A 72,089-nucleotide genomic window follows, 5' to 3' on the forward strand; every position below is an offset into this window, starting at 1 on the left:
TTATCCCTTTGCCGGTTTTCACTTTTTATCTTCATGCAATATTTTATCTTCATGCAATATTTTGTTGAGAATGTTCTATAGTGCAGGCTTTCTACTTGTGAATTCTTTTAACTTTTATTTGTCTTGGAATGTTTTTATTTCATCTTCAAATCTGAAGCTTAATTTTGCTGGGTATATTATACTTGGCTTGCATCTATTTTCTTTCAGAATTTGATATATATTTTTCCAAGTCTGGATTGAGAGCTCAGCCATTATAATGTGCCTTGGTGGGGGCCTGATGTAATTTGGGGTCCTGTAAGCCTCTTGTATTGATTTTCCACTGAAATTTTTTCTGAGATTATATCTTTGAAAAGATCACACATTTCTTTGGTTTATATCTCTATGCCTCCATCTATCCTGATAAATCTTTAATTTCGTCTTTTCATGTTGTCCCATACTTCTTGGAAGTTCTGTTCATGATTTCTTAACATCTCATCTGCATGGTCAACTTTATTTTCAGGATTACATCTTTTATCTTCATTGCCTGAGACTCTGTCTTCCAAGTGGTCTAGTCTGATGCTGATGCTTTCCATTAAATTTTTAATTTGGTTTATTAATTCCTTATTTTGAGGATTTCTGCTTGATTTCTTTTTAGAATTCCCCATCTCTTTATTGAATTCACGTCTTTCACCTCCTGAATTTTATCTCTGATTTCACTCTTTACATTGTCCTTTACCTCACAGATCAGTTTACCTATGTACATTCTAAACTCCTTCTCTGACATTTCTTCCACTGTGGTGATTCTATTAGATTCTATTGTTGGTGCATCTGGGTTTGTTTGGGGCGATTTTTCCCTTGTCTTCTCAGGCTGTTTGTGTGTCTGCCCATCCAGCCATGTGGATCTGAGGCAGTACAGTTCCTACCCTATAGACGGAAGGTTTCTCACAACCTTGCCTTTAAGTGGGAGACAAATAATAACAGCAACCAGTGCAGACAATATGCAGCCTTAAACCAAATAGCTCCTCCTAAGACGTCCACCGTTTATCATCAGTAATTATGTTATCTTAAAAGACGGCCTATCAATGCAGCTTGGGCAGTTTTGCTCATTTGTAGCCGTGGTCACTCCCTGCCCATCCTCAACAATGTATTCAAATCCAAAGCCAGAGGTTACTCATTAAACACCAGAGATACTGCGCCCTGGGAAAACCATTATAAACTTCCTCTGTGGGAGGACTGAACTCTTAATGCAACACAGACCAACACCTCACGAAAATGGGCAATCATCATGTAAGTTTTTTTTCACTGATTTGGGGAATTAATCTGAATTTTGGTTAGCTGATGGAAGAATTTAGACTATGAGGTTATAGTAACAATTTCATGCTTTACCACTTTGATTACCTTTTATTGTGGGTGTTAGCAACAGCGTACCATGCTTTAAAAATGCCTTTAGAATATGTTTCTTCCCCATTGACTAAAAATTCCTCTTAGAGGGTGCTAAAGAGAAATGTTTAAAAAATAAGGCAGTAAACAGTGCCTTGCAGAGAGCAAATGGCTGAAGGTACATTTGTGAATGTATAATGAAAGCTGTTAGTTTGTGGCAAAGTTGTCCAAAACTTAATAGACTGTACATTTGGAGTTTTGTGGGAAAGATGGTTCATCCTGCAAGGATCAGTAGGCCAAGGCAAAAATGCTCCTGCAAGGCCATATCATTTGGATGGAAAGGTGAAACTATTCCAGCACTACCTTTAAAACAGCATCAAACATCCAAGTATTTGCAAATATCCACGGAATAGATTGAATATTTTACTTTTTCTTTTAAAATGTCTAGGCTTAGGCTTTGTGAATAGTGTGTCTATAACTTGCTAATGACTAAAAATGAACTAAAATATTACCACTTGGAACCAACTATGCACCAGACAAGTAAGAGTTGATTATTGACGTTTTACACTGAAATATGCCTATCTAAAACAATTCCAATGAGCAGTTTGATGAGGCTTTGTGCATCTACTGCAGCTTCTCACACCAAGTTGATACGTTGCATGTCTACCAGGAGGAAAAGGAATAACCTCCCAAATCCCCTGGAAACTCTGGCTTTGTTTTTAAGCTGTTTCCTTTACTAAAAGCATCTGAAAAGAGCACTCAGATGCTTACAATCCCACAGATATTTTCTACAGAGAGGCATTATTTTTGAAATCATCCGTAAATAGCATTTTCATACTAGCCAAAATTCTGAAGCTATCCACTCAGTGTATCTTTCACAGAAACTGAAAACCAGTTTTGAATGGCCTCTGCAGAATGCAGAGGACCTCAAGAACAACCCTTTGGCTCTTGCATTAGCATCTTTGGAGGACAATTTTGCCTTTGGAAAATCAACCCCGTGTGACAGACTTTGACAGTGGACCAGCATTTTTATCTATTTCTGTTTTGACTCCTCAGAGCCAGTCTTACTCCCTCTCAGAATGCAGTCAACAGTTGCCCAAAGGGGACACCCAACCCTCGGCAGCCGTGAAACCTGTCAGCCACCCATCAGGGACTGGAAACCCAGAGGCCCCAAAGCCCGTAAGCACTTTGTTTTGCCTCCCAATCATAGGATTCTTGTAGACCCAGTATTTCTCCCAATGACCTTTCCAATTAGAACCCTCCCACCCTGTTCCTCCAGGCTGAACAGGTCATCATCGGGCATAACTTCCAAGCTGGGGGATTTTCCGCTCGGAAATGTTTATTACAATATTTGCAGCTAATATAAAAAAAATGTAATCTGGGAGCTCAGTTTATGTTCCCAGCGGTGTCCCATTGACATCCCCCTAGAGTCTCCACTTAGGTCACTGTGACATCTCAGAAAGCATTAAGGAATATAACATGTGCATGAGGAATAAAAACACTCTAACAAAGTAAACGCAAACCCTTTCTAAAGGACAAGAAAGTCTCAGTCATGGCTTAACATAGTTGCATTAGAAAGTTCCTTGAGTCTGTACAAACTCAAACTAGAATGCTAATTTTGAAGCAACCACAGAACCAAACAATTTACCAATTAATTCCTAGTGAAATACGAGTCAATGATGTTTAAATGTATATTACTGATTTTGTGTAATGAACAATATTATTTTATTAAATTAAATGGCTGTGCTTAATGTAAAACAGTCCTTGTTTCTATAAAATGGCTTCCTTTGAGTTTCAGCACGTCTTAAGTATGATGTGGTGTGACTTCCTAGTTCTATGAGGGTTTCTCGTACTGAGAAACTGTTATTTGTAATGCTCTCTCTAATGCCACTGGGCATTCTCTTGGCTCAAACATGTGATTCTTATGTACATTCTCCTACTTTTCTGTGTTCTTTAACTCCTGTGACAATTAAATAAAATTTGACATATATACAATTATAAATTCAAATGCAAATGCAGGCATTGAAATCATACGCCAATACTTTGTCATTCTGAAAGTATCTTTTACATTCATTTGTAAGTTGTTATGAGCATGGAATACACCAATTTAAAAGCCTCCTAGAAAAGTTTTAAATCCCAAGAATATGTCACAGACCCAGGTCCATAGATAACTATTTGACAAATATTTTTTTTAAGTCAGCAGAATATTGGCCAGGAAGTACATTTTCCAAGGCACTGTGATCTAGAATCCTAGCCAGTTCTGAAACTGAAAATTATTTTTGCTTTGCACTTTCCTCATTTTATTTTTTGCCATCATGAATGATTTTTTTTAAGCCAAAGACCTAGTGTTTGTGAGTAAACTATTTGGAGCAGCAATAATTAAAATACTGGGTTATTATCTGCAAAATCACACAATGTTCAAAGAGTGCTTGGCCTGATGGATATGTCCCTGTGCTCAGTGAGCTTCACAGAGAAATAATATCCAATAGGGGAGAAAATTGGCTTATGTTTAGCTTCAATTTTTTTTTTTGAAGCAATTTATTTTTGTGTGGGTTATTTTGAGGAGAATTATTATCTAGAGAACCAAGCTTGCCTTACCATGGGAGTGTAGCCATGGAATATGGGTAGAATGAAAGGGAAGAATCATAACTTAGGGAAGCCAATGAAAATGTGGAAATAATTGCAAACTCAAAAGGACAATGATTTCTGGGAAATCATTTGCAAGGCTGATGAGACTACAGGTTTGCAACTCAAAGTGTGGTCCCTGGAATAGTAGCAGCATCACATTGCCTGGGCACTTGCCAGAAGTGCAGAATCAGGCCTATCTCAACCTATTGAATCACAGCCTGCATTTTAACAAGATCTTTAAGAGCATCTTGTGCACATTAAAGTTTGGAAGCACTGGACCCAGGAGCAAGTTCTCCAAATTTGGCTGCATATTGGATTCACCTGGAGAGTTCTAAACACCACTGATGCCTGGGTTCTACTGCCAGAGAGTGTGAATTAATAGTTCTGGTGGTTTTCCTGAACATCAGGATTAGTAAGTTCTCCCCAAGAGGGTCTAACACGGTGCAGAGTTTAAGGAACACTGAAGAGGTACATAACACTGACCTTAGAGAACAACTTTGCACACTGCTAATGAAAGCAGGTGTAATTGTGAGTGCTCACAAATGAAAATTGATTTGTAAATGTTATAACACCTGCTTAGTGATCTCCAAGGTGTTTGTGAACATGCCAAGCTAATAACTTGCTTTTGCCAATATTTAGCCAACATAAATATTGTGTAAAACGGAGAACAGTTTGGGGATAGTGGCAGGATGAACACCAGGCAAGTTTAGGTGAAGGTGGACCAGGGGCACAAGGGAGATGCATGCCAGGTGGGGAATAGGCCCTGATTCCTGAGAAAAGAAAGGAGATTCCTGGGGAAAGAAGGGAGACTCCAGAGGCAGATAAAAATGTAGAGCATTTGGAAGAAAAATAAGTATGGCTTTTAACCAAGAGTGTGCATTAAAATGTGATTCCCAAGCCCAGAAGAACCCCCAGCAAACCCCAAGCAGAAACCAATCTAGACCATGCAGTCTTTATTTGAAGAAAGTTTGTCCTTCAAAACACCACCATGGGTATAGGAGGACAAAAAAAGGACCTCTGATGTCAAAGTACCACATGCATACCTAAAACACGCCTTCATTTAAAGACAATTCATTCACAATCTAGCTACATTTCAAATGCAATTGCACAGTCCGAGCTTTTTGGGTTTCTTATGTATGGTAGCTAAAAAGCAGTCATTTTAAGAAGTGGCAAGAAGGCTGCCAAAGACAGATAAACAGGCAGAAGGAAGAACATGAAACTGAAACATTGACACAAGGATCCTAAAGCTGCAGGAGCCTGGGGTCACTTAGTGTAAGGCACAGAAAGCCGCACAGCCCCAGGGCACCTGCCGGCATCTCTGCTCTCAGCACAGCAAGGAGAACCAGAAATCCTAGTGATGATTGCCGCTGACATTCACAAATCAGTTCTCATTTGTGGGCATTCACAGTAACACCTGCTTTCGTTAGCAGTGTGCAGAGTTGTTCTCTAAGGTCAATGTGATGCTCCTCTTCAGTGTTCCTCCAACACAACTGGAGGTTTAAACAGAGCCTGCTGAGATGCTGATGATAACTGACATCTATTCAGTGCTTAATAGACTGTGAGCTGTTTTGAGGGCATGAACTCTGGTCCGTGCAGTTTGAAGGTTTTCACTATTTCAAGCAATACATGAATTACATCACTTCTGACAATCCTAAAAGGGCAGTACTGGTAGTATTACCTGTTAAATATGAGAAAGTGAGGCAAAGGGAGGTTGGGTAATTTGGACATCTAGTAAGAAGTAAAACTTGGATTGGGGTTTAGTAGAAGTTCTTTACACTGTGTTGGTTTCAATAAAGCCTCCTATTAAAACAACTAGAATCTTACCTTCTAGCAGGTAAACTAGAGAGCTGGGTTCCATCCTCAGAATGTTGGTTCAGCAGACACACTAAGGTGAGCCTGAGAATTTGCACGGGATGAGTTCCTCAGTGATGTTGATGCTACTGGTCCAGGTACCACACCTTGAGAACCACTGTTAGGCAACTAGAGAATCCCAGCCTCAGACAAGGGAATGAAAAGGCACAGCTGGTTTTGGATGGACCATCTTAGGATCTGATGGAGGTTGGGAGATGAACAAGATGGGAGGCAAGCAGAGTACTTGGAGGGCAGTGATCCTGGAGAGGATTGAAGAGCCTCTTCCTCCCACCCGCCAACTAAAACAGTGGCAAAGAAATTGAAAGAGGAGAAAGACTGGAATGTGAAGTAGACCTGACTTGCCAATGGATTGGGTATGGGAGGCCAGGGGAAATGAAGACAGCAGAATGACTGCTAGGAGTCCAGCCTTTGTACCCAGGTAGACTGGTACATCACAGGAATGGAGGGCAAGGTGAAGGCTTGCTAAGTGGGAGAGGAGGTTCAGTGTTGTGATCTGTTGAGTTTGAGATGTCTTGTCTGGGTATAAAGCCCAACGGATGCATGTTGAAATTCAAGAGAGAAGTCTGGGATTGAGGTAATTAGGGAAGTAAGAATTAAATTATTTTCTCTGTTCATTATTTAAACAACCAGTATGTGCTTGATTACAAGTAGCACAGTACCTGACCAACAGTGGCTTAAATGACAAGGTCATTTCATTGTCAGCCCTCACAGGAAGTCTGGAAGGAGGGTTCCCAGATTGCTTCAGCTCCTCAGTCACATCGTTAAGGACACATCATGTCTGCATTTTCATTCTGCCATCTGCCATGTGGCAGAATGCAAGATGGTGATCTCATGTGATAGAGTCACAAACAAGGAAGGGGATAGAGGGAAAGTGACCTTCTTCTCGGACCCCACTCCCCAGTCAGCAAGGAAAAGCTGAAAAGGTTCAAGCAGACAGTCCTTTCCACCTCCCTGGCCAGAACTGGTCAAACCTCCAACCCTAGACTGGCAAAGGGGAAAGCCGTGACCCAGGAGTTGTCCCTGGGCTGAGCAGATCATCTTGATCATCTTGTTCCCTCCTCCCCAACTCTCCCCCCCCCATGTTGTCCACACTCTCTTCTGAAAATGAACTCTTGCTTTTGCTGTTCAAGGTGTGGGGGGTAAAAGGGGCTGGAGGGAGGGAAGCCTGGCCACAGATGGACCAAGTGCCACCTAGCTCCAGCTTAGTGACTTCAAGGAGGGGACAGCCATCCCTTGGTATCTGTGGAGGATTGGCTCCAGGGCCTCCACCCCCTCCATGCCAAATCCACAGGTGCTCAAGTTCCTTGTACACAATGGCATGGTATTTGCATGTGACACTTGGACATCCTCTTGTACACTTCCAGTCATTTCTAGATTAATGTCTACATAACACCTAGTGCCACATAAACAGTTATACTCTACTGTCTCAGAAGTAATATAAAAAACATCTGCACATGTTTAGCACATATGCATCCTTTTTTTCCCAAATATTTTTGATTAGTGGTTAACTGAATCTGCAGAAGGAGAGTCCATGCAGAAGAAAAGGCTGGCTTTATCTTCTTTCTCTCAGTATCTACATATAAAATGTCAGAGGAGAATTCTGGTTGGTTCAGATCATGTCCCTACTGCTTAGATGATCCCTGGTCAAGGTTGATTTTAGGTATTCTTGGGGGTGGGGACATTGCCTTGTCATTACTGATTTCTTATAACAATTATTTTTATTAACATTACTTCTTCTCCCACAACTAATTCTAACCCTTGGGGAAGACAGAAAGGGAACGAACCCTGGAATATCTGTCGGAAAGGAAGTGAAACTATTCACCTCCAGGTGATGGGGCTTGGATGTTTACAGTGAGTATGAGGAGAGAGAGAAATGTTAGAACAAATTTTAAAGAAAGAATGCATGGATTTGGATCCAATGCATATTTAAACTCTCTTACCAGGGGAAAGAATAACATTCATTGTTTTAATATTGATTGAGACAGGAATTTGCTCAAAGCAAATTTAGATATTTCACCTCATTTCCTTCTCTGCAAATCAGAACTTGTTCATACACAGTTGCTTATATCTCACTACACAGCACATTTGATACCATGAGGTCTTTTTCAGCCCCCGGTATTTTCTCTTTTCAATTCCATCCGCCCACTTATCAATGGTCCTTGAGGATCCCAGAGTATACTAGTCTCTTTTTTTTTTTCTGTAAATAATGAATCCCACGTTTATACTCTCCACTGAGTTGGCAAAAGAGAGCCCTTGGCACTCTAGGAAGGAAGTGGGCCATTCCTCTTTAATGAGAAACGTGCTTCATTTTCTATGACTCCCGAAGGCACAGCCTCTCACAGCTGAGGAATGGCCGCCATCTCTCCACAATCACCTTACCCTGAAGCACACTTTTGTCAGTGAAATACATCAGACACAGCATATCTGGAAGTTAAACACTCTTCAGAGGTCTCTCATTCCCAAAACAATCTATGACAGTCTCAAAGCAGACTGTCATTTTCCCCTGGACACAAATCTTGTTTCTAGATAATGAATGTTATTCTACCTCAAGCAGAAGTTTCAAGTTCTCCAGCTGAACCCAGCACAAAAGGGCCCTCAAAGGACTCAAATGAGAGCTGTTACATGGCCATGACATCCTTACAGAGAGTCTGGGATGCTCTCAGCAGTCATGACGCAGACTTAGAAATGGGAGGTGGTGACAGGCTTCTCGCTTTGGTCTCATCTCAACTCACATTCTTCCTCCTAGTTGCCTTATCCTGCTCCTACTCATCTTTCAGATTTGTCCTCTGGGTTACTTTACAAAGAATTAAAGAGAGACATCGTGGTCCACTTCTGATCTGCCTTCTTGTGTAACCACAGCAATTCTCTCTGGGTGACTGGAAGCCTTGCCCTTAACAGTACCCATGGGCCACTGGAAGCTCGGCCTCCTCGACACCTTTTAAAGTAACATGTGGACAGAATTGAGGCAACCATTAGGCCAGGGTTATAGACCTTTGGCACATAGGACCTCGGCACCATTGGCATCTGGGCCTGGATAATTCTTTGTAGTGAGGGGACAGTCTTGGCATAGGTTGTCTAGCAAAATCCTTGGCTTTTGTCATTAGGTATAATAGTAGCAATCCCAACACCATTTGTGACAAGCAAAAATGTCTCCAGATATTGTCAACTGTGCCCTAGGAGGAAAAATTGCTCCTGGTTGATTGAGAGCCACTGCATTAGACCCAGACCTGAGATAAGCAAGGCAGAGGGGCAGAGGTGTCTCCATCATGTCTGTACCTCCCTGGGTCTCCGCCAGCAGCACACATTCCACCCTTGAGGCCCTGGAACTCCCTCACACTGATGCCCTCTCTTGTCTCCGGGGGAAGCCAACTGCTGCTGGAGGTTGGCTCTTGTTCTCCCGTTAAGGAAGCAGCAGCTGAGGTAGCAGCGTTTCTCCCAAAGGCTGTCAGCCCACACTAGTGTCTGATGGCCAGGGCATTAGGAAGACTTCCTTTGGGAACACTGGGGAACCCGACTCCTGGGCTTCGAGCTGAGGGTTTCCCACCTAGATGAGCAGTGCTGGCCTGAAAAACTCCGGCCTTGATCTGCTCAGCTCTCCTCTGCTTGGGAGTTGCTCCCAAAAGGCTGCCCCACTTGGTGTCCCCATACCAGAGTTCAGTGCACTGCAGGCTTGTTATGTGGCTTGCCCTTCTGAGTCCCTCACCATGACCTGCAGGAACAATGGTGTCACCACATTGAGGCACTAGAGGTTAAAGAACCCTTAAGGTCAGATTTCCTTGCTCCTGCCCAATTCCACAGTCAGCTTTGATAGGTAAAAATTACATCAACATCTATCACCCAGACAGTATATAGCCCAGGGATGCTGATCTTTCTGGGAAAATTACCTAACTGTACAAATCTTCATCAAAAAGTACTAAAATGCCAGTGAAAAGCAATCCCAAGGGTAGAAGAAAGGTGTTCCTCCTGCCTGCCTGCCTGCCCGCCTGCCTGCCTGCCTTCATTTCAGTCCTAGGTGTTAAATTCTGGTGTTCATGCATGTTTGGCAAGTGCTCTACCGCTGAGCTACAACCACTGTCCTTTTTATCTTTTTAAAAAATTTTGAGACAGACTCTTACTAAGATGATGAGGCTGACTGCAGACTTGGAGTCCTCCTGCCTCAGCTTCCTGAGTAACTGGGATTACAGGTGTGCACCACCACACCCAGCTGAGAAAGGTCTTTTTTTTTTTTTTTTAATCTAACAAGTTTCCCTCATTTTCTAAAACACATAGTCAACATATGTAAGTCATACTAGGTTCTGATCACATGGATGTTTTCCTACTTTCGGCCTTATTTATTAATATTCCTACCCATGTCAAGTGACAATCAAACTCTTAATAGTTGAATGTGTCACTTTAAAACTGCCTTTCTAAAGAAGGGATTGATGGCAATGAACAACTCTAGAACATTCCCAGCACCCTTCTGATGGGGCAGAGCTCAGGCTTCCTGACACACTTTCCTAGCTCTCTGATCCATGCTCAAGATCAATAAACTTCTAATGGATAAAAGTGGGAAGGGGATCTAAGAACAGGGAGAGCTTTGCTCTTAGTTGGAGTGATTGTGGAGAATCCTAATAAAAATAGAGCAATAACCATGTCATGAAATATAAAATATTCTTATTAATACAAACTACTTATATATACCCAACAGAGTATACTTAAAAACATTTTGGTAAATTTTTTTGGTGGTTTTACTTTTTGCTCATACAAACATTTAAGTGGGTTTTGATTTAAAACAAGACCAATAACAAAAAAGCAAGACTTTTCACCATATTTTTGTCCTAAGGAACCATACCCAAGAAACAATCAACTTAATGAAAACAATATGTTACTAATGACCCAAGAGTCGTGTTTAAAATGTGAATGGCCCCTTGATTCTGCTTTAAAATGCACGTTAGTCTTTATTAACCATGCCTGTGGAAATGTCACCAGTATATTTTTTGGCTCTGAATTCTGCAAACTTTAATTAATAGAACTAATTGTTCTATTAATTATTGTCTTTTACAATATTTTATTCACACTAGTGAGCTTCAAAGTCCAAATGAATAACCAGTCAGAGGCAAAAGAACATTGTCCTGACGTTGTGGGAGACTCACATAGAGATACAAGACTCCAGGGTTATCAGCAGGAAGCAGTGTTTACTAATGCCAGCTCTGGCTCAGCGGATTCTTATCCAAATGCTGAAACTTCAGCATGGAAGAGCATAGCCTTATATACTTTTGCTAGTTTTCATTTACATATTAGTTCTTTGTCTCCCTTATAAAATAATCCACATTATCTGGTTGGGCATTCTATGTCTAAACTACAAAGTGGCAACAATGTTACAACAGAATTGTAGAAGGTTCCTGTTGATAGATGGCACCACCTTATTTTTTTCTTTGTTCTGAAAAAAATCTCTGCCCCAGGAGAGACAGGAGTTAGGTTTTTCCATAAACAGGTATTTTATTTTTAAAGCAAGTAGGTGACCCAGTGCAGCTGACTTAATAACCAGACTTCTGCAAAATGAGGGGATTAGATAGATTCAATGTTTCCTGAATTTCACACTTAAGCCTGACCTCCATGATTTTTTGCCAAATATATGCATCATCCATTCTACTAATTGTTCTATTAATCATTGTCTTTTAATCCCCTCATTTTTTACCTACATCAATTTACATTAAAAGTTAAGTTTATATTAGCACCATAAATGGGGAACTAGTGACTGTTCATACCAAAGTGCATGAGTAAAGGAAAGCAAAGGAAATGTTGGCAAATTTCGTGTTGCCACCTAAAGGCTCAGATCCTATCACTTGTTCTTTGACTTAAAAACAACAACAAAAAAAAAAAAACTGTTCAGTTGTTTGCATGGGATATAGCAGAAGATGACAGAATAAAATTTAGGCCTTGTGGGTCACACAGCCACTACTACAAATACTCGACTCTGCCATTATTGTATGGAAGTAGCCACAGATCACATATAAATGAATGAGTTGGCTGTTTCCCAATAAAGCTTTATTTTAAAAAAATGACAAGCTGATACAATTTACCATTCTATAGGTGAGAAGAGTGAGAGATGCTGCTATTGCCAGGCAAAGATGTAATGAGAAGAACTGAAAGTGAGTTTAAAAGGAATTCCTTTTTCCAGGCAGCCCATAGGCTTTAATGCCTTCAGGGTTCCATGTCACCTATTTGAAAAACCTGAGTTGAATTTCCACCATAAGATCCTATTACATGCCTCTTCTCTTTATCTAGCATCTTAGAAAAGTCTTACCTGTGTAAACCCTTAGTACATTTTTATCTTTTACCTTCATTGGGACGTCAACAGAGAAAGTTCCCAGAGGGTTTTGTTAGACCAATGGCTCTCAGTACTACCTATATGTTAAAACAGTCTAGAGAGTTTTTTCAATGCCCCTTGTATATTCCTCAGAGATCCTGACTTAATAGGACCAGATTGGGACTCAGCTATCTGTATATTTTAAAGCATCCCAAATGATTCTTATGTGCAACCAAAACTAAAAAGATACTAATCTCTCTGTTGGCCAGGTCATTTTTCCAGGAGTGCATTCTTCCCTCCATATGTCATTAATTCTAAGAGCCCCAAGTTCTAAACCTGTTGCTCCTCCAGGTGGGGTCTGATTGACCCCTTTCTGGCACTCTGGCTAAAGTGACTGCTTCCTTTCAGTCTCTCCTCTTCATCATCCTAGACAGCTTGACCTTATTCCAAGCTCAAGATGTCTTGCTAGATACATTTTCCCTCCCCTTTCTCTGCCCCCAGCTGTTGCCTCTGACCCCATGGCAAGATGCAAAGGCAAAGTAGGCAGTGTATCTGTGATATACAAAGGAAGACGATGCATCCTCTCCTGGGAGGAAAGAGAGATGGCTTGCACTCGCAGAGAAGAGTTCCTCGCCCATCCAATCTCATATGCTTGGACTGACCGGATGGAGTTCAGCTGTCCTCCATTAATGCATAAACACTGACCCTGGGTCTACAATGTGCCAGGCACTGTGTTAGGACTAGGACTGAGAAAATGAAAGTGACATGAATCTTGCTCCAAGAGGGTTATGGTCCAGTGAGAGAGAGACTAGTGAATGAAGATAATAACGTATCTTAAGGGAGTCAGATAGAAATCCCTGGAGAAAAATGTAAGCACAAAAGAGAAAGGCATGCTAGACATTGCCTTGCATCAGCTCTCTGGGGAGAAAACAAAAACTAATTGGTGGTCTTTGCCAATTTCTGTGGTATAAATACTGCCACCATGGCTGATCTCAAATCAACAACATGATCACACTGAACCCAGAATTTGGAAGGGCTGTGCAGAATTGGTTCTTATGCTCTTGCAAAGTCAGCTCCAGGTAGGCGGGTGAACCATTCCGGTTTACCTAGAACTGTCCCCAATTTTGGCACAGAAACTCCCACATTCCAGAAAACTCCTCGGGCTTATCTACCAAATAGTTCATCCATTCACTCGGCACTCCGTTAACAGAAAGTCCTCAGTTCTTCCCAAGGGGCTCAGGAAGCATTTCAGAATGGAGGAGAGCCTTCAACGCATTTCCCCCACGTAAATACACCTCCCCACACTTGCCCAGGAAATCAGTGCAGACCAAGTATTTAAAACATGGAGGGGCATGGGGCTCCAGGCACAGATTCTGTCATTTAAATGACAATTTACATATTAAAACATTTGGCAATTTATCAGGCTAGAAATCAGTCCCCCAAAGGAAGTAAGAAACCGTGACCATCCTGTTGGCCTTACGCCACTTCAGTCTTGGAAATGCTTCTGCTAAAGTTCCACCCCTGGTGTACCTGGAACATGGTAGTACTCTAGCTAGGATCCCTCCCTTACTCTAAGGGTAAAGTGTTTCAAGCAAAGGGGAACTGGCAAGTTTAGCATGAAATAGCTCTAAGGACATTTCCTCCTGCTCCTCCTCCATCTCTCCATCTCATCCTCCTCTCTCTGCCCTTCTTCTCCTCTTGTGAGCCTATGGAAAAGCAGAAAACCCGTTCCTCCCCAATCAGCTGTGGGTCATCACAATGAAAACTCCCTGCTCAGCACTCTCTGGTCACCATATTTAATTTTCTGAAGACTCTGGAGGTAGGGTAGGTATTAGTTCCAGTATACTCATGAGAAGCAGAATATAATATTCCATTTAAACTAGAAGGAACCTCGGGAGCAGAATTTGACAATTGTGCGTGTCCGGCATACAGTCTGTCCATGGAGGATGACTGTCCATTTTGCCTTGAAAATGGTGGGAACAAGCTTCATTTTTCATTTTGTTTTCCATTTGCTCATCAGCAGAAACATCCCAAAGTTATACAAGAGGTTCTTGTCTTCCCTAGCCAGTGGACAAGTTTCAAGTCTCAACTGATGTTTCTGTAAAAGGCCAGCTTTCTAAGAGTTATGCTGAGCTTTTCTATTATTCAATTTAATAAGAGGTTGATGAGAAGTCAGTAATAGGGTTTCTGGATCCAAGCTGTGTGGACAGGACTCCCCATTTCACCACTTACTGGCCACAGGACCTTGGGCAAGTTATCAATCTCACCGTGTCTTGATCTTCTTATCTGCACAATCGCAGGTTATAATACATACTTCATAGGGTTGTTGTGAGGGTTAAATGAATTATTAAACATAAATTGTCTAGACTGGTGCCTGGTATATAATAAGTGTTCTATAGCTTGTTGTCATTCATAATTTTAAGGTTTTTTCCCCCATGAATCTCTTTTAGACTCTTAGCCCCTGTCATTACTTAAGTACAAAGTGATTTCCAATTTAATTTTTTTTTTTTTTTTGTAAAAATAATTTTGTATTTTTTTTGTACATGTGGGACAAAAATGACATAGCAGTAATTGCAGGAAAGATACAGGTAGTTTAACAATTTCATATTAAACCATTATTAAGTAGCAAAAGAAAAATGAAGTTCATGCTGGATGATTTGAAATTCAGAAAATTACACATATGTAGTGCTTAAAATTCTAATCTTTTTTTTTTTTTATTTTTTTTTTATTGGTTGTTAAAAACATTATAAAGCTCTTGACATATCATATTTCATACATTAGATTCAAGTTGGTTATGAACTCCCAATTTTACCCCAAATACAGATTGCAGAATCACATCAGTTACACACCCACGTTTTTACATATTGCCATACTAGTGACTGTTGCTATATGATCAGTCATTTTGAGTTTATTGTGGTTTTGAAGTCACCACATGAAGCACTGTGGAAGGGGCTCATTTACCAGAAACAGGAGAAGACAGAGGAAGTCATTGACAATGACACTGAGCACTCCCTGTGCCAAGCACTTGGCCACGTACTCTGAATACTCCTCGTGACAACACCTGAGAGGTAGACGTTACTATCCCCACCTTCCAGATGGCAAAACAGACTAAGAAAAGATAAGAGGGAAAGATTAGCTCTATTCCTGGTCAAAGGTAGATATTCCTGAGGCAGGAGGGGGGAACACATGTGATATCAAAGAAGTCCCTTTGAGGGACCTCCATGTCCCCAACTCTATACTGTCCCCAAACTCTATACAAAGCAAGTTTATAATGGGATATTATTCAGCCTTAAAACAGATAGAAATCCTGCCACTGGTGTCCGTCTGGATGAACCTGGAGGACACCATGCTCAATAAAAAGAGCCAGTCACAGAAGGACAAACTTCGTGAGTCCTCTGACATGAGGAGCCTAAAAGAGCCAAACTCACATGAGCAGCCAGAGTTGACCAGGAACCAAGGGGAGGAGAAAAGTGGGGTTGTTCAGTTGATATAGCTGTTTAGTTACAGTTACGCTAGATGAATTTATTCTAGAAAACTCTGAACAACATGTTGTCTCTGGCCAAGGACACTACTGTGTCCTTAAAAAGGTTTTGTGAAGAGGGTAGATCTCATGGTGAGTGCTCTCCCCACACACAATATACAAAGGGACACATAGAAACTTTGGAAGGTAATGGGTGTCTATTATCTTGATTGTGGTGATGGTTTTGTGGGTAGATGCATTTATCCAAGTGGATCAAATTGTATACACTAAATGTATGCTGTTTGTTGTATACTAAGTTTATCTTAATAAAGTAGTTTAGATATTTTTCATGAATTTTGTTTCAAAAAAAATCTATCAAGGCAGTTTTGGCAGAATTGTCGACATTGGCTGGCGCTGCCATGACCAAACAAACAGTGCCATGGTCACGGGTAGCACTGAGGAGAATTCGGGCACCTCAAAGCCTGCCCCAGCAAAACCTCCACCTGCCTCCTCTTTGCTCCTGCTTGGTAGATGCTGCCTGGTTCTAATCCTGGCCTTTCTTTAATCTCCTTGGCCTCCTCCTGTTTCATGTCAGCTCCAACAGCAGCTCTCTGTAGATCAGTGTACAGCAAGCACTATGCCCTCTGCTCCCCAGCGCTTCCTAAGAGCCCTCTTGGCTCAGAGTCTGGATACCAGGCAACCACTTTCAAATATTTACTGAGCAGAGTGCAGCACGTCAGGACTTCTGAGGAACTGAACTGGAAATATTAGACAATCCAAGTGCCACTCCCCTTATACTTTTCATCATCCTTCAGAGTTTACAAATGACCCTTACATCCTTATGTCACTAGGCATCAAACTCCCTACGTGCCACCAACTGAGTGCTCGCTGTAATCCAGCACGGTGCTACTCCAGCCCCAACACGACCGCATTAAACATCACACTCCAACAGGAGCAGGTGGGTCTCTACCTTAAAAATGAGACAACTAAGGCTCAGAGAGATGGGTCAGCCCGCCAGGGTCATCACCCAGCAAGGACCAAAGCATAGTTGAACACAGTAGATGGGACCCTCAGGTCTATGCAGTATAGACCAATGTCACCTTCAGATTTAAGGCAAAATTGTTTGCAGCACAATAGTAAGCACAGTAAGCACACGGGCATGCGAGCACGTGGACACCAGAAGTATCATGCTGGGGTCCCTCCCAGCCATCTCCTTCTCTCACCTCCACCCCTCCCTTTTTTACTTTTTGCTTGCCTAACTCCTACTTATCTTTCAAGTACCAGGGCAAATGTCACCTCCCCCACAAAAATTCCTTTCTTGTCTGTTATTTGTACCCAAAGTTCTTGCTTTATCACAATGCAATCATTATTTCTCTACTTATCTGTTTATTTCCCAAGGACAAGGACTGTGCTTCTGGATTGTTGTGTCCCCATCACTTAAGATAGTGCTTGGTGCACAATAGCTCTTCAATACCTGTTTGTGAAGAAAGAGAAGAGGCTAGAGAAACAATAAGAGGGAGGAGGGAAAGGAGGAAGGAGGAGAAGAAAGACAGGGCAAGGAAGAATTCAGAGCAGCATTTAATTTGCTTGCAACATATTTTTCAATGAATTCTTATGTCATTCATGAGCTACTGTATTCTTAGTGTCCAATCTCGATGCCATCCAAATAGAAAATCAAGACATGAGGATTGACAGACATGAGTGCCTTTAAAGCTATGTCCTAGACAATCTTTGCTATCGTATAATACAGAGAGAAACCAATATATAAACCATTGCTGTCAGCCAACTCCGTGAACTTCATCCCCAGAGATTGCTGCAACCTGGAAGAAGATTTTTCTAGAATGTCCCACTTCATAAATGATAAGACTTCCTTGCCCTGGTAATTGGACTGGGACAGAAGGCCTTGATTGGGTGTCTATCTTGCATTCTGGCCCTCTGGCCGGGGATATCAGGGACTTGGTCCAAGGGTCTACTTTCCTCTGGGGCACCCATTATACTGCAGCAGGGACCTCTGGGTAATTTCACAGAGCAGGTGTTTCAGCATTCTTTCTCCCCCAGGTGACACTGCTCCCTAGGATCATTGCATCTCAATTTATTTTCTGTGTGTCCTTCCTCGAGAACAATGGGTCACTCTCTTGTTTTAGGTATAAGCACAGAGACTCAGAAAATGGCATGTATACTACCTTCTAGAAGGAAGAAACTCCAAGACAGAAAGTCCCAGCTGTACAAACAGGGGCGGTGCCTCTGGTAGGGCAGACAGTACTAACTTCCATTTCCAGTTATTCTGGGATGACTGGCGAGCACCTCCCCAGGATTGTAGCCCAGCAAATTTCAGAGCCCTGTGAGGTGTGAATTCTCACACTTGTTGAGTAAAACAGCTAAGGACGTGTGGTGTTGAGGCTTCATCCCTGGCCAAAGACTCCACAGCCAGAATTTTTAACCTCTTTACTGCCCTGGTGCAATATGAGAGAAAAAATATGGGTGAGAGAAAAAATGGACCTGTAGGGTGCCCTTTACAAGATAAAATTTCTCAAGCAAAATGTGTTTAAAAGAGTCCAGAAAATTCATTGCTGATCTGCCATCATACATTTATTAAGCACAGGCTCTGCTAGGATTCTTTTTAGATGTTTGGCATGAATGACTTCATATAAATTCTCACAAGAGCCTTATGAGGCAGGCACTATTATCCCCATTTACCAAAGTTTGATAACTTATCCAAGGTCACACAGCTAATAAGTAGTCATGCTGGGATTCAGATTCAGCCTGACTCAAAAGCCTTTTTCTGAAATTTGACTTCTGTATCTTCAGTGTTCACCTAATATAAACTATGATATGATATTGTTTGGGGTGTTGTGAGATATAGAAAAATAAAGAGAGAGAGAGAGAGAAACAAGTTTGGAACATATCTAGATAGCTTCCAAACTTCTTGAATCAAAATGTGCAGAATTAGGGGCTGGGATTGTAGCTCAGCAATAGAGTGCTCACCTCGCACATGCAAGATCCTGGGTTCGATCCTCTGCTCCACATTAAAAAAAAAAAATAAGTGAAATAAAGGTACTGTGTCCAATTACAACTAAAAAATAATATTTAAAAAATGTGCAAAATTAAACATCTATCTACATATAATATATATATGTGTGTGTGTGTCTGAATATATATCCTTATATATCTATATATCTTTCAAACTTCTCAAATTAAAATGTATTTTATTGAAACCTGCATAAATATCACTTTATGAAGTTTTGTAAATATTATTATAAGACAAAAAGCCATAAGGTGGCCCAAAGAACCAGGGAAGGACTAACACTTACACAGCTCCCCATGAACCTGGCTCTTGCAATGTTTTTCCATGTTAAGCCTCAACCCTTGAAAAGTGGACTCTAAACCCCTTTTACTGATGAGGAAATGGTGGCCTGCAGGTTAATGACCCAGGTTTCCATGGTCGCTAAGGGACAGAACCACATTCAAAGCACAATTCCTAGAGGCTCCAAGCCCAGACTTTCATAACCATCATTATTGGCATCTAATTTCTTGCGCCGTCACTGTTTCCTGAGTGTCCGTGCAAACGATGTTAAAAATCAAACAAAACACAACAAGGCCTGTAGCTTTGCCTCCATAGGCTTGAAGATGGAAGGCAAGAGGAGTCTCCCCGCCTCAGGAAGCACTTGACCAGGTGCTAGTCTCCAGCGGGTCCATTCTGGACCTGACTCAAATTCCCACTCCGTGTGGAAGTTCTGCTCAGTGGCTTCAGGTTTCAAATTAAATCTCCTGCTGGGCAAGCTGGCCTGAGGCCCCAGAGCCAGCTGCCTGCCCTTCCAACAATGGACAATGGGGTGGAATGCAGCCCTAGACATCCAGAGAACTGCTTTCCCAGCTCCCCTGAAGGAGCCACAGCACACCCTGGCCAGGACACTGGCATCCCTCATGAATGCGACCATTGTTGAGGCAGCCGCAGATGCACAGAGGGGAAGATTCCAGGCAGCTCTCTCTCTGTGTCGCTCATTTTTAAATCATCACATCACATGGTTCCTTGGCTCCAACACCACATATCCTGCTGTTACAAGGAACAAGACTGTGTTCTCTTCTCCAGTGGATTAGGAAGGACGACCAACATGACTAACAGTGGTTCCTACAAGGAGCCAGGGGCCAGTGACCTCAGTCTGCCCTGCTGCTGGCAGTACCTCTGACATAGACTGCTACCTGCCATTATCGCCAAGCAAAAAAGATCTAAGTCTCAGCAGCATGTCCATTCCTAGCACATGGATCAGCACCTGTCCACTGCACCCCCCAAGCCAAAGGTCACGGACTAACCTTTAACCTTGGATTAGCAAACTAGACAAGTTCAAAGGGTCCTTTTCCCATCTCTCAGCTCCTATAGTTCTATGATATTTGGATCATGGGACAATCTTGCTAAAACAGGAAGGGGATGAGGGCCAGGAATGTCATTTTATATCTGCCAGAATCAGAAAGTCCTGGTTTGGCCCTGGCTCCAACCCAGCCATTGCTTGGCCAGGGGATCTCGGACAAGCCTGCACTTGGCTGCTACAAACTCACACAGCTTCTTTGTACAAAGAGGAAAAGGTGCCCCTGAGTGGGGAAGCAGCCCTGCCAGCTCTGGTTGGCAGGTGTGACCCCAGCCCTCAGTGGGTGCCCTCAGGAGGGCATAACCTGCACAGCCAGTTGTAGAGCCTGTGTGTTTCCATGTATCAGTGAAGTGGGACTGATAGCCAGTGTCCCACCACATTCTCTGCCCTGAGGAGACTAGCAGGACCCCCAGAACAGTTAGTGAGTTAGTCTGTTAGTAGGTTTCTGGTTCAGGTCTGCCTTCCTTCTGGAGCCCTCCAAGATACTTCCAATGAAAAGCAAAGACCCCCACACACTCAGTTCTGAGATTCCACCCTCTCTAGAATTCGATGGAAAAGCCGGGTGGGCCGCTTAGATGCACAGCCTGTACCGTCTCCCAGAGCCCTGTGCTCAGAAGGGCCTTGTGTTGGGTTTAATGCTGTGGTATCACTGTGTTAAAATTCCTTAATTTCTGAGCAAGGGACCCTGCACTTTCACTCTTCACTGAGCTCTGCAAATTATGTAGCTGGCCCTGCCAGCAAACCTTCAGAGACACCACATAGCTTTCCACACCCCACAAAAGTTTTGGATAAGGAAAATGGGATATGTCACCCCTCTGCCTAAGCACAAAGACCTTTGACATAACTGGAATGTGAGAGGGTGGTGGCCTGGTAGAGCATGTGCTTCAGCTGGTCAACTAAGCTGGATAAAATTCTGCCTCCTGCAAGGCTTCAGACAAAACCCTCACCCATCTGAGCCCAGGTCTCCTTACCTCTAAGGTGGCCCACTCATGCTTACTCTTCCCTGTGAGTGATGAAAAAAGTCTAGAAAAGACCTGGCACAGGGCAGGTGTTCAAAAAAATTGTCAGATCCCCTCCCAGGTTGTTTCAGGAATAGATACCTCAAGATGGATAGGCCCTTGTGTTCCAAAAGGCAGTGAGATGATTGGTGGCCCTGGAGAATCAGGAGCCCATGATTCTCCGTTAACCAAGACCTCCTCCAGACCATGTCTATTAGGACACTTGGGTTGGCCAGGGCAGAAATCCAACTCATATTAACTTAGCCAAAGGGGAAGTTTGTTAGTTAATGAGGCTGGGAAGTACAGGAAACAGGCACTGCTGCATCTGAGGATGTCATTCCCTTTCTGTTTCTCCTTCTCTCTCCCTCCTGCCCTCTCCACCCCTTTATGTTGTGGACAAGATGGCTACCAACAGCCCTAGATGCACAGTTTCTTGAGCCCAGTGGGGAGCACATATCTCTCTCATTATACTAGCCAAGGGAGAGACTCATGGATACTGTGTGGATAATATCTCCACTCCTAAACCAATCACAACTGCCAGAGTGACAGGGCAGGTGCCCACAACGGTGACGGAGGCTGGACCACGGGATTCCAGTCTCATGACTCTGTGAGATCACATAAATGGGGGAAGGGGCATTCCCCAAAGGAAAGCTGATGTCAGGCAGATAAATGCAACATATGCTCTATGTGGTTTACCATTGCTGCCTCTAGGAGTCAAAGGACATGACAGGAGGGGAGACCAGGAGGGGAGGTTCGGGAACTAGCACTTAAACCAGCGTTTGCTGAAGGACGGGAAATACAGGCACACGTGCTGCCTCACAGAGGAAAGGGAGGCAAGGAACTGAGAAAACTCTGGATGTGCTCAAGGTCACTAGCTGCATAACTGCAATTAGCCTCACATCTTTAAATTTTTAATAGCAATATGTATATTTTTATAGTTATTTTCTACTTCTGCAAGCAACACTGGTTTTCCAGCTTAGTGCTAATAAAAGTCTCTTTTTAAAAATTAACTTTAAGTAAAAACAAAGTAGGTCTGTTGAAAGAAAAATAATAAATAATAATGATATCGACATAGTAACTGTGGATACATTAGTACATGTATTAAACCAAAGGCTGAAGTATGGGACACGGCTCGGCATATAAACAGGACTTTTTTCTCCCCAAAGAGCACTAAAACCCCAAAACTATGTTCTTATTTCTTCTCATAATATACCACTGACAAATGTATGTACCTCATTGTGTGGATGGTAGGGATCCAAATGAATCTGTAGTAAGATCCTAGAATTCATAGCTTCTGGCAGGCAAAACCTATTCCCTAGATAGACTTGTGTCTCGTGACAAAGCAGAGAACCAACACTCCAGGACATTGGCCCACTGTATTAGTCCCTATTTCAGAGACAGACACACAAAGAAGGGGTTGATATGAAAATTGCTTTTCACAAAATTGGCCAAGACTATTGTCCTTGAGAACAGAAGGGTCTATTCTTCAATGGTCACCAAAGCCAGCTGGCCCCGCAGAGTACCAGCTCTCTCTCCAGGGCCAGAGCCCCCCCTCTGATTTCCACACCACCCACGTGAAACGTGGCAGCTGGTCTCTTGCTCAGATGACGGCTTGGTCCTCCAGTTAGCTACTCATTTCAGGCAGAGAAAATTTAAATGACCCTATTATCCACTCACCTTTCGAATTATTTTCTCCAGGCCAAAGAGAGAAGTCATCAGGGTTTCGATGTGGATCGAGATGCCAAAACGCTGTACAAAGCCTGCAAAGGAATGGGTATGAAAATACATTTTTGTCTGCTAATTTATTTCAGAAATTGATTAAACTCAATCTCATAATCAACTTTCCCACGATGATGAGAAAAATGACCTACTTATCTTATGTGTTCCAAGTTAATTCAAGTTGATCATTTCTAATGATCTCTTTATTCAAATTCCCAAAGATATAATCAGATCCTATAACTTTTCAGGATTCTATATAATGGGCAGAAGGTGGATATTGGGACAGTTACTTTCAGCTTGAGGTGAGAGAAGGTCCATAAGAAGTGTAGTTCTTGCAGTCCTAATGTCATCTAAACCCCTCTGACTCCTTTCGTGGAGGTGGTGGGGAAATCAGGTCTAATGAGAGCTGGATTAGGGATGTGGGAAGTGCACAGAGAAATGGATTGAGTGAATACAAAGCTGTAGCCACAGTTGAGAATCCCCAGGGTCAAAACTGGAGAAGCTGTTTACACGGTGCAGGAGTGAGGTAAATCCAGGACCAAGGGGGGTGAAGGAGCGAGCACCCAGGTCCAAAGCCACAGAGGAAAGCTTGGGGTCCAAGGGGGCCACTGGTGTAACAAGGTTTGGGTCCAGGAGTCTGGAAGAAGAGAAATCCAGAGCACAGAAAGAAGGATTTGCCTTGAACCAGGAGGAGGAGGGAAGGAGCTGAGATTGACAGCTGGAGGAGATACATTCCACAGTGTTGTCAGGGCAAAAATTAAAGGTGCTCATGCATGAAACGGGACACTGCTCAGGCAAGGTCATCTACCAAAGAGATGGGTTTGACAATGGAGTGTGGGCCTTGAGTCACGGTTTGGAACACCCCTTGAGTAGCAAAGAGGTGGAGATGACCAGGAAGACTGCTCTCAGGGCCCCATTGAGTAGGGAAACCATGTCTTCTCATGGCTTCAGCCCACACAGCTGTGGGGTCTTCTCCTGCAGCCTGAGAGAAGAAGACAGGAGAAACGGATAGGAGAGAAGGGTCAAGGGCAGGGTTAATTACATTTCCTAGATCATCTTTTTTACATTTAATGGGAAATTTAAAAATTTTTAGACACTTTACACACAAAATCTCATTAAGTTATCCTCATAAAAAAAATCCATTTTTCAGAGGAGGAATGAAGGCCCTGACTAGTTACATAACAAACCCCAAGTCACTGAGCCAGTTAGTGGCGAACAGTGGGGTCGGTGCCATTCCTATCATTCACTCCAGATGTCACCAACTCAGAGACATTATAGTTAGTCCATCTCAGCCACACCACTGTGCTACCAGCAGATAAGGACGGCCTGTGAAGTCCTTGCTCGGGGCTGTTAACAACTGACAGGAGCCGTTTGAGTCCACAGGTATTTTATTTTATTTTTCTTAATGCAATATAATTCACATGCCCTAAAATTCACCCTCTTGCAACATATAATTCAGTGGGTTTTAGTATATTTAGAGTTGTGCAACCATCACCACTAATTCCAGAACATATCCATCACCCCCAAAAGAAAGGCCAAGCCCATTAGCATCCCTCCCTTCAGCCCCAGGCACTCACGGATACCCCACCTGTCTCTAAAGATTTGCCAGCTCTGCAACTTCACACAAACTGAATCATACAATACGTGGCCTTTGGTCTGGTTTCTTTTACTTGGCATAATGCTTTTGCAAAAACAAGTGGTAGATTTATACTTAGAAGGAAATGAATGGAGATTTGCTTGCCTAGGAATGGCTGTCGTGGTAGAATAAATATGGCCACAAATTTTTATGTGTGTGTCTGCAGAGGGAAAAATATCAGGATTCATGATGGAAGTTCTAAGTGGATATATTTTGCTTAAGTATGAGAAATAGTCTGCCTTGCCCAAGAAATGTTGAGAAGTCCTGAGGAGCTGGGGGTTGGGGAAGATCTGGTAGGAAAGTGGTAGAGGGATTTCTACATGGTATATATTCTTGAATAAATCAGAAAGAGATGGGAGAGAGAAGAGAAGCGGGGAGAGAGAGAAAGGCAAAGGAAGGAGAAGAGAAAGAGGGAGGAGGAGAGAGGGGAAGGGGAGGGATGGACAGAGGAAGGGAGAGAAGGCGCACATTCTCAGCCCACAGGCAAAGTTCCTATTAGGAGGACAGCTGTGGGAAGCAGATTTTGCATGGAAGCCACAGGATGTTTATGACCCTGAGTTTTGCTGAGCGGTGGGATTCTTAGGTGCTTTCCAGACAGGGGAAGCCTCCTGCTGCCCTGGGTGAGGTCCTGACACCTGGCCTGGGGATGGAGACTAACTGGGTGTGAGAATAGCCCAGTCCCCACTCTCTTACCTGCCATGAAAGTGCAGCTTAGTACACACAGAGTGAGCACCTACTGAATGCAAAGTTTCACAGTGTTCTCTTCCCTATTGGGGATGTAGCCACAGGGTGGGACCAATGTGGAACTGGTTACTGTGTGGAGCACCATTTCCATGCCCAGTCCTGAGCTGGATGTCACTTACCCGTCACCATGTTCAGAACCCCCATAATCTGTACAACTGGTATTATTGGAACTACTTCATAGATGAGAACGCAGGGCTTAGCGGTTATGTATCTTTCCTAAGATCATCAAGTTATGAAAACCAGAGTTGCCTCAGAGGGCTCTGATTTGGTTGAAGGTTAGACTGTCCCACCCTCTATTGATAAGTACAAGTGGAAGCAACGTTATATTGTTGGCCATGTCTGTCTGCAAGACCATGTGGCCCTCTCATGGATATACCAGCCCTTCCAGAGTGGCATTTAAATGAATAGTAGTGTCATTTAAAATTTTTGAGAAGCAAATTTTAGAAGAAAAACTGCAGATAAAATGCATTATTTTATGTTATTTTAACCTCATTTTATATCAAAAACATCAACTTCCTTAGGTGAATCAACCTAAAAAGTGTTAACAAGGTATTCTACATGCTGCTTTTTTTTTAAATATTAATTCTCCAGAATCCAGCATGCACTTTATGCTTACAGAAGGTTTAGACTCAGACAAGCCGCATTCCCAGTGCTCAATAGCCACAGGTGACCAGTGGCTATGCTACTGGACAGAGGTCCCAAGTACCACCAAGATTACATGCACTCCTCACCCCTTACCCACCTATGTGAGTCAAAATAATAATTTAGAATGCCATAAAATTAGATTTTATTTCTCCAATTGACACAGAATTTACAGATTTCATTTTTTGGCATCTCTGCTTCCCTGAAGTTTTGTGCGTGTGGTTAAGGTCAGAGATAACCCCCAAGCAATCCCCACCTTCACAGCGCCACCATTACTTCTGTCCCAGGGTTATGGTCCTCTGCTGCCCCTGCCCCAGCCCCTAGGGACTGCACTTCTCACCAGATTCTTCCAAGTCCTGCTCTTGTTGGGTCAGCCCAGGAGGGCTCTCCTGACGATGAAGCGTGTGAACCGACAGGCTCCTAGAGGTCAACACGGCCAGAGGTGATCGAGGACACAGCTTTCGAGTTCTCAGGGGCATTCGAGTCATCTGGGGTCTTGGTGGAGTGTGGGAGGAGGCAGAGCTCCCATTTTCATTTCCAGGAGGCTTCCAGGTGATGCCCTGGCTCTGGGTTTAAGGCCAGGTCCTCCTGAGACACACAGGAGTCAAGCAACACCGATCAGCCACATAGGAGCAGAACCAGGCCTAGAACTGAGACACTCTCTGCCCAGCACTTTCCAAATGCCAGGCGTGAACTTCAGCTCCCACTCTGTCACTTACTGGTGCCCTGTGACCTCAGCTTTATCATCCAAAAAATATCATAGCAAATGCCTCCTGGGGTGGAGGTGGCCAGAAGGTAAGTAACAGCACAGTGCGCCACCACCCGCTGACCCTCATGGCCATGCTAGTCGCCTCCTTCTGAATCACATGCTCAGATCCAGTCAGACCAGTCTGAGCACGAGTAGGCCCACCCTGTCCTCCATCTGGAGGGAGCACTGGGTTGATTGGGGTTCTGGAAGATATATCCACCCTGGATGGGTGAAGGTGTCCATATTTGGAAAAGGGGCCTTGGCAGATGTAATTAAGGATCCTAAGAGAGATCATCCCATGACAAGTGTCCTTAAGAAAGATAGAAGATGCACAGGGAAGGTCATGTGAAGATGGAGGCAGATGGAGTGATGTGACTACAAACCAGAGAACAACCAGAGACTGACAGCTACCAGAAGAGGCCAGGGACAGATTCCGCCTCAGTTCCTCCAAAGTCTGACGCTGTTTAGACTTCCAGCCTCCAGAATGGGAGTACATAGGGCTTTTCTGTTTGTTCGTGTGGTGATCTTTTGTTGTTTTGGTTTGGTTTGGGTTTTGTACTGAGATTGCAGCCAGGGCCACTCTACCACTGAGCTACAAGCCCAGTCCTTTTCATTTTCAGACTGGGTCTTGATAAATTTCCGAGGCTGGCCTTGTACTTGCAATCCTTCTGGCTCAGCCTCCCAAGTCTCTTGAATTATAGGCATGCATGCACCACTGTATCTGGAATTAGGTTGTTTGAAGTCACCAGATTTGTGGTGAATGATGTAACCACCTCGGGAAACTAAATAGAGGGGACAAGCGAAAGGCCATGACCTGCTTAAGCAGGCAGGATTCTGCCCCGTTTGTTGCTTTATCTGTCTTCCCTGCACCACCACTTCCAGGAAGAAATCTGGAAGCCCAGTGGTTGAGGAGAGAGACTAGCTCTTGGGCACCAGAAATGGGGCTGCAGCCTCCTGGGCTCAGGAGGGCAGGCTGGGACTGGCATTTGGACAGTGGGAAAGCTGAGCTCTGCCACTGGCTCAGACTATTTATCTGGCACACAGTCCCCAGGGGCCTTCAAACTCCATACCCTCCGTCCTGTCGAAACAAAAACCTCACTCTGTATCTTCCCAGAAAAATGCTGGGAAAGCAAACCACAGAGAACCTCGGGCGCTTCCTGAGGCTGATTATCACCCGGCTCTGACCTCCACTGTGTCATTACCCCTGCATGTCCAATGCTCGGTAGGACTGAGGGTCCATATTTTCTCAGTTTTTAAAAAGTCTTTCCCAGAACCACTGGGGACTAGCCCTGGTGCCTCAAATTAGTGTAAATGTTTACAGGAAACCGTTGGGCAGCACGAATTGCTTATGTGACACAGGTATTGTGAAATGTAGAATGAGGTCACCTTTCAGCAAATCACTTCTTGGTTGCAAAAAAAAAAGCTCCCTGGATCAACCTGAGCCTGGGACTTTAGGACTTGAGGGAAAGCCAGTGTCATGGTCCCACCTCCCCCACCTGCAGGCTGGAGCAGAGCCGCTCCATGCCTGCCACACTCCAGGCTCCCTCTTGTTGAAAAGCATTCCAGGAGGAAAGTCTAGAGGACCTTGCTTTTTAAAATATTAACTGTTTTCCCAATTATGCAGCTGTGGGCCACACGTGGCCTCTGAGGAGGGAGGATTTTCTCTTGGTCCTTGCTCTGCACAGCCCAGTGAGTATCACGCAACTCCCACCGGCTCGGAGATGGGGTTTCATCACGATGCTCTGCAGTTATCCATTCCTCCACTCCTGTATGCACACATCCATTCAGCAAGGTCAATGTTGAGAGCCTTTTGTGTGTGTGTGTGTGTGTGTGTGTGTAGCCACGCATAAAACGCCCCTTCCCCGGGAACTTGCTGTGCCATGGCAGAGATGTGCGTAGCATGAGGGACACAGCCATCCAGAAAAGCCTGTTGAGTCCTAAAGGAGGAGTGGGAGTGAAGGTCCAAGGTCGAAGATACAGGTGGGCCAGCGAGCCAGCAAAGACCCTATGGGAGAAAGAAAGAATTGCTCTGGGCGCTGCAAATCTACTAGCACTGATGATCAGGGGGCTGGGGAAGAGCAGGTAGGAGGGCAAGACTTTGTGAGGCTCCCAGCTGAGGCTCTCCTTAGGAGCTACTCCCAAGGGCCTCACAGACTCCACTGGAGCATCGAGGCTTCCTTCCGCACTAAAGGGGCCTACTTTGAACAGCCGGAAGCAGAGGAGTGACAGGTCCATCTGCACTTCAGAAAGGCCCTCCTGGGGGCAAAGGGGAGAGGGAGAAGGGATGCATCCTGTGAGCCATGTTGGCAGTTCTGGGCAGTGGTGGAGGTGGTGATGGAGAGGAGCTGTGGGTCTGAGAGGTCCCAAGGACTCAGAGGAGAGAGGCTTTGGAGCGACTAACTGGATGTGAGGTGAAGGAAAAGAGGGAGCCCAGGATGAGCCCCAGATTCCTGCCAGCGCAATATAGCAAATGACCTCGTGGAAGCAGGAAGGCCCTTCTAGGGATGGCACTGCCACAGTCCAGGCCTGAGGTGTGAGGCCCTTGACATGGACAGGAAGAAGCAGCCCAAATGGAAGGAGATGTCACTGGACCCAAAGGGCGAGCTTTCAGTGACATTTATGAGAAAAAGAAATCTGGGATGTTTACAAGAAAAAGAAATCCCTTTCGAGGTGAGATCTTCTGGTACTCGGAAATTTAAAAATTAATCGTAACATCACAGACTAAGTGACTAGATCCACATTACATAGGTGGAGCTCCAGGAGGAAATGAAGAAGAACAATGTAAGTAACAGTGTTGGATCCAACCAGAATGAGGCAAGCAACAAACTCCTGTGAGTGAATTAACTTTTGCAAGTGAACTCATCCTAGGATTTTCTATTTCTCCCATTGGAATCAAATAGCTAAATCTTCCCAGAATTATAGAGGTGGAAATAGTCCTTGAGATGAAGTGAATGGTCCAAGAACAAAAAGCTGGTGGCCTCTCTAACTTCCAGGCCAGACCTAAGTCCTGCTGAGCCTTTCCAAAGATGATTTTTGAGGGCTGGTGCCAAAGGTGAGGCGAGTGAAAACATCTTGTGGTTCTGCTAGACTCCTCTTTCTCTCATCCCCCTTTTCAGCCAGGACCTCTCCATCCCTTGCCCACACCTATGGCTCAGATTTTTTCCTGCTACCAACCTGTCAATCAGAATATATCAGACCATCCACCAATATGGCCTTCCCAGGCTCAGTCCCAGAGTGTGATAATGCCCACTGTTCAATTTCCCAACCCTCCATTCAAAAATTACCACACACACACCCTCCGTGACAGCAGACCATGAGCATCAGACTACTTGACAGCAACTGCAGCAGAGTTTCCAGACTTGGGGCTATGACAAAGGTTTTAGGGTTCTTCTCTTGAAACCTTGAGGCATTGGTGAGGATATTTGTCATATTTGTTTCTGAGAGCTGCCATAACTAAGTACCACAAACCAGATGGCTTAAAACAACAGAAATTTATCATCGCACAGTTATGGAAACCAAAAGTTCAAAATCAAGGGGTTGGCAGGACCACGCACCCTGAAGGCAATAGGGGTGGATGTCCCTCACTTCCCTTGGTTCCAGGTAGCCTCTGGTTTCTGTGGTTCTTAAATTCACCTCTCCTTTCCTCATCCCCCGGGGGCATCCTCCCTGTGTGTCTTCCTGTCATCCTCCCTGTGTGTATTAAGTCCCTCTGTCCAGATTTCTCCTTTGAATAGAGATACTAGTCATATTGGATTAGGCTCACCCTAATGACTTCATTTGGGCCGATTGCCTTGTAAAGACCCTATTGTAAGTAAGGCCCCATTCGGCGGTACTGAGGGTTAGGACATCAATATGGCACTTTTGCGGGGACATAACTCAACCCCTGCAGGTGCCTCCTCAACAGCCAGGATACAGGGAGCATTGGATGGGAGGTTCTGCCAGTGTAGTAGACCTTCCTGTAGAAATATACACACTGCTGCAGGGCCCAGGATGGACAAAGGACTAACATCAGAACAGAGCTTTACTGTCCCCCATCCTGTCCCCCATCCTCTCAAAGCCTCTATGGGATCAGTGTTACAATCTCCATCCACTAGGGGCAGGTAGACTAGGCTCTACTAGGCAGCGCTGTCCGGCAGAGAAATAATGTGAGCCAAAAATGCAAATTCAAATTTTCTAGAAGCCACATTTTTAAAAAGAAACAGATGAAATTAATTTTAACCATTTTATTTGACCCAAAATATTATCATTTTGAAATGATAACAACAGGCAGTCAACATAAAAATTATTAGTGAGATACTTAACCCTCTTTTTGTATATGAAGTCATTGAAATCCAGTCTGTATTTTGCTTTCCTAGCACATCTCAACTCCAACTCACCCCATTTCCAAGGTAGCAGATAGCCATATCTGCTACAATCTGGGACATTACAACCCAAGAGTCCAGCACCCTTTGGCTTGTGTGAGGCAGAGCTGGAAGTCCAATCTGACTCCAAAGGTCATCCTTCTCCCTCCACACCAGTTGCTTCTCATCCCTGTGGCCTGCTAGGGAAGTTGATCTCTATGAGCTATTCCCTGCTCAAGTTCATGTATCAGGTCCAACAGGCCCCATTGAGAGACTATCTTAGCGTAAGTGATTCTAATAGCAGGGATCTTGGGGCCTGTGGCAGGAACAGTAGAGAAGGATTTGGAGACAGATGAGTACTCCTCCCTGAAACCTGGAGTCCTACCATGGAACCAGCCGTCTGCTTGCACACAGCTCTGATTGAAGGAGTGTCAGATCAAATGATATTTGGGAACGGGGCAAGGGCAATGGCTTTAGCCCATCCCTGGACTCCACTGCCTCTAACAAGCTGCTTCTGAATGAGCATTCAAACCAAGGAAAAACAGTATTTGTCCCATGAAAATTCAGGTTCAAACAAGTCCCCTCACCTCCCTGCTCACTTCCTCCCCCCAGAATATAACCCTGAGGTCCTCCATGTAGAAAAATCTGGAGCAACAGCTAGACCTCTCCAAGGTGGGATATCATGGAGCTAAATACTACTTGTACAAGAATCAAGAACTTCAGTTACTCTTCTTCCTCCCCTGTGATGCACAAGACCTGACCAGGAGCCAGGAGCCCCTCCCTTAACTTCTCCCTCCAATCAAGCAGACCTTCGTTGTTTCCTCCACCTATGGACTAGCTGCTGAAATCCTCTTTAAACATCATTCAAACAAGCGGGCAAAACATTGGATATATCCCCAGACCCCATGAGACCAATGGTGCTGCCCAGTCTCATGTATATGGAGCTTTCCCCCAGCCCACAGCAGGTCAGGTGCTATGCGACAGGACCAGAGAAGAGGATACAGAACCTGTCTTGGTACCACATAGGGTACCAAGATGTCCTCAAAAGAGACAGTGGAGCTGGGCATGGTGGCACATACCTTTAATCCCAGCAGGAAGATCGCGAGTTCAAAGCCAGTCCCAGCAATTTAGCAAGGCCCTAAGCAACTTTGTAAGACCCTGTCTCTAAATAAAAATATGAAAAGGGGCTTGGGAAGTGGCTCATTGGTCAAGTGCCCCTGGGTTCAATCCCCTGATAGCAAAAAAAAAAAGTAGTGGACTGGGATGAACCCTTGCCTTTCTTTAATTAAGTCAAATCAGTGCAAGGCAATTCAACAGATTTATTTGGAAAAATACTAAGTACAGCTGAAACCCACCATGTGAAGGAGGGGTTCAACCATAAGACATAACCTCTGTCACCAAAGAATCAACAATCCAGGCAACAATCCAATCTAGACCTCCACCATTTGCACTTCCATGATTTTTGTCTGTCTGAGTACTATTAACTTAGCATTTTTCTTTTCTTTCTTTCTTTATTTATTTTTTATGGCATGAGAACACATTTATTAATCCAGGGCTAAAATACAATAAAAAAACTCCATATTATTTTGATCAACAAATAGTTTCTAAGTCTTTTACTATATTTAAAGCACTGTTAGCCTTAAATGAGAATGATATATTACCCACATATACATGTATGCTGCTTGCTGCTACTTTATTTAATCCTACATAGGTATCAACATTATTAGCTTTAGTAAAATCTTTTTTTTAAGTATAACTTAATTCAAATCACTTGTTTATTCAGAAAGCATTTTTCTTTTAATCAACTCATTTTAGCTCGCTTTTTTTTTAGACATTAGGTTTACATTAAAATAAACGTGAAACTATTAAAATAAAAATGGCCCCAAATCACTTTTTATACCTTCAGTGATATGCTTGGAAAATAGTTCTGGTGTGCCAGACAGATCCAGTTCCCCCAAGCAACCAATTGTGGCCCAAGCAAGATGGCCATAATTGGCACTGTGATAGTACACGCTGCATTTAATGACCACTCCCTGTGGCCCAGCCACAAGGCTCAGAATGTCTCATTCATGCAATCCTATAATCACTGCAAGGAACTACTGCTATGTAAGCCTTGGGCTATGGAGGAACAGAGGAAGCTGGAACTTAGTTCTTCAAGGTTTAAAGCACTTGATCCCCCAGCAAATGTGGTTGAGATAAGGTAAGTGAGTTCTCTGTCCATGAGAGCAGGGATGGGTTTGAAAGAGTAGTCTGAGACCAGATTACAGGAAGTCCTGATGCTCCATTAAGGGATACTGATTTGATTCCAGAAGTCACGAGGAATCACGAAAGGCATTTAAATTATGAAGTGAAATAAGCACAAATATATATGGTCCAGGGTGGAGTGTGGAGCCTGGCATCAGAAAGACTGAAACAATCAGGATCCACTAGGCAGTGGCAGTGGGAATGAAGGAGAGGTTGCAACAGATGCAAGTGTTCTATCATAGGTGAGATGGATGGGACTTGGTGACTTTGGAAAGCAAAGGAGACAAAAATGGGCACCCAGATATAACTTTGGATTTTCTACTTCAAGTGCACTGAAATGAAATAGGAGAGTGGAGAGTGGGTTAAACTGAGAATCGGCAAAATGTGTTCAGCTTTAGCTCCCCTGGAAGTTGAAGCCCCTTAGAGATCTGTGGGAAGATGGCCATGGGATACTGGAAATAAGACCTGGACTCAGAGGGTCATCAACGAAGGGAAGGAGTCATCTGTGGGAGGAGTAACAATAGCTAGAAAGGAGAACTGGAAATTGACGTTAGATGACCAGTGAAAGAAGGGCCAAAGGAGGATGGGAGAGCGAGGTGGAGACAGAGAAGGAAGAAACAAATGAGAGGAGAGGAGGACAGTCATCAAGGAAGGTGCTTCAGGCAAAGAAAGGCAGCACAGGACCTGAGAAGAGGCCCTGAGCCACGCCTCAGTTTCCTCATCTGTCACAGTTTAGATTATATGGTCCTCAGATTTCCTTCCAGTGCTCATGATTGCTGAGTGCTACGTGGGATCCCAGGGTACTCCATCACCAAGGTGGGCTGCTCATGCTGGGTGGCCTGCACAAGTCCCACGTGGAGTGAGGCAGCACCAAGGCACTTGGACATTTACGTTCCCTGGGGTATGGGGTCCCCAGGGTGCACGCCCAGCTCCACGACAGACCCCTCCTTGGATTCTCAGTTCATTCTCACACAGCCTTTTCTAGTATTGCCCATTATATAGGTGGAGAAACTGAGGCTTATAACTGGTCAAGTGCCAGGCAGTTGGTAAAGGGTGGAGCCACGATTCGAATTCGAGCTGAGGAAATCTAATCTAGAGCTTGATGGCTACCTGGTCTTTCTCACTCCCACACTGGCCATGCCTGGGGCATCTTCCTAATTGCGTTTCCTTGTTTAAGACATCTTCCTGTCCCTTATTAATCATGACAGCTTTGAGTTTTGATCAAGTTGCTGAAATGAGCATTCATTACTTTGAGCGTTGGGGGAAAAAACAGCTTTATAAAAAGAACAAAGTTCAAAGGTGTTATGGGCGCTTACAGGCTTATAGGGACAACTACCCTTACAGTCCCAGTTTAGACTTCTGAGATTAACAGTTTTGTGGATGGGATTGATACTGTGGCAATTTGGGCCTAGATCTTAGGCCTATGTCAGTAGTAAGTACCCAGTGGACTAGAAATGGGTCACAACTTCTTTCTTGAGTCTTAAAAATAGTTTTATTGAAATGTAATTCACATACCATATAATCCACCCATTTAAAGTATGCAATTCAATGGTTTAAATATATTTATAGATACGCCAAACATTGCAACCATTGATTTTAGAACATTTTCATCACCTCACTAAAATCCTGAACCTTTGTGCCTCTTCCCATCCCACACACCCCCAGCCACTAATCTACTTTCTGTGTCTATGGGTTTCCCTATTCTAGAATTTCATATGAAGGTAATCATATAATACAAGATCTTCTGCAACTGACTTCTTTTACTTAGCATAATGTTTTTAAGTTTCTTCCATATTTATCAGCAAATAAACATTTTTGGCCAAATATTCTACTATATAGATATACTATATTTTGTTTATCCATTTGTCCATTGATGGAATGAGTTTTGGGTGTTTCTACCTTTTGGCCATTAGGAATAATGCAGCAATGAAAATTCATGGAGGGGTGGAGAATAGAAGTTCACTGAATTAGGCAAAGGGGAATAAAGGGAAGGGAGAGGACGGGAACAGGAAAGGCAGTAGAATGAATCAGACATGACTTTCCTATGTTCACATACAAATAGTCGACCAGTGTAACTCTATATCATGTACAACCACAGAATGGGAAAGAAGTTATACTCCGCCTATTCATAATGTCAAAATATATTCTACTGTCTTGTGTAACTAAAAAGAACAATTTTTTTAAAAAGAAATAATCATGCACAAGTTGTGCGTGGACATGCTTTCGCTTCTCTAGGACTGAAATGAGGGATTGGGCTGTACATGTTCCTCTTTCCACTAGAATGTTTTCGCTGTGCTTCCTGTAGAGAGGGCTCCAATGTCTTGTCTGAGTGAGTGCCAAGAACACGCTTTCAGCACAGAACATTAAGGCTATCGGGGGCCACTCAGTTCCACCGTCGTAGCCTCTGATCACCTGAAATCGTGGGTTGTGGATTTCCCAACCTGACTGACTTGATCCTCCATCTGGTGTCTCGCTCACTCCGGTTTCACTTCTCTCTTCTGCACCTTAGGAACAAATGAAGCCCCCATCATTGAAATCTTAGCAAGCAGGACCTCGAACCAGAGGCAGCAAATAAAGCAGAAATACAAGGCGAAGTATGGCAAGGTAATTGCAGGGTGCACCTGGGTGGCCTTGACTATCCCTACTGCCTCCCCACTCCCCTGGCCGTGGAGAATGTCATCAAAGCTTTATTGAGTTATCCCAGGAGAAAAACTGAAATAACCGTTTAAAACTTGTAATTGACTTCAGAAAACCTGAAATTGCTGTGCTAACTTAATAGCCTATACAATCAATACTCTAACTCATTATTATTTTTTAAATTGACTTCATTTTTCTATTAAGCCCTTCGTCATTTTTTTTCCACTCAATTTGGTCTAATTCCACATAATAACTTATAGATGAGCTAAGGATTTGAAAATAAGTTTCCCCAGGTGGGTTTTTATGCAGAAGTTTTTCATATGTTCAACTCTCTTCAAGAACGATACGGTCTTCATAAATTATTGTTACAGAAAACTAAAACAAACCCCAAAGTCTTCATTTTGATCAAGGCTTTTGTTTTTCTTTTTATTTATTTCATTTTTTTATTCTTTTTGTTGTTGACGATGCACTTATGGACAGGAATCTTAAAATATGCATTAGGCTTTCTTGTTTCTTTATTAATATATAATGAACACAATTTAACCTTTTTGTAATGTCGCTATAATTATCATTATGCAAAGTGAATATCCATCATTATGCTGTAGTCTCATCCATATTTATAAAACCTCTACCATTTCAAAAACCAGACATGTAAACAGATAGAGAGAAAGATGGGTTTTCCTCTTTATTTGACATTGGGCAGGTAACAATCTCTTTAGGCCTTGTTCTCCTCACTTATCTCCCTTCTCAGATTGCTGGTTTATCAAAGAAGATAACACTAGCACTATCAACAAAGGGAAGCTAGGATAGGTAGGATTGCTCCCAGTTCACAGATAGGAAAGGTAAAGCTCACATGTTTCAAGGACTTACATAAACTCGTGACATGGGGAGGTGGGGAGGCAGCAGGACTCAGATCTAAGTCCCTGATTTCAGGGCCAGAGTCCATACCTGGAGGATCCAGGGCCAGGAGCAGAGCCATTTCCTCCTATTCTGAACAGCCCAGGTGGCTGTGCGTGCAGTTTTCCTGCTTCTTTTCATCAGCAGGCTTGTCGATGCCATTCGTTTTGTGAAAATAAGTGAGTCTCCAGTTCAACTGCATTTGATTGAATTGAATGAAGTGGAATTTTAATCCTGGTCCGCATGTCAAACCCTAGCAGCCCCCACATTCTATGTCTGCTTGCACCCCACCAATATGCGAAGTCAGACACAAGGCTCCTTAACCTTCATTCTGACATAGGAGCAAACAAGGTCCTGGGGTCTCTGCTAAAACTAAAGAGGGCATGTTCCAGCAAGAAACGTGACCCCTGTTTGCCAATCCCTTGCTTCCTTTCTACTTCTCAGCTGTATTTCAGAGATAAGACCAAGGAAGAGATTCCCAGAGATGGAGGGTATTTGAGATGATGAAATCAGAGTCCCCATCTCAGCTAAGCTCCAAAGAGAATAACCATCCCAGGATCACACAGCTAGTTAGCAGGAGAGGAATTGAGGAATCCCAAGTCTGCTTCTCTGCCCAACAGAATATAAACCCTCAAGGATTTATTTCCAGGCTTGTGCCTTCCGAGAGTGGTCAGCCGGGATTTCTCTTTGCTGCAGTTCTAAACAATGCCATTCTGACCTGGAAAAGGATTTCCAGTTTCCAGGTGGATGCACACCACAGAGTCCTGAGCAGAAGCCTGCCTTCACAGGATGCAGTGTTAAAGGGAGAGGTAGCAGCGGGGACAGGAGTGTCATATTACAGTCTTCTTAAGATGGTAGATCCTAAGGCCTTGCACAAAAATATGGATTTTTCTCCCTGGCCCAGAACTCAGAGGTTCATTTGATAAATAGTTGATTTGCCTCCTTTCAGGAAATCCCTTTCAACGTAGGCTAACAATGATATTCTTATATAATAAACATAATGAATAATAATAAGTATTTTTTTGAGCATTATCAAATATGCCAGGCACTGTGCTCATTATTTACATGGATCCTCTCATTTAATTTTCCCATCGACTCTATAAATCTGGTTATTCTTCCCATCTTCTAGAGAAGAAAATTGCCTGTGGATGAAATTAAGTTTTCCAAGGTCACAATGCTACTGTGACTGTGTCCTTAGCCATCAGACTTGTTGCTGAGTAGCCATCCCAGGCCCCTGCTGTTACTTGGGTCCCTGAGATGCCCACTGATCTATGGGCCTCCAATCTGACCCATCCTGGGCTGTGGCTCCACAGCAGGTCCTTCATATAAGTTGGGGCATTGACAACTGGATAGACTGACTACTGCCTCTGGACCTTGTCCTTATTAAACCCCGTTATCAGAGATGAACAGGTAGGAAAAGGTAGTTTCCTCACTGTGATAAGAGTGTGCTCTAAGAAAAGTTTAAGACTATGCCCACCGAAAACAGGATGCCAGGGAGAATTTCCTTGACATCTGCCTGTCTGAGTTCTTTCTCACACACCTCCCTCTCAGGATTTAACAAGATAACTGAAGTAACTGTACATCTGGTCCTAACAAGAGAGTCCCTGTTTATTCCTGCTGTCCATCACAATTATTAATAATAGTCCCCTTTCCTCTCAAAACCAACCCAATTTGGATGGTAAATTATCAGATTCCTCTAGAGAAAACAGACCTGCATTCAGTCCTTTTTAGCTGAATGTTTGGCAGCAAACCCTTCATCTTCTGAAGTCTAATGAATGAGGACAGTGCCAATACTTAGTTTTTTCAGGGTTGTCTTGAGGATCTATTGAGAAAGGTCTCGGAACCCTAGAATATTCTGCTAACATTGCTGTTTCAATGATTCGTCTTTGGGGTCTCCAGCCCTGAGTGGGAAATTTCCTCTTTGCCTCTCTGCTAGCCTTGCTGGGAGACTGGATGGATGGCCATGGTGACCACTGTTCTCAAGAGTGGGTCGTTTTTGCCAGGTCACTCTGTATGTGGCCAAGGCAGGTTTCCTGCCAGGCCTGAGCACATGCAATAGTGCAGTGAGACACCTGTCCCTTTCCCCCTAGCCACTCCTCAACAGGCCTCTGTGTTTCCTTTAGGACCTGGAAGAGGTGCTCAAGGGTGAGCTGAGTGGAAACTTTGAGAAGACAGCCTTGGCTCTTCTGGAAAGGCCCAGTGAATATGCCGCCCGACAACTGCAGAAGGCTATGAAGGGTCTGGGCACAGACCAGGCTGTGCTCATCGAGATCCTGTGCACAAGCACCAATAAGGTCAGTCCCACATTACTCTTGAACAAAAATCTGCACACCTGCCAGAAATGGCTGCAACCCCATGGAGGGAAGCCACTTCCTGGCCTTCTTTCCATGGGCAGCAAGAGTCTATGCAGAGAAGTGTCCACTTGGCCCCTGTAGGAAGGATGTCTCGTGCTGTCTTCCATAGGTCAGTCTTGGTGTTGCTACCCCTGCTTGACAGAATAGATCCTTCCAGATCTGCGTCAGTCTAGGTTTTGTTTCTCTAACTGTGCATGGGAGGCGTGATTCTACTTTACCTTTCCCAGCCTGACGATGTGGGCCCTCAGGCATGAGCAATGCAATAGGTAACCCAAGCACGTTTGTGTCACCACCTTGTCAGTGACTGTAATCCATGTAAAGCATGAATAAGACTATATAACCAGACAGAAAGGTTGGTGGAGTCAGGGATCCCAGTGAGCACCCCCAGCAGCTGCTAGCACCTCCCTGGAGGATTCTATGACCTTCAATCAATAGATAGAAGATTCCTTGGGCTCATGCAATCATTTCAGGTGCAAAAAAAAAAGCCCTTGCAGAAGCCCATTTGTCTTTGGTTCCAGAATCCAGGAGGGCCAAGGAATTTATCAAGAGTAAAGAGAGTCCACAAGTCATCAATAGGTGACCCTGTCTTCTTCCATAACCACCCATCAGAGGGGAGTGGGGGAAACCCAGCAAAAACAATACCAGAAAAGCCCCACATTCTGAGACCTCCCAGTAAGAGACAGCATCAGTGGTTGGGGCAGACAGCAAGATGAGGAGTAGCACTCTGATGCTGGACGTTCTCTGAAGCCTGCAGTGCTAGCCACCTGACACTCCGTCCAGCCCAGGGCGCAGGCTCAGCCTCTCCCCCCAGAGTACCGCCTGACCCATGCTATGACTGTGAACCCCTCTTCTCCACACCCCTGCACTCCTTTCCTCCATTTCAGGTTCAGATAATGCCTCAGAGGTGAGTTAGCACCCAGCCCTGGTGATGCCCACGGATCCATGGTCACACCACTTTCCCCTTTCATGCTGCCCTTCCCAGAAGCCCTAAGGTCCCAGCCGTGAGGTGCCCAATGTCAGGGGCAATCAGCTCCTGCCTTTGTGAAAAAGGTTAATTTTCTTATTCTTTTTCTCACCTTGGCCTGGTTTCTTTAAGGTCCAAGCAATAAGCAAAGCCTTTCTCTTAATCAAATAGGTCTGATGATAAAGAGAAGAAAAGGAGAGAGAGAGCAGGCGCCAGGTTGAGGCAGATCCTAGTGGTGGGCTGGAAGGGGGCGGGGGGAGCTGTACCCCACTCGTGGTCAGCAGCCCCCATCTCCTGGTCGGCCCTCCCTCCCACCATCAGAGCCCAGCAGCCAGCTCCTCACCTGCTGCCCCCACCTGCTGCCGCTCATCACTGCCCTCTGGCTGAGGGGATGACTGGGGCAGCCTGTATGGTCCACTGCTGGGGCCAGTGTAAACGGAGGCAGCTCCTGAGGCGGCCACGGCAGAGACATTCAATATAAACCATCCCTCTCAGTCTGCACCCCGGGACTGCACTCCTGATGGCATCAGGTGTCCCCTTATTTGACACAGCAAAAAAACTAGAAATAACCTAAACAGCCATCAGTGAGTGACTGGCTAACCTGTGGCCTGCAGTAGGATGGAACACTTTGTGCCCTTTAAAAAACAAGGTGACTGTCTACTTATGAGCAGAGCTTGATCCTCCTAGTCACTAAGTAGTCAAGAAGTGGGTCACAGAATGATAAGGACCGCATTCCACCTCTAAACACTCATACTCAAAAATTCCTATGTTTTCAGCAGCACCCTAACTCTATGCAAATGCAAAGGAAAATGTTTGGGAAGATTCACAGTGAATTTTATATATATATATATATATATATATATATACACACACACACACACATGCATATATATATATACATACACACACACACACACACACACACACACAGGACTGACCCCAGGGGCACTCAACCACTGAGCCACATCCCCACCCATTTTTATATTTTATTTAGAGACAGGGTCTCACTGAGTTGCTTAGCACTTTGCCATTGCTGAGGTTGGCTTTGAACTCACGAGCCTCCTGTCTCAGTCTCCTGAGCTGCTGGGATTACAGGGATGTGCCACTGCTCCTGGCCCATACTGAACTTCTAACACTGGCTATGTGGGTGGGTGTGAGACTGTGAGATTGGCCAGGAGGTGGAGAAAGGCTGAGCTGTGATATTTTTACCTTTTCATTTTTATTTGACATGAAATCATTGTACACACTTATGGAATACAGTATAGTGTTTTGACACATGTATACAATGTGTAATGATCACAGTTGAATAACTAACATATTCATCACCTCAAACATTATTTCTTTGTAGTCAAACATTCAAAATCCTCTCTTCTGGCTCTTTTGAAGTATACAATATATTATTGTTAGCGGCAGTCATCCTGCTATTCAATAGCACAGGAGAACTTCTTAGTCCCATCTCATTATAACTTAGTAACTGTCCATCAATTTCTCCCTCTCCTTCTTCTCCCCTCATCCTCAGCCTCTGGTAGCTGCCATTCCACTCTCAACTTTCACAAGATAACTTTTTTAAATTCTGCAAACAAGTGACATCATGAAGTATTTGTCTCTCTGTGCTTGAGTAGTTTCCTTAACATAATGTCCTCCAGGCTCGAGCATGTTGTCACAAATGATAGAAATTCATTCTTTTTTTTTTTCTTCTTTCAGTAGCATTTTATATAAATCAAATTATTATAACTGACACAGAAAGACATAAAATGCACAAATATGAAAAAACCACATCTACCAAATTTTCGTTTGTGCAAGTTTGATCTTAAAAATTTGTTTTAGTTAATTTTGTTTCTTTTCTTCAACAATAAGAAATTCATTCTTTTTATGGCTACATAGTATTCGATTGGGTAAATACAACTTATTTTTTATTCATTTTCTTATTGATGGACACCTAGGTTGGTTCTGTATCTAAGGAGAATATATGCATGTGTTACTGGTGTGTTTGAAATGTCTGCACGGAGAGGGTCCCTTCACAACTCAGGCAAGTCCCACAAGGATGACTATCTTAAGACGTCAGGAAGACACCTGTGTCTGGAAACAGTCACCTGCCTGGTCTGTGGGCACCTGCCTTTTGCTGATTGACTCCACTTGGACACTGATTTGTTTTAATTTTCTTCCAGGAAATCGGTGCCATCAAAGAGGCTTACCAAAGGCGTAAGTGACTTTTCATTCTGGCTTTGGATAAGGTCTGTCCCTTTGAAAACACTTCCAGGAACTGAATTGTCTGCTTTCTCCTCTCCCTTTTGCTTCTTCAAAAGTATTTGACAGGAGCCTTGAATCAGATGTCAAAGGTGACGTAAGTGGCAACCTAAAGAAGATTCTGGTGTCCCTGCTGCAGGTAAACTGTTCTCACCTATTTTACCATCTGAGGAAATAATTCTTGGCCACATGGTACCTTGACAAGAAAGGTAAACTAGATAAACATTTCCTTCTTTTATTAAAAGTTGTCCACCCTTGCTCCATCAGTCCAGGGACCAGGAAGTTATCCACCTGGGATTTCTCCTCTTATAACAACCTGCCCAGTCTCGTGCAGTTTGCAAAGCCTTTGGGTGACTGGATTAGCTCATTAAATATAACCACTTCCCTTGACCAGTGAGGAAAGTCAGGCCTCCTGAGATGGGGAACCTGCCTGATTCACAACCAGTAAGACCCAGCCCAGGAGCAAGACCATCTGACCCAAGCCAGGCCCTTTCCACACCACACATCTGCACCTACTTCTAGGATGTGCCCAGAGTCTAGGCCTGTAGGAACTGCTGTAAGGAACTCCACCAGGGCAGCAGGGCTTTCAGAAGTGGCCCTGCTGGAACATAGCCCTCCCACTCCAGGGTCTCCAGGTGGGTAGCACCTGCATCTCATTCCCAGCCATCTACTTGAACTTCATACATTTCCTCCATTTCATTTATCCCACTGTGGATAGACTGACAGAACAGAACCAAAAAATTAGGCATCAATGGCCGCAGGAGGGTTGTGTAAGTTTTCTCCTGCTGCATAACGAATCACCACAAACTAAGCAGCTCAAAACAACTGAGATCTACTTCTCACCCTGGCCACAGGCCAGGAGTCCAGGGATGGGTTAGCCGTGTCCTTTGCTCAGGGTCTCACCAGGCTGAAACCCAGGTTTGGGCCAGGGCTGCCATTTCACCTGAAGCTCAGGGAGAATTCCTGGTGTTCTGTTCCCTTCCCTGCTGTCAACCAGAGACTGCCGTTGGCAACCAGAGGCCATCTGTGGCTCCCTGCCACATGGCCACCAGGAATAGTTTACAGTAGAGCTGTGGGGTTTCTTCCCGGCCAGCAGAAGCTCATCTCTCTGACTACTCCCATCTCTCACTTTTAAGAGGGTCCTGGTTGGGTTAGGCCCACCCAGAATGACCTCCTTTTTGATCCACTCAACTAATTATGGACCCGAATGACATCTACAAAAATCCCCCAGACCATCTACCATCACATAACCACAGAGCGACATCTCTGTTTCCACTGTTGCACACTCAGAGAAAGGGATTCCATCAGGCTGTGGGTCACTGAGGTCACTGCTGTCAGCCTGCTCTGAGGTCAGTGGGGTTCCTGACTGACGCTGATTTCTACAAGCAAGCATTTGCACAGAAGTGACACTGTTTATCAGTCATGCCCAAAAGATGGCAGCAAAGAGCAGGCCTTGACGCTTTGCCAGGCTGAAGGGTGCTTCAGGCCACTCCAAAATCACCCTCACATCCCAAGACGGTGGTCCAGCAGGAACTCGAGTTAACAACAATGTATCGATTTTTCTAGGCAAATCGTGATGAAGGAGATGAAGTGGACAAGGATCTGGCTGGTCGGGATGCCAAAGATCTGTATGATGTAAGTGTGCTCATGTGCCAGTCTCCACAACTTCTTTTGTTTTTAAATTATGAGCATTGTTTTCCACAAACGTTTTCTTATTTCATGCACATGGGAGTTACTTGGGAAATGAGTGTGACCTTTAAGAAATAAATATGTGCTTACATCTATTCAGATCATATATAGGGAGTTGTTCCTGTTCTTATACTCTGGGGCTAACCTGGATCCATTTGGGAACCAGGAAAGGTATAAATAATATAAATATATAATGCATGTTTGTGGGTTAGATGCTCAAAGTGCTTAGTCAATCCATTTGACTTCTATTCAGCTTGTATTTTAAAATTGCCTGTAAGTAAGATCTCATCACAGCACTGAATATGCGGTCTTTTCACAAAGTCCTTTTCAAATTGTTTGCTTCCAGGCAGGGGAAGGCCGCTGGGGTACTGATGAGCTTGCCTTCAATGAAGTCCTGGCCAATAGGAACTACAAGCAGTTACAAGCCACCTTTCAAGCCTATCAGATTGTAAGTAATGAAGTACTGAGGGGAGAGGGCTCCCTCAGAAACTCTCCTGAATTATTTCCAAAGGAAGCCAGGACCTGGGATACAGAGCTAGAAAATCACAAACAATAGTAGTTTTCAGTGGTAAGGGGTGGGGTAAGGTCCAGGATGCTTCCCCTCATCCTGCACAGGACAGCCCCAAAATGGGGTGCTAAGTCTGAGATACCCTGGGATACCAGGGACATGCAGAGTGTTATGTTTAGGAGCAAAACTTAAGAGTCCAGGGTTCAGGTGCAAATGCTGGTTCTACCACTGGCAAGTGACCAAACATCTTCCACCCTCTTCTGTAAAACAGGGACCATGAGCATCACCACCCAACCCTCATAGAGCTATTTGTAATAGTTAAAGAAGACAAAGGCTCAGAACAATATCTGACAGGTGGTAAGCTCTATTATTGGTGGTATTATTCCAATTTACAGCTGTGTTCACAGTGTACCTACAACTCTCCAGACAGACATGAGATCCCTCATGAAAAGACATGGATAAATTTTGTTTCTAATCTCACGATTAAGTTAAGCCAACGAAGTGAGTTAGCTATTTCAGAGTACTTAGTTCTAAGCCCTTCCCTTAAAAGCGATCTTGAATTGGCAAAAAAAAAAAACTTTTTTTCTCCTATTTTATTTTTGTAGAGTGCTTTTACCTGTTCAAAGCACTTCTATGCCTTGTGTCTCATTTCAATTTCACGACAATATCATAACTATAATGTAGGCTGAACAGCTGTTGTGGCCTGTAACTGTTGGACAGGGCAAGTCCGCCCAGTGAGGAGCCATCTGTAACTTATCAGGACCACACAACAAGTCAGTAGCAGAAAGTGGATGAGAGCTCCAAGCCTCCCCGGCCCAAGCGCCTACCTCGGCTGGAGCTGGCTGCTCCTCACTCGAAATAGCTTTTCCTGGGAGCTGCTAGTAGATGAAAAGACAATGAGGCTTCGGAATTTTATCATTACTGCATGGAAGCCTTGAGGGGCCCCTGCTTTCAAATTGTGCCCAGAGTCATAATCAAAGGCAGCCAATTGAGCAGCCCCTGCTCTCAGTGCCTGCAGGCCTCTGGCCTCTGAGTTGGAGGACCTCTCGGTGACCATGGTCCTCTTCCACGTGATAGAGGCCACTGATGGAGTTTCCAAGAATGGCTGTCATTGGTGATCACCAGAGAAATTCCCACATGGGAGTGAGTGTGTGTGTTGTGTGTGTGTGCGTGCACTCTGTATGAACTAGTGACAACCTGAAAGGACGCACTCTAGGTCAATATCTCAAAGTTGATTCCAAAAAAGCAGCATCAGTATCACCTGAGAATTCAGTCTCCACCCTGGACTCACTGAACCAGATTCTCTGGGGTTCCGGTCTAACCAACTGCAGGACTTAACAAGACCCGAAGGTGATTCTGAGGCATGATGAAGCTTGAGGAGTTGGCCCTAGGCCACTAGCAACAGAGTCTGGGGCAAATTCTTAAAGGCCTAACTCTTCTCAATTATGAAGTGGGGTTAATGGTACCCACTGCATAGGATTAGTAAGGATTAAATGAATTCACGGAAGTAAACATTAGACAGTACCCTGCTTGCTGTACACGCGTGCTCGATAAACATTAGCAATTGTTAGCACTCTCCCCATTTGAACCAACAGGACCAAAAATCAGAGCAAATCTTCAAAGGAAATAAAGCACCCTACAGAGTTGCTGATTCTTGACACAAAACCAGCTCTAAAATGCTACCTGTATATTCTAAAAGCCTTGTTCAAATATCATTCATCTTGATCTTCATTGCTTATTTTTTAGAATTTACCCTGTTCTTAGAACCTAGGTTCAATACGTTTTTGATGGTATCTGGCCAAGAGCACCAAGACACTTGTATGAGATCACTGGAATGTATTATGTATTAGATTGTCATGGCGTACAGTTGAATTTTAATTTTTGGCACAAAAACTCAGGGTTTTGTCCTTTACTTGCCCTCTAAGCCTGAGTCTTAACTTCTGACATGCTCAGCAATCCAACCCAAGAAACAGAACCTCTCCAAACTGGTACATCCTGCAAGATTATTCCAGTCCCAAGTTTTACCAAACATGAAACACACAATCACAAAGTCAAAGTTAGTTCCACAACAGGGCTCAGAATAAATAGGTTACACACATGCACAGCCCAGCCCCACACCTCTCCATCCTGAGCCTCACCTCTTGGCCCTTCTCTTTACATTCCTAAGCCATCAAGAGCCAGAATGGCCCTCTGTCATCAAAGCCAGAATGCAGGGGGCTCCGTGGTCAGCATACTGTTAATTTGGAGGCATCCATTTTAAAAGAGAGATGTGTCTCCCTACAGGCACTGCTACCTGTTTAACTAGTCTCTGAGACTGGTTTGGAATCCACCCTTGTAAAGTGTTTTTTTTTTCTGAGATCAGAAAACCTGGTTCTGTCCAAAGAGTCCCCTAGGAATTAGGTATTGAGATAACTAAAGTGAAAAGTGGACACAGGAGAGTCTCAGTAGCTGGGCCCGTCCATTATTCCAGACTCTGTTCCAGAGAGCCCAGGGAGATGCTCCTGCAGCCTCCAGGAGGGCTGGAGCCAGCAGAGAAAAGAAGGAAGTAGCATCTCATTGCAGCATGTGAATAGAGTCCCCAGGAGTTGTGCAAGGAAGAGCACTGAGGTTCCGGAACATGGCATCAATGTCCAGGACTAGTGTGGGGAGCCCACCTCCACCTTCCCAGACCAGCTGTTCATCTGCCTTTATCTGTTTTGTGGGCTGAGAGTCTGTGGAATATTGAAAATCACTCCCCTGGCCTGGGATTAACAGTAGAAACAGAAAGTGGTTTAATGTGAAGATTTTTTTTTTAAGTAAATACAGATCTGTGTGAACAAAAGGTTGTCTTGAAATTCAATCTCAGTCTGCAAAACAAGAACTCTGTTTCTGGGAAAGTGATAGGCATCCCTTCCTACCAACTTCCAGACCAAACCCCAGAAAGTTGGGGGCAGGGACAGGATTGAAAGGCCCTGCCCTTTTTACTCTGGACACATTGAGGCCTGTGGCTTTGCAGACATGGCTGGGGATCCAGACCCCCATCCTCTCACATATATTGTGCTTGCATCTCAAAGAATATTTTGTTTACCCTTGTTTCCATAATACAAACCATCAGCTCCACTAGTATGTACTCAAAGGTCCCAAGTATTTATAGGATCAATTGTGCCATATCCTGAAAAGATCATTTCTAAGAAAAAGGCAAAGTGCTCAAATCCTGCAAAGAGCTCTCCTTTCTATTTGCCTGCCCTGAGCTTGGCCCTGGCTGTATTTGTGTTAAGGAGAGTCACAATTTACTCTAACTTTAGCTTCTGTAAATATTTGGAAAGAAACCTAATGTGCAATGCTGTGCAGAGTGACATGCAGACCAGTGGTGAATATAAGATCATCTGCAGTCACCCCAGAGCGAAGGAAAGTGGCATTCTGATGTGGTCAACCCCGCTCTGTCAGGAACATTAGATCATGTCCCCATCATGAACTTCACGGCCTCCACTTATTCCACCCAAGCTATAAGTGACTGACTCCCAGTTCCAAGACAAGGAGACAAGGGAGATGCAGGTCAGATTATTATACCAGTCTCCTGGGAACTGGAAAAGATGAGAAATACATTGGAAGTTAAAGTACTGTAGAGTGTTACAGTTTGGGTCCAGTATGGGTCCCCTCTGAACTAACTCCTTAGCAGTAAGAGCTCCTCTCAAATAAGGGGCAGCCACCCCCACCCTGAAGAGCAAGAGCCAGGACAGGAGCTCCCTACAGCTGAGGCACTAAATCTGGGAGAGTTTAGCACATCATTTAGAGAAAAGACCCAAGAACTCCAGGGCCAAAAGCAAATTCTAGAATAACAGCCAGACTTTGCTTGTCTCTCCAGCTCATCGGCAAAGACATAGAAGAATCCATTAAAGAAGAAACATCAGGAGACTTGCAGAAGGCCTACTTAACCCTGGGTAAAGTAAAGTTAGGAGGGTCCCTGTCCTAAGTGAGGCTTTCTGAAGCTGGCCTAGGAGACTGAGTTCTGCATGCAGGAGGATTTCAGGAATGACATACCTAAGCAGCATCTGGCTTAGGTGATGCTGTGTCTGTCCCGCAGGGAGCTCTGAAATGGGGATGGTCACAGTGGAACAAGGGGGCCAGGTTTCTGCACACCATGTCAAACTGTAATGGGACCTTTGCAACCTTGGGGAAGTCAGCAATTTCTGCAGAGGGCACCAGATGTGAGCAGTCAATAAGCAACCCCTGGAATGCATGCCTCAGCCCTGAAGAAGACATCTCATTGTGCACCAGAATGTCCACTGCAGTCCTACCAGGGTAGGGAGTCCTAAAGAGCATTTGTCAGCAGCCCTGGATCATGATCTAGTCTCAGGTGGCAGTATGGGGCTCAAATGACACATACTCAAGAATACCTAGTTTAGTATCGAGACAAGTTTTTACACATGCCCCATGGCTGGAGGGTTTCCTTTCCATTTGATGCCCTTCAACATTCAAAGAATGAGTTCTGTTTAAAAGGGAGGGGAGGGAGACTAGATCTTGGCTATGCCAAGCAAACCCCAGGACCTTCTCTCCAGGTGTTGCCCAAAGACAGGAAATAGCAGAGAGATGGGCACAGGGCCGTGTCTTGCAGGCTCCCTTTTTCTTTCTGCAAGCACTGGAATGAAGGCATTGTCCATTGTCCACACTGCTGTGGCGAGGAGTCCAGGGCACCAACCCAAATGGCATGAAGAATGGAGAGACACATCCCCAGAAGAGGAAGAACCAAACAAGCAGTCCTGGAAGCTCAAAAATGTGCTCCAGTTGCCAAACTTTACTTGAGATTTTTTTTTTTAAACAATGTCAACAATTGGGGATTTTTCCCCCATCCATGCTCATTTTGCATTCAATTAGCAGGACCTCTACTGTGATGTGCAGAGGCCTAAATGTTTCTAGTATTATTCATGACCACATGGACACACAGGAGCCCTAGTGTGGACGACTGTCCTTAGGGCTTTAAGGAAGAGTCTCCTAAGCAGATGGAAGCCTTTGCAGATGGAGCCTCTATTTCAGAGGCTCTAAGGCCAGAAAAATAGCAGAGTGCTGTCAGAGGGTGGTCCTGCAACCAGTCAATGTTTTAACATCTACTCAGCACCAACCTGAGTACAGGGGTTGTGCTAGGTACAGGGATCAAAGGCAAATAAGACCCAGTTCTTGCTCTTATGGAGTTTAATATCCATAGTGGATACACACAAGTCAACAGATTGGGCTGTAGTAAAGAAATGAACAATTAACAATCAGAACAAGGAGAGTACAGAGGAGGGAAAAGTTAATCCCTGGGAATTGGGAGCCAGGAACTGCAGGAGTTGAGATATTCAGTAGAAAAGCAAAAATAATTAGAAAAGACCTTGAGAATGAACCACACAAATAATAGAACATGACTCCACAACTCTAGTTTCTAGACATTCCTCACCCTGCCCCCACCTAACTCCTAGAAACACCAGCTTATAGCTACAATGTAAAAAGAGGGGCTCTACCCAAATGACTCCCACCATGACCATGGGGCCCAAGGATCACCTGCCTCAGAATCTCCTGTTACAACAGTTTCCTGAGCCCCTTTCAGGTTTCCCGTGGAGAAACCTGGAATGGAATGGAGCCCAAGAAGCCACACTTATAAGCTCCCCACAGCTCATCTTGTGTCCCCTGCTCTTTGAGTGAGGTACAGCACAGCATGAAGAGTTGGCTGTCCATCCTTCCACTCACCTGAGCAACTTGACCCCATGCTTCCCTAGCTATCCCGCTGAAAGATTCCTCCTGCTGCTAACAGCATAAGCTACTCCCCAGACACAGATTATCTGCACTAAAGATGGTGAAAGTTTTCTTGCCAATCTATTGGGAAGAAGGAATGTGAAGGAAGAAGACCCTGAGTAGGTTCAGAGCACGCTGACTCTGAGCCCATGATGGTTCAGATCCATTCATGCTGCCTAGAGAGGAAAAATTTGTCAATAGCTCCAATTGCCTGGGGACCACAGTGAGTCTCAAATACGCTGCTCTTCAAAGCAGCATACAGGTTTCCACCAACAACCACCCAGGGGCTTTTGGACTGTTCTTGGGGTAAAGAGACCAGACATCTGGGTTGGGCTTTTCTTTTCCACTAAAACTCTGGAGGCTGACATGTGGCCTATAAAAGGAGACTGACACTCCCCCCCCACACACACCCGCCCCCCTAGGCTTTCCTTCCGTAATCCTGCTCCCCCTCCCTTGCTCAGAAGCATCAGCCACACAGATACTTACCTGGAAAACAAGAGCCCCATTCCAGGCCATATTAAGCTTGCATGGTCCACATGTATGCGGAACTTATTATTCATACTAACATCAAAAAATTAATCTAGAGAAATGTTAACAACCCCAAGAGTAAATAGCTTATTGCTCTTAAGCATTAGTCATGACAGATGTATATGAGCTGGAGGAGGAAGGAAAATGGTGATTTAGCCCAGGAATAGAGAGGCACCCTGTCGCCCAGCTGATGCTTAGAAACCACACTCCATTCATCTGTGGATGGAGCAAAGCTGGCAGGCAAGGGGAGGTCAGAAAGAACACCGAGCAGCACCCTGGGAAGGCGACCAATCATCTTACCAAGCCTACATCCAGGTCACTGGCTGAGAAAGTCATGGGGAGCCTGGAGAAGGTTCAGAGGCAAGGCTTCTAAAGGTGGTTGAGCACAGGAAAGCAGCCCACAGACCTGAGGGGTCAACCTGCGAGATTACGGATTTTTATTACACAAGGTTGCTGGCCAGCCTGTGTTGCCCTCAGAGTCCTGCTCCGGCACCAGAGATTTCCCTGAGATAGGAACAGAAATTTCTGCAGGTGAGACCCATGCACCCCACAGGACAAACCTGAGGATGACGCCCACCCCAGAGGGCCTTCAGGAAGCAGGATGTGCTCTTATTCTGCTGAAGTGCTTTTGATCTGGCTCTGGTTGAAGGCCCTGGTATCTTGACCTGGGGAATCTTCCAGATCTCATTCCAAAACAATGTGACATCAGCTTCTTCCAAACTTCTGTCTCAGGGGTCAGTCAGCTCCAAGGGTTGCCAGGGGCCACTCTGGGCCACTCCGGGCCCTGGTAGGGTTTCCATGTTACCCATCAAATTGTGAACACCACCCCTATCCTTTTCTCATCCTGCCCAGTGAGATGCGCTCAGGACCTGGATGGCTATTTGGCCGACTGTCTGTATAAGTCCATGAAAGGTGCAGGGACCGATGAGGAAACGCTAATCCGCATCTTGGTGACCAGGGATAAGGTAAGACACACTCCACTCCAAAGAGGCAGCTGCACCTTCTCTTTTGCCCACGACTGATGTCATGGACAAGTAGTTTTCAGTAAGGACCTATTTACAGGAAAAGCAAAACAGAGATGGTCCCTGCCTTCCCAGAATTTGTAGAAGACTGTGCTCTGCTTCAATCTGTTTCTTTTTATAAAAATACAATAATGATAGTTGCTTCTATTTTTGTCCTCTGTGGCTCTGGAGAGTTCGTGGTACTGTGTGGAGGGGAACTTACAGAAGCTACGCCCAGCTCCATTTTAAGGAAGCCAAAACAGGGACACTGAAGGAGGTTGCCCGGCCACAGAGATAATAAGCAAATGACTCCCCAGTTCCTCAGCGAGCCCTTTTTAAATTGAACACACCATAGAAGCACAATTTTTGCACAAGGAACACTTTAGCCTAAGAGTGTTTCTCAACCTTTTCCTTATTGTCCCCCTAAGGATCTGGTTCACACACTTATTTTTCCTAATTGACAACCTCCCTCCACCAACCAAATGTTTTTTAAAACCACAGACAGTATTGTTGATCCATTTATGTGCCGTTTGAATTATTTATTTCCAGGAATAGCAATGCACCTTTATACGTTAAAAGATTAAGGGTCCTTTTTACCCTTTAAGGACCAATTTTTGTCCCCTGTCAAAGAATGTACGTGTCTAAGAAAGAAAAGGGAATGAATTGCCAAAAGGTTGGGAGCAGCTGCCAAGATGCCGAGCTAACGCTTCAGGACATCAGGTCACAGATAGAAAGGGTGTGACGTCAAGGGGAAAGGGCATTCTCTGCAGTGGCAGCCCTGGAGGATGAAGTAGAACAAAGCAGGTGAAAACCACAGACATCTTCCCCCTAAAAATTGACAAAGGGAGAGGGAGAAGTGCCAGGCCAAATCTTGATCCACGCCTTTTGACAAATACTTAACATCTGACGCTGGTTTTAAATAAAACTTCGCAGCAAGACAGTTCTTTCGTTTTTTCTTTCTATTCCTGGAATATCTCCTCCCCCTCTCTCCCTCCTCCTCCATGACTTGTCTTTTTTCCTAAGTCTGCTTCTCTCTCCTCCCTCTCTTCTCTTCAGCCTCTCTGCCGCTCTCCTGGAGTGCTCTCCTCCTCTGTCCTCCTTAGAAGACTTCCGGCTCTGGCTGTCTGGCTCTTAGCAATGCATCTCCCAGCCCAAGACACCAGAGGTCTCGAGGTTCACAACAGAACAGACCCAAGGTTCTGAAAGAGCCCCAGGGAGATTGGATCCATCCAGAGTGCCTGTCCAGGGCTCCATGTTCACACTGACCTAGACCATGGAATGTTCAGTTCCAGAATGCTCTGTCCCCTCTCAGTATTGACCAGTGTCCTGAGACAGTTTCTCCTGGCCACTTAGAGTTTAGCCAGATCCTTTAATCCCTCACAGCCACAACAGAGGTCCACTGAGCCCGCATCCTGACCCACACCTTCTCACCCATTCCCCAGCACTAAGTAAGGAGCCAGACAGGGGAGCAGGGGACACAAGCCATCTGCCTCCAACAGTCCCTCTCCTCCTGCTCAGTGTCCACTTCAAACAATCCCTCACTCCCCCACCTTCTCTCTCTCAGTTCAGCCCTCTAACTGGGGCAGAAGGATAAAGAATCAGATACCTGAGCCACGGTTTCTAGGTTCGCAGTGCAAGGCAGAGCCTAAACCAAAAAAAAAAAAAAAAGAAAGAAAAAATACTCCTGGTTACAGAGGGCTCTTTGTTTCTTTTATGAGACTCATTTTCTTCAATCTGGAATTATATCTTTTCTGATGCACGTTACCTCCGTCTTAGCTGGAAGGAGTCCTTAGCAGAGTGATCTTCTTGGCTGTTTTCCTCCTGAGGTCTATCCTCATCCACAGCACCCAGGTTTTTAAGCTTTAAACTAGTCCTACAAATGATTTGAATTTTGTTGACAGGTTCTAATATCCGTGCTTATCCAGAGTATAAGGGGAAAAAAATGCTTCATCTGAGGTTTCCATTATGATAATTTCCTTTGTCTTCTACCAAGGGTTAGCAAACTCTGACCTATCACCTGAGCGGGGCCCATCACCTGTTTTTGAACAATCCTGATATCCAAGAATGATTCCTTTCTAAATCCGAACACAAATAACTTGAAAGAAAACTCAAAAATAAAAATTCTATTCTGTAACACATAAAAACCATTCTGACGTTCAGGTTTTGGATTCCATCAATACAGTTTTAATGGCTCATACAACTACATGCAGACACCTCTGGGGAACTGAACTCAGCTTTCCTTTTCCCATCCACAAAATGGAAATGATGATAGCCCTACCCCTAAAGGCTGTTTAAGGCAAATGAGTGTGAGGGCTTAGCTGACTGTTCATGGGGAACATACTATCAATGCTGGGGTCCCCCCTTCCATTATCTTTCCTACAGGTGGACCTACAGGGCATAAAGGCCAAGTTCCAGGAGAAGTATCAGAAGTCTCTCTCTGACATGGTTCGCTCGGACACCTCTGGGGATTTCCAGAAATTGCTGCTGGCCCTCTTGCACTGATCTAAGCCAGAGCATTAGGAGGAACACAGGGAGAAACTGCCTTTATCAAGAGCACATTCCAAATCAAGCTTGAAAACGGGACCATGGCACCAAAACCCCTCAAGTCCTGGTTTGTTTTCTTGGCATCTTAAGCAGCTGAAAGGCCAAAGCTATTTACATTAAGAGCAACAGCCTCAAGACACTTGGATGGGTCGTCTTGAATGCTGGCTTAGCCTGTATCTAGGTTGCCTCCTAACCTTCCTTTAACATGGTAACTGAAAGCTTTCCAAGCACAAATAAAATCAGCAGTTGATAATAACAATAATAATAATAACAATGATAATAATAAAATATAAAAACCCTATGCATTTGTAATAAAATGTTAAGAATACCTATCACACAAGAATGTGGGAGTGTATATGGTTCCAGTAAAGACTGAATGGTTATAGTACAGGGAAGACAAATTTAACCAATTTGTTAATTTTCCTTCTGAGTGCTCAATTTCAAAGCCTCAATGTTAATTAAAGTTGTGGATTATGCCTAGTCAGTTGCTTTTCCAAACTGGCTTGAGTAGTTTGGGCTCTTGTTCTGGAAATTATAGGACTAGTGAAATGCAAACACATTTGGGAAAATGCACAACTACATCTATTGACAATCACCAAGGACAGGGATCAAGGCTGGCATCAAGGAAACAGTGACCTGCCCATGTGACCTGCAAGTAGGGGTAAACTGCCCTAATCTCTGCCTAGTTTAACTGGGTTTTCTCATTCTGAGACATTTGACTCATCTGTCTTCCTTCGGATCTTTGAACACCATTAAGCTAAGCAAAGTGCCAATAAGGCCAAGGCCCATAACCTGCCTCTCAAGTTCTGCACCAATAGAATCTCTGTTGCAAGATGTTGGTCTCATAGTCACATGGAGTCAGACGTAGAGGGACCTGTCAAGAGAACCTGGGCACTTTGGTCTCATAATTACAGTTACACTCATTGGATAAGTATTTGTGCCTGGCCACTGCTCAGTAGCATAATTTTATACATAGTCCTTCCCACAGCTCTATGAAGTTAATATCACTCCCATTTATCAGTTGAAGAAACAGAGACATTAAGAACCCTGGCTAAATGCATTTGTACACAATAGAATTAAGATTTGAGCCAGGCACAGTGGCACAAGACTGCAACCCCAGCAACTCGGGAGGCTGAGACAGGAGGATCGCAAGTTCAAAGCCAGCCTCAGCAAAAGTGAGGCACTAAGCAATTCAGTCCTGTCTCTTAATAAAATACAAAATAGGGCTGAGGATGGCTCAGTGGTCGAGTGTCCCTGAATTTAATCCCCTATACCCAAAAAAGAGATTTGAATCTCAGATTGACTGACTTGAGAAATCACACTATTAACCAAGTGGTTACTTTTTTGGAAAAGTAATTGAAGCACATGGTAATAGGTCTGTATTCATTCATCTGCTTAATTCCCTGCTATCTGCCAATCACTGGGGACACAAAGGTAAGTACAACACAGTGTACACCTTGGGCAATCCATTCTCAAGACAGTAAGGGAGACAGATATCTCCATTGGTCCACACAATGCTCCATGTGCTTTAAGAAGAGTAGAAAAGGGGCTTTACCCATAAGCACACAGCTCTGCATGGGGGATCTGGAGAATGTTTCACACAGACACATTTGTGTTGGGTTTTGAAAAATGCACAGAAGCTCTTCAGAGAAATAAAGCAAGAAAGTCACGAGCAAAGTCTCCAAAGCATGAATGGGGCAGGATGTGCTCAGGAAAAGATGGACTGCATTCTTCTGGAGCATATATGTGTTGAAAGAAGGGATGGACTGGGGTGGAGGGCCCATCAAGGAGTCTGCTGAAGACATAATTGGATCCCATCAGCAATAGTTCTACCTGCCAAGCACGAGCTAGGTCTTTTGGACAGTGGCAATCAGCAGAGAAGTCTAAGAAAATGAGGATGGTGATCAGATCCGGGCCTGGGGAAATCACTGTGGTGGTGTGATTCACAGAAAAGCAAATTCGCCCAAACAGTCCAAGAACAGATGTCATATCATGGTGTGTCATTTTAGCAGCTATGAAACAGTGACTGAGAAATTAATAGGTTCTGTTCATGTTGGTGTCTTATCTACCCAATGGTCATTGGAACCACTGTAAGCTTTTACTCATAAAAGGCTATTTTTTTAGAGCCAAGTTCAGTGACAAAACATACTCTCATTCATTTATTGCCAAAGGTGATCTTTACTTTTAAAAACAGGAACAAAGAACCCCATTCTTAGGATCTGAGCTCATGGTAAGAACAGAAAAGCAAGCCAATGGAAAGAGATTTGTTAAAAACAGACACAATTTGAGATTGTTGGAGGCCATGACACAGGCAGAAGAGAAAAGGAGTTTCATGGGGGAAGAAATGGGCCAAGTGAGACTGTGCAGCAAGGTCATTTGCTCAAGGTTACCCAAGGGAAGGGTTAGGGCTAGAATTCAGCTCTAAGTGTTTCTGACCCTAGGGCCTGTGCTACCCACAGTATGTTTTAGGGTCACAATGACCTCTCGTATAGGTTGACTACTGCACAAGACTGCCTGGTTGAGGAGACATTTGGGGCCTAAAATTCAGCCCTAGCTCTCTCCCACGGAGTCTGCAGGGCCGCAGCTTCCTAGAGAGGGCGCCTTCTGCTAATCTGCACATAGCTGCCCTCTGGGCTGGTACCAACTGGCTGGCGTTGCACACAACCTGTTTTACCTAGGAGAGGCCACTGAGAGCCTCTTCCTCCAACAAGATGCCTGTGACCAGTTTCTTCTACAAATTTTAAGTTCTGACTCTCTAGGCAACCCATAATACCATACAGTCAGTCTTTGTTAATCATTCGTAGGAGTGTTGAGAAGTGAAGATTAAGAAGGAAAAGTATGATTAGCTAACAAATTCTTAGTCCTGGTTTTAGTTTATTGATTTAAAACTCTATGTTTCTTTTCTTGCCTCAGCTTTACATGCTACCCACTTTTTTTTTTAATAGCTGTATGGAGTTTAATTGACATATATCAACCTGAATATATCTAAGGTATATACTTTTATCTTTTGACATGTGCACATCCATGAAACCAGCACCACAATCAACAAAATTAACATGTCAATTACTACTAAGTGTACCCTACTTCCCTTTTAAATCCCTCCTTTCTGCTCTTCCTCACGATCTTTTATTTAACAAATTTGATCTTTTTTAAAAAATTTTAATTGATTTTTTAAAAATAAATAACAGCGGAATGCATTATGATTCTTATTACACATATACAGCACAATTTTTCATATCTCTGGTTGTATTTTTTCAAATTTTTTATTGATTTTTAAAAAACAAATTTGATCTTCTTGAGCAAAATGAGAGGACAAATATCAAAATTATATAAATCCTTGAATTACCATAATGTGTCTGCTGCTTATATCAAGAAACAGAATACAATACTATCCCAACAACCTCTTTATACTGTCTTCCTCTTAGTATCCCTTCCATCCTCCCTAGTGGGGACTACAATCTTTTATTTCAACCAGTACAATTAAATTATTATTTTTTCATTAGGTCCAAATGAATCCTAATGTTATCTATAACTAAAAATAAACAATTAAAAAATGTATTATTTTAAAACAAAATAAGCAGACAATAAAGCAGAAGTTATGAAAGGGGGAAAAAAAGGAAAAGTAGATGCAAATAATGGTCCAGAAGATGACATGGGGTTTTTGCCACACAAAGATGATCATTGGTGGGGAAGCCCAAGGAGGCAGAGCATGACAAGGCTCCCACTGGACATCACTCTGATTGCAGTTGGGTGTGACAGCCCCTGTGAGATGGCCCCATCCTCACCCGGCTCAGGAGCAGTCTGGTTCCTACAGCAGCAACAGATTAATGCACAGGACCCCCTCCCCCCTGCCCCAGGCCACAGACTATGTCCCACCACACACAGCCAGAAGAATGCCTCAGATAAGCCCCAGAAACTAGATAAGCTGAGAGATTCAGGCACCAGAAAACCCAGAAATGGACTTCAGCTCTCTGTGTCCACAACTGAGAGCTCACAGGTTGAGTACAGAGAGACGTCAGCGTGGCCAGCGTCACCACCATCTCTCTAACAACCAGGGCACAGGGTGCAGACCAGGATGAAGGGAGACATAAGGTCAGGGAGAGGGTGAGAATAAATTGTTCATTTTATTTTATTTGTAATAGACTTTAGATTTACAGAAAAGTTGCCATCCTCTTAGAATTTGTAAATACCCCACTCCCAGTTCCCCATGTCACTCACATTAGTATGGGGCATTTATCCTAATTGACAAATTAGCATTGGCACATGATCATTGTGTCCTATTTCTGTCCCAGGTTCCAACCAGGACACCACTTCACATTCAATCACTGTGTCTCTTTAGGCTCCTCTTAGCCATGACCATTGGTCAGATTTTTCTCTTTCTTTCTTTCTTTCTCTTTCTTTCTTTCTTTCTTTCTTTCTTTCTTTCTTTCTTTCTTTCTTTCTTCCTTTCTTCCTTCCTTCCTTCCTTCCTTCCTTCCTTCCTTCCTTCCTTTCTTTCTTTCTTTCTTTTTCTTTTTCTTTTTCTTTTTCTTTTTCCAGTGACCTTGGCAGTTTTGAGCAGTACCAGTCAGGTATTTTGTAGGATGCCCTATCAGTCTTGGTCTTTCCGTTGTTTTCCTCAGAGTTAAGGCTTTGAGGAAGGAGGATCCTGGAGCCAAAATGCCATTCCCAGGACATCATATCCAGGGTGAACGCTGTTAACATGACATTCCTTTGTTGACTCACCTTGGATCACCTGGCCCAGGTGGTGTTTGTCAGGGCGTCCTACTATGACAACAACACCGCTTTATTGTTCCGTTGTTGTTCCTCTTTTCTATGCTGTATTCCTTGGAAGAAAGACCTCCTATGCACCCACACCTGAGGGGTGGGGAGGTACCTCCATTTTCTTGAATGGGGAGTATCTATATAAATTATTTGGGATTTACACAGCCCTTTGGAGAGAATATCACAATGCCATGTGAACCAGATGCCAGACATGGAGCTACAGGACCTGTTTGCCCAGCTGGATTTCGGTCTTGCTTTGGTCCTATCCTTTCTTCCTATGCCCCTAATTTTGTGAATGGAAATGTTTACTCTGTACCATTATATATTGGATACTTGTAAAATGCTTTTAATTTTACAGGAGCTCACAATGCGAGATTGCCTTGAACCTCAGAGAAGACTTTGCACTTGAACTTTGAGCAATCTCAGAACTGTTGGGGCTCTGGGGACTTTGGGGAATGGACTAAATATATTTTGCATTGTCAGATGAGTGTGAGTTCTGGGAGGCCAGGGGAAGAATGTTATGGTTTAGATGTGGTGCCTCCCCAAAATTCATGTGTGAGACAATGCAAGAAGGAGAAACGACTGGGTTAGAGCCTTAGCCTAATCAGTTAATTAATCCCTGATAGTATTAACTGAAGTGGTAGGGTGTTGGCTGGAGGAGACGGAAATTGGGGTGTGGCTTTGGGGTATATATTTGGATCTGGTGGGTGGAGACTCTCTGCTTTCTGATCACTAGGACGTGAGCTGCTTCCCTCTGCCACCTCTCCCTCCGTGATATTCAGCATTCTATGGAGTAAGACCTCAAAAACCATGAGCCCTGAAATAAATTCTTCCTCCTCTATAATTGTGCTGGTCGGATCTTTTAGATATACACACATCTAAAATCATTTCTATACAGAATGAAATGGAAAACCCAAAATCTACAGCAAAAGACGTGAGCAAAACAGGACTCTTCTCTACAAGAGATTTGTTGGTTCACTCATATCATTTACATATTTAATAATTCATTGATTTCAGCAGAGATTTACGTTTATTTTGTATTTTGAGTTATAATCCAATACTACATTATTTATTTTGTTGCTCAAAATTTTCACTCAGGGGTATTCGCCCACTGAGCCACATCCCCAGCCCTATTTTGTAATTTCTTTAGAGACCTATGACCTAACCACCTTCCTCTAAGCCCCATCTCTTGAAAGTTGCACAACTCAACACAGCCACAGTGGGAACTCAAGCTTCTAACACACCAGTCTCTGGAGGATAAACTACATCCAAACCACAGCAACTCATATGCAGACCTAAATATGCACATACACACACACCTAGAATCTCACTGAGTTGCTTAGCACCTTGCTTTTGCTGAGGCTGGCTCAGAACTCTCGATCCTCCTGCCTCAGCCTCCCGAGCTGCTGGGATTACAGGCATGTGGCACTAGGCCCTGCTCCAGTTTTTTCTTTTAGGAGCTTTTGCAGTTGGCTCCTGTGCTCCTTTGACTATCCTCTCATTTCACTTTTGAGATTTCCTTTAATTTCTGCACTACAGGATGCTCTCGACTCATCTTGCATATCCTTCCTCAGCCCTAAAACCAGCCATTTTTTTCCCAGGGAGCCTTGGTTCCTTTTATTGGAAAATAAAAATAAAATCATCTGATTGTATTCCCATTGTGGATGGCAGAATTTTTTTTTTAATTGTACACCACCCTTTGGGCCCCATGTATACTTGTTGCTGTTGGGGATGACCTTGCTCAAGGCCCACTCAGTAGACAGAAATAGGAACTGTAAGTGTAATTACTGACCAGGTACATACACACATCTAAAATCATTTCTGTATAGAATGAGCATCCCTAAACTGAAAACCCAAAATCTGAAATGCTCTAAAATCCAAAACTTTTGGAGCATCAACATGATCTCATTATGTATGTGCAAATATTCCAAAATTCAAACAAATCTAAAAGCCAAAGTACTTCTGGCCCCAAACATTTCAGATAAGGTTCTGGATGGCAGAATTTTTTTCAAGGTTTATTTAGCTCAATGTTTTGGAGGCTGAAGTCCAAGATCAGGCAGTGCCGTCTGTTGACCCCTGCCAATGGCCTCATGGCTGCATAACAACGTGGTGGAGAAGTGGAAAGGGAGCCAATAAGGTGCAGAAGGGGCATGTGAATGAACCAGGAAGCAAGAGCGGTTCAAGGGAGATGCGGCTTGCCCACAGCAACCTGGTCTCTTGGGACTTCCCATGGGAACAAGAACTCCCTTGAGAAGAGCATTAATCTCTCCCTAGGGCACTGTCCCTATGACCTAACCACCTTCCTCTAAGCCCCATCTCTTGAAAGTTGCACAACTCAGCACAGCCACAATGGGAACCCAAGCTTCTAACACACCAGCCTCTGGAGGATAAACTACATCCAAACCATAGCAACTCATATACAGACTTAAATATGCACATACACACACACACATAGAATTTCATTTATTTCCCATATTTAGTTATGATATGCACTACTTTATTTGTGGGTGGCCAAATTTGTGCCCAGGGATTGGTCAGAAAGGGCAGGCCAAGGCTGAATGGTCCTTTGACCTGTGCTCACAGGTACCCAAGGAATTGGCTTTGAAGAGAATCCTCCAGTAGTTCAAGACATTAGCAGTTCTTTGTGACTACTGATGTCTTCTCTTCCCAATGAGAATGAGTTCAAAATATCTTCCAGCTTGCAATGAGTTCAAAATATCTTCCACCAAAATTGGTCAGTCCCAGGAGAGTACATATGGCTTTTGAGATAGATTGGGCCTCTCCCAGCAGACAGACCGCAGCTGGGAAGGATTGTTTATTTGAAGAGCATTTGAGTGAGAAAGGTTATTGATTTCTATGGGTTGCCTCTGCAATAGTGTACTGACCATCGTCAGCCTCTGGACCAGGAGACAGTGATGTTTGGTATCAGTCTCTTCCTGTTAATGATTTTTGGTCCCCAATGAATGGCACTTCAGGATTGCTTAGGACAAGGACAGCTCAGGACAAAAGGGACCTGAGGCATTTTTAGACTCTGCATTAGAAGGGGATGGGAAAAGCACTGGTTTGGAATTATTCCTCCCTGAGAGTAATATGGACCAGGATAAGATGACTCAGGCTGAAGTGGATGACATTAATTGCCTGAACTCTGAACCCAACCCAAGTATTAGTTATTTTTTTTTAACAAAATCAAAGTTGTTGTTTTTAAAATCCTACTGAACCAGTTCAAATTAGAACCAGTCTTTGGAAAAGGTTGAGCCAGAATTTTTAATCAGAAAAGCAAAATCATTTCCACACAAATATTCCATTCAGTTTAAGTACTTGGCACATACAAATATATACTGTTTGTATGCATTTCAATCAGTAGGAGCTTTTTAATGGAACCTATGTGCCAAGCTAATCAGCATGAACTATTCCCCTGCCCTATTGGTCAATCCCCAGATGTCCCAAAGGCAGGAAGCTGGTGGGGACTGGATAGGAGGCCTCCTCTCTTCTGGTGGATCATGCACTTTGCAACAGATTGTATTTATGCCCAAAACTGTTTGTATCTACTTATCTATTTGTAGCCAAATGATTTAATTTAAATATTTTAAAAGACATTTCTGTGGAAGCCAAAGTGAATATTTTGGAAAGATTAGGTAAAGCTAGGTTACATTTTTTTAAAAAATGAATAAACAGTAACACTGAATGCTCATCCAAGGTTCATTTTCCAAGAAAATGGTAAATTTCTTGGAAAATCAAATTCTCAGTAAATCAATGTATATTTGAATGTTTTATATGAAAAATAAAACTAAGTTATGGATGTTTTATTTTAATGATTCTCAGCTTTAGACTTGAATATAAATTGTTCCTCACATGTGTCCGGTAATTGTTGGGTTTCCACTGCACACATGCCCTTTCTTCCTTCTGGAACACTGACTGTCCATGAGTCTCCCACGGCCTCTCTTCTGGTCAAAACTCTACGCAGAGCTACATAGTCCCCCACTTCCCCTATACCAGCCCTCCTTGGGTTAAGTAGGAACAGGAGCCATGGAATGAGAAGGACCAGGGGGAGTCTCCTGACTGCTCCAATAACAGGTGTCTCCTTGAGAAGCCAAATGCCCTTCTGGGACTCGGTTCTTCATCTTTGAAACCTGTGACTTCTTCCTAGCTGGAATGTACCTGGTTTATCATAAGATAATATTGAATGACACTCCAGAAGCTCTCCTACTTAAAAAATCCAAAGCAAAAGCGCTTTTATGAACAAGAACAAAACCACCTCCAGGGCAAACAGGCTACCAACAGATGTCTTTAGAGGCTACTTATTTAGTGCCATTTTGAGCTTACCAAAAATAACAGCAAGAACAATTAAATTCATTAATAAGTGCAGGAGCTGTGCCCACCTTGTGGGATCTTGCATGGGTGAAATGAGATCAAGTATTGGAAGCCCTCAACCAGAGATGGACCCATGCTGAGAACTTGCCACACATCAGTGTCCTGGACCAAACCAGTCCTAGTGTGCAAGGACCTGCCCCAAAGGAAGGGAGGCAGACAGACCCAGGACTGTACTGAGTGCAATTTATTGGGGGACTCTTATAGTTAGAAGCCTGGTCCTGGGTGGCAGCAGGACCAGTTGGATCACTGCAATTTGGGTCAGAAAGTGAGGCATATTTATGGGTTGGGACAATATTGACTTCTTCCTAATTGGAATGTACCTGGTTTATCATAAGATAATATTGAAAAGTTGGGCACATCCCTGGATCCAGGTTCAGGTACAAAGCACCACATATTACTCTCATGGTTTTATCTATTTATCATGTTGGAAAACTATACAGAAAACCATTCGGGGTTACTTAGGAGCAATCATAGTTATGACTCAAGATGGCTGCAGTCATGTCAAGCAGAACTCATGTGATCCGCTTTATTATTGTCTTATTATTGTCTAACCAAGTCACTCCATCCTCAGTGCTGGGTGGTCAACCCTGAAATCAGATCATGAACCAGTCCATTGCAGGAGAAGGCAAACCTAAGGTGGAGATTCTAGAAGGATTACCCACAAGACAGGCCAGATTGGTCTCTGGCCTAATTAGCATCCCATATTAAACACAACTAATAAAATAGTCTTGATTTTCCCTGCAGAACCAGTCTCTTTTCTGGTCTTCCCCATCTCACCATTCACTCCCATCTATTCCATTGCTGAAACCAAATGTCTAGGAGTCATCTTTGGCTCCTCCCATCCCTCAGCCCTCAAGGACCCCGTGCTATTAGTTCTATTCCTCCAAACACCTTACCGTTCCCCTTTTTCATCACCTGCACAGTAACCAGGCAGTCCTTGCCCGTCCTTTCTAACATGGACCCCCACAATGAATTCTTAACTAGGCTCCCTGCTTCCCCCAGGGCTTTGTCTCTGACCCCTGCTGGAATGCCTGCTTTCCCCATTTTTCTTGTTGCTCCAAGTTGTAACAGTCACTCCTGCCTCAAGACTTCCGCACTCCCCGGCAACTCCACCGTCCACCTCCACACATGGCTCTCCTCCTCCATGGCTCACACTGGGCACCCTGTCAAACAGTGCCATCACTGTCCTCAAAACACACCTGGCAGGGCTGGGGGCTGTAGCTCAGTGGTAGAGCACTTGCCTTGTAGGTGTAAAGCCCTGGGTTCAATCCTCAGCACCATATATAAATATACGAATAAAATAAAAGTCCATCAATGTCTAAAAAAAAGAAAAACACACACACACACACACACACACACACACACATCTGGATTCTCCCTTTATCCTTATCCTGTATTATCTTCACAGTGGTTGTCAGCATTCAAAATTACCTCACTTATTCATTGCCTGCCCCACCCAGCACTAGAGTGTAAGTTCCAGGAGGTCAGAGACTTGTTTCTCTATTGGTCTCCACTGAAATGTCAGCACCTAGGACAATGCTCCCCATAACAGATGCTCAATGAAACAATGCTCAGTGACTAGCCAAATGAACACTTAATGTCCTTCCTCCTTCCTCCAGCCAGTCATTTTTACCTCCTGGCTTCCCCATTTCCTTCCAGTGGTAGCTCAGCAGAATGACCCCAGAAAGCAAGCCTTCCCTTCCCACCCCCACGCAGTGGGTCGGTCCCTCTGTGTGCTTCATTTTATACAACTGCATCACAGAACCTACTACCTCATCCTCTATCATTATCTTCATTCATATCCACAAGTACACGGGGAGCTATGTAAGGACAAGAATTGCATCTCACTCAGCCTCCCAACCCCAATGCCCACAGCTATTCTGTACACATCTGATCTCTTCGCCTTCCCTGACCACCAGATAGGAATCCACTTTTCCTCCCATCGACCTATCTTCAAACACTTATCTCCATTGATTGGTTCATTTGTTCTGCTCTTGTATTGTCTGCCTCCCCCAATGTGTCCCTGGTGCCTAGAACAGTGGCCGAGGTATGGTAGGGGCTCACTATAGATTTGTTTACAAATGACTCATTCCACATGCTTGTTAAATGAATGAATAATTGATCGATTAGCCACCACAGGCAAAATAAATCTCAGTGTACCCGAAGAGCAGGGAGATTCAATGTTTTTATAGTACTTACTCATGTTTTCCAAAACAACATAAGGACATGATTCATAAAAATCACATCCCAAAACAAACGTTAGGGGAAAGGGTAAGGAGAGATTTGGCTAATGAGCAAAATGGGTCTCAAAATTGCTCCAGGGCACCCCCCATCTGAATTACCAACAGACTGGTTCCCCCTTTGGTTTGGTGTGGAGAGCCCAAACAGGGGCAGGAAGTCTCTCTGCAGCTCTAATTCTATTTCAATTAAACCAATTAGAAACATGTCTATAGATAATTGCCCAAGTGTTCGATTGCATCAGAGGTCACATTACATAAGCAGCCCAAGAAAATTAACATGCCCATCTGCATGCAGAAGATGAGCGGCTGGAGACACTCAGCCAAACAGATTTCAAATGCAGATTCAAGAAGAGCAGAGGTTTAATAGCCTCTTTAGAGGGACCCACATTCTGTGCCTGCAGGACAGAGGGCATTTGAGTGGCAATGTCAGGTTGGCATCTTCTGTGGGGCATGTAAATAATATTGCACATCAAGCCACACTGGGTACACAGCATTGAAGAAGGTATGAAAATAAAAGTCGCGCAATGTGGGAGCCACAGAGCAGAGAAAGTGGAGACTGGGTCAATCGACATGGCCAGCTTGGGGCTGCCAGCCACAAACCCCAAAGAAATGTTCCATCAGGATGGCACACGAGGCCTGGCTGGAGCAGCCACACCTTGGGTATGGCTGATCCTAGACAGGTTACCATGCTAGAATTGTACCGGAGAACTGCCTTGACCACCTTCACCTTTAGGCAGAGTCTCCACAAAAAAGATAAGAAAAGTTATTGGTTTTCACTTCCTCTCTTACTGTAAGAGAAGGCGCTGATTCATACCTACAGTGCCCAGGAGACGTGTGTGGGCTGAGCACCACGGTTCCTAACCTTGGCTACACATGAAACCCCCAGGATGCTTTCAGAACACCGATGCCAGAACCCCCAGAGGTTCAGGTTTTATTGAAATTGGACTGGGGTGCAGCCTGGGAATTAGGAATTTTTAAACCCCTAGGAACTTTCATGTGAAGCCACAGTGAGAACCCCTTCCCTAACACAGCTTCATGTTGAGGGGGGTCTGAAAACCAGGCTCCAGCTGCACCCAGGGACCACCCCCGCTGCCATCCCCATTACCCTCAGGCCAATTTAAATCAAATAGGGGAGAATAGACAACTCGTGAACTCTTGTCACTAGAAAGTCACTTTCTGAAACCTACAACATTCTCCTGCATAAACCCTCACAATTTTCTGTAAAATCCCAATTCCTGAGGCTAACCTTCTGAGACCTCTGGCCACCTGCTCATATGTTCATCCAACAAAGAGTCACCGAGGCCCTTCCATGGGCACAATGTTCTTATTCACATAGAACTTTAATTTTTCTTAAAGGAGACAGAGAACAAACAATAAAATATCATTGATAGAATCATCTTGAAACCTGAATGTGCAATGAAACAAATAAAACAGAATAACGGGCACAGAGGGGCAGGTGGGGCCACGCACTGCCTCCAGGGCTCAGGGAAGGGCTCTGACTGAGCTGAGCCTGGGCAGTAAGGGGCCAGCAGAGGAACCACAGGTGCAAGGGCCCCAGCCCCGAGTCTGGCAGCCCTACTCCAACTCTCCCCGGCCATGCTGGGTGTCACTGGCTCTCGGCTTTTGCACTTTGCATTTGTCCCACCACAGGTGCCATTTTCCAATCCAAATCCATTACTTCTTCAAGAACCACCCCTGCATAAGGAGTTTCCTTGGCCAGCCCATCTCAACCTGCCCTCTCTCCTTCACCTCAAACGTGTGTGGATGCCCGTGGTAAATTGGAATGGGTATAAAAGCATAAGTCATGATTGCTGCTGTTCCCACCTCCTTAGCAACGTCCCTGGATTCATGGTGAATCATCACGCCCTTAATTTTATTGTCTTGTTGTTTCACCTGGGTACAACTAGTGTCCTCCTGTGGGATCATCAGTCCTTCAGGGCATAGATCAGGTTTTCTGCTCCCTTGGTATCCCCAGTATCTCCTTGAACAGAGCCAGGTATTCATACATAGCCCCTGAACAGCGCCGTCTGCAGGAGGGGTTATCCAGGTTGTCAATAAGTGCTTGCGTGAATGAAAGAATTAATTAGCAAGCCCTGCCTCGAAACCACGCAGCCCTCGTTCTATTTTGCTCTGTCATCATCTCCATTTTATAGATGAGGAAACCAAAGTGCAGATGGATTAGGCATCTTGCCCCAGGTCATGCAGCTGGGGAGTGGTAGAGCTGCGGTTTGAACCCCAGTCTGTCTGACATCAGATGCTGCACCATGCTGTATGACATGGCCTCATGGAGACTGAAGGTCAGTATTGCCATCCTTGATTTTCAATGAAAAAACTAAAACTCGTGAAAGAATGAATAGAGGTGGCCCGGCCCATGGACCAAGTCAGTACCAAGGCCAGGGCTGGCACTCATGGTTGTGGGAGCCAAGGATTCAGGGCCCTCTGCTTTGCCTTGTGCCTTTCAGAAAGGTCAAAATTCTGGTCAAGATTCAGCCAAAAGATCAGATCATCACCGTGTCCTTTACTGAAGTGACATCAGGGAACGTCTGATAATAGTCCAAAAGTTCTAACAAATGGCAGATGGTAGAAAGCCAGAACATGTTCACTCATTTTAAATGATTCCTTCCTTCTTCCTTCTTTCCCCTTTCTCTCTGTTGACCATTTGGTGAAAATAGGGGAGGAGAGGAGCAAGAATTGCCTTTTAGTAAGCTCCCTGAGCAAAACCTTGGCTCTAGCACATGTTGAATGGAAAGCTGCCATATTCAGAAAATAAAAATACAGAACACATATTAAAGTTGAAGTTCAGATAATGAGAAAATTGGGGGCATAAGTATGTCCTATACAATATTTGGAAGGTATATTAAAAACCCTCTGACAAGCCCTTCCCCACAGCACCCTCAGGACACTCAACACACAGACGGTGAAAGGTACCCGACCAGCAAATGGCAGCGCTTGACTGCATCTGGCCTTTTCAAAGACTGCTTGTCTTCCTTTCAAAACAGCTGGAGTGGATAATCCTGGACCCTCATACAGAATTTTTCAAGAGTCCTTATGGGATATTGACTCACAGTTTAAAAAGCAAATTTACCAAAGCAAACCTGGCTGCCTCTGTCTATGGAGCTTTCTGTTCTCTCCTTTCACCCAAGGAGCTTCTCTCCCCATGAGCAATCCATTAATTCTCCCTTGAGCTGCCTTCCCTTGAGCAGAGGCACTCAGGAGCGGTAACTAGAGAAATGGCTCTTTCCATCCAGTCACCCCACTTGGGAGAAGCTGGGTGCACCCAAGGAAAGAAGAAGGAAGGAATGGAATTTGTCTGTCAAGTCCACAGAAACTCCCCATGAGGAGTGATAATGAAAGAGATAAGAGGATAGAGGTTTTTGCAAGCAAAAAAATAATTTGACTGAGCAAGAGGAGAACAGAGATGGGGAGATAGTGAGGAGAGAAGGGAGGCGAGGCAGGGTCTGCTCTTTCTAAATCAGACCATCTGGGCACCTTGCATGAGGCACAGGGAGAGGGAAATGTTTTTCAAAAGTCCTCAGACAACCTCCACATATCTTTAAAGCGATGAGTTTATCTTCAAGAAACTTCTACCACCATTCCAGTTCTGGTGCCGCTCTGTTTACCTGTCAAAGGAGCCCCTTTCTCAGACCCCAACCAGCTCAACCAACTCATGGCAGGACCAGAACATCCCTTCTAGGGATAAGTCATGTTTTAATAACACCTTCTGAACCACCTCTTTCCCTCCTCCCCTGTGTCTTTCTCCTCACTATTGTCAACTCATCATCTTCTCTAACCTGGGGAGGGGGTGAGTTTCAGGTAGAAGAGTGATACCTCATGGCCTGGCAGATCTAGGTTCTTTGTTTATTTCCCCAAACATACTACATGAGTTGTGACTAGAGCTGGTAGGTAGCACATTTCAATAATTTCATACTCGTAATCAGTGAATATGAGTCACTGTTGCTCCAAATTTCAGCAAAGATCACCCTTTATCCTTGTTACTCTTCTTAGACAATTATTTCTGGAGGAACACTGATGGCTGGGAAGCTTGGCCATGTCGCCCACTCCCTTTGTATAATGTTCTACTTTGAGAACCACAATCAGAGGAAGTTCTTCCTTTGGGTATTTGTGTTGAAGAAAATTCTGGAGATGACAATAGGAATAATGTGCACATCTCCCAGGTGGAAGAGCAGATTCCTGGTTGCTATGATTACTACCATGTTGTGCAATCCCTCTGGGCAACTGACAATGCCCTAGGTGTTGGGAAGAGTTTAAATAGCAGACTCTCCGACCTCTAGCTCATGTCTGAAACTCCTCGGCCTGTCCTGGCCTGCCCACTGGAATGGAAAGTGCAAGAAGATCCTCCCTACTTCCTTATCCAAAGCCCTGGGGACTTTGGCAAGTCTTCCTAGGAATGGAGGTTACCAAATCAACCATGTTTACCTTTGCCCACTCTTGATTATTCAGCTGTAGGAGAAAGTAAAGAGAGGACAAGGGAAACCTTTATCTACCTGAAAGGGACCCTGAATACCTGGGGACTGAATTTCATGAACAATATGCAAAGCTAGCATTTTAATTCAAAATGATATATTGTTGGGATATCTATTTCCCATAAAAATCACTTACAAGGAATATTGAACATTGACCGCACCCCAGAAAGTAGGACTGATAATAATCCAGTATCAAAATTAGGGAGTCATTTGAATTATAACAAAGACAGTGTGGTTGGCCTGAGAGAAATACTGTGTGACATATCCATTCTTTTCCTCATAGAAGATTCAATTCTGCAAAAGTCAGTAAGGAAAGAGTTCATTTCTGCTACATTCCTGTTCTTCTATTAGGAGACACAAAGAATAGACCAATCTTGATACACGCCAATTATTCTCTAATACATGGGTGGTTTTCTGGAGGCAACTGGAATAAAACATTAAACACACACACACACACACACACACACACACACACACACACTCTGCACAAAATCTTTCTGTATCCTTCCAGAGACTGCAACTCTCAAAGCAAGCAGCAGGGCAAGGTGTGGAAGATGGCAGGAAGCATTCAAGCCAGGGAGCCTTGGCATCCTGGAAGGTGGAATAGAGTTCGCATAAATAAAGTTTTGAAATATGTGGAGAAAAAAGGAAGGATGGAGGAGTATTTGTAGCATACTTGAGGATTTTAGTTTTTATGCATTGAAGATAGAAGAAAAACATATCTCAATCCAGCAGCTCCAAAGTACAGGAAGCCTGCTATGCTCCTGGACCTGGAGCCCCCTCCAAGTGGACATATAAGGACAGCCAAATAGCACCCAAGGGAGAAGGTGAGGGTTCCAAAGATACAGACTATGGATGGATAACACTGTCACCAGGGCTGGATCAATGTTCTCATTAAAGGTGAATAAATAAAGAAAAAAAGTGGCATACGGGAAACTACTGCAGGACAAGGAAAGAGAACGTCATTGTAAAGACAAGGGAAAGTCCAAAAGACAAAAGACAAAAAAAAAAAAAAAACCTTCAGCATCAAGAGAAAGGAAAAAAAAAGACATTCCTCCTGTGAAATATGTAGAAGTGCATAGAGATCAATCTGAGTACGAGAGGTGGATGAACCAGGGGATTACTTCAGAGGGATTGAAAACACAATGACATTTTTCAAATCCGCATTCAAAACAGCAAAGGGAAAAACTAGCCCTGGTGGGAAAAATAAACCAATGGTGTAAAGGATAGATTTGGCACAGTGTTTCAGAACGGAGGGGAAAGGATAAGCCATTAAAATGTTTCAAGAGAGAGAATGACTTAGATGAGGAAGACAAGTTTAAAAACATAGATATTGTTCATGGAAAATCAAAAGTGTGAGTGAAATAACAGTCAAAGAAATGATTGAAGAAAAGTTCCCTATGTTGTCAAAGCCAAGTTTATCACAAGAACATGGACTTGGATGTGCCCTGGCAATATTTTCTAATTAAAAGTATAACGACAAAGAACTTTAACAAACAAAAAAGGTATATAAACCACTCAGTTCTCAGGGATCACACTTACACTTCCCCAAAATAAAATGGGTAAAAATTTTGGAAAAAAAAATTTTTATGCTAAGCTATTAGGCCTGCTCAAGTTGTGGCTCCTAGGTAGCAGGAAATAGAAGGAGAACCTTAGACAAGAAAGGATTCAGAAAATGCATCCCTCCCATACCTTTAAAAATATTGCAAATCAATGATGATCAAAAGATGTATCAGATTAAGCATTTAATTTTTAAAAATTTTTTATACTAGGGATTGAACCTAGGAATGCTTTACCCACTGAACCACATCCCCAAGCCCTTTTAATTTTTCATTTTGACACAGGGTCTCATTCACTAAGTTGCTCAGGACCTCACTAAATTGCTGAGGCTGGCCTTGAACTTGCAATCCTCCTGCCTCAGCCTCCCTAGTTGCTGGGATTATAGGCATGTACTACCACACTTGGCCAGATTAAGCATTTAAGAATGGGAAAGGTATAGCATAGAATTGGCAGTGTGGACATAAATCAGCTAGATATACAGCTAAGCATAAATAATTATTATGAATATGA

At 44.0% G+C, this 72,089-nt stretch overlaps 1 protein-coding gene across 1 annotated transcript; it reads left to right on the top strand.

The window, feature by feature from the left end:
• The first annotated feature begins 1,251 nt into the window (after positions 1-1,251).
• Anxa13 (annexin A13) lies at positions 1,252-54,118 on the top strand. Its single transcript, XM_027946141.2, has 12 exons — positions 1,252-1,266; positions 2,416-2,538; positions 22,669-22,744; positions 35,553-35,647; positions 38,701-38,871; positions 42,064-42,097; positions 42,202-42,281; positions 43,709-43,777; positions 44,178-44,279; positions 48,184-48,259; positions 51,468-51,580; positions 53,999-54,118. Exons 1-12 carry the CDS (start codon positions 1,252-1,254, stop codon positions 54,116-54,118), a joined length of 1,074 nt encoding a protein of 357 aa, XP_027801942.1.
• The last annotated feature ends 17,971 nt before the right edge of the window (positions 54,119-72,089 follow it).

This window comes from Marmota flaviventris, chromosome 15, assembly GCF_047511675.1.
Source record: "Marmota flaviventris isolate mMarFla1 chromosome 15, mMarFla1.hap1, whole genome shotgun sequence".
In the NCBI taxonomy this organism is placed as follows: Eukaryota; Metazoa; Chordata; class Mammalia; order Rodentia; family Sciuridae; genus Marmota; species Marmota flaviventris.

Excerpts from the sequence above, each read along its gene's own strand:
- Anxa13 (XM_027946141.2), top strand. Across the intron at positions 44,280-48,183 it reads CCTTTCAAGCCTATCAGATT|CTCATCGGCAAAGACATAGA; the intron begins GTAAGTAATGAA and ends TTGTCTCTCCAG. Across the intron at positions 48,260-51,467 it reads GAAGGCCTACTTAACCCTGG|TGAGATGCGCTCAGGACCTG; the intron begins GTAAAGTAAAGT and ends CATCCTGCCCAG.